The sequence below is a fragment of the Phascolarctos cinereus genome, unplaced genomic scaffold (assembly GCF_003287225.1).
Source record: "Phascolarctos cinereus isolate Bilbo 61053 unplaced genomic scaffold, phaCin_HiC Scaffold_4;HRSCAF=312, whole genome shotgun sequence".
Taxonomy (NCBI): Eukaryota; Metazoa; Chordata; class Mammalia; order Diprotodontia; family Phascolarctidae; genus Phascolarctos; species Phascolarctos cinereus.
This window is the reverse complement of record NW_027555847.1, coordinates 160,896,574-160,957,521: the sequence shown is the minus strand read 5'-3', so window position 1 is coordinate 160,957,521 and position 60,948 is coordinate 160,896,574. Positions and strand designations below refer to the sequence as shown.

Here is a 60,948-nt window from a genome sequence, read left to right as displayed (position 1 = left end):
TTCTGGAAGAATGTGGGGACACTGTTCCTTAAGTCACATTCTTGCCCCACAACTCCCCTCTACAAATTAGAATAGAAACTTCACAAGGAGATAAATGTTGGCACTAAAACTTTCAACCTGCTTTCAGCCAGAAATTTCACCATCAGAGAGTCATTGCGTTAGATGTAAAGACTTTCCAGAGTTCTGATCCCCCATTATAATGCAAATTCTCCCTACTCCCCACCACCACCTTTAATTTTAAACTGTTAATATCTACTTTTAGGTAACAAACAAAGCCTGAAAAGAATAGGAAACAGTTGGAGACTGAGGAGGGGGAAGAGATCAAAGTACTAGGGTACCAAGAGGGCTAACCTGAGGTTAGATTTAATCAATTTAACCTCATCAGAATAGCTAGAGAAAAAGAACACAAAATTTGGATGCAGAAGACCTCAGTTCAAATCCTGGCTCTGCCAATTTACCAGTAGAATAACCTTGGGCCAGTTCAGTTCATCTAAGAGCTGTGTAATTCGGGACAATTTACTTCACCTCCCCACGTTTCCTCATCTGAAAAAGAAGGGAGTCAGACAACGTTAAGTACAAGATCTCTTCTAACTCTAATGCCTATGATCCCAAGTAACTCTAAGCTTTTCAGGTTGCTCCCACCATCCACTTCCTTTATTCCTATCCTTATGTTGCTGAACAGAGCTGAAGAAAATCATGAAGCCATGCTGACTGACTAGGTACTTTATAAATGTATGTTACCTAATCTCAGCTGGGCCCTCACTACATAAAGTTAATCCTTGTACTCCCTTCTAAATCATTCATTATCACACTCACCACAGCTCTAGCAAATTTTCTTTGCTCTCTTCAAGCCTCCTATGACACTCTCTCACACGTACTTTCTAAGCTGTAGATCATAACTCATCCTTCACCCCTCAAAACTGAGGATATTCCCCATGAGTTCTCCTTCATCCCCTCTTTGTCTCTCATCAATCACTCAGACATCTTCCTCTACTCTCTCCCCTATCACATCCATCCAGGTCATGCCCAATAATGGTGGGTTACCCCCGGGGTTCTGTCCTGAGCCCTCATCCTCTTCTCTTTCTCTGGTATTTTGATTGCTGATCTCATCATTTCCAGAGGATTTAAGTAACATCTCTATGCAAATGATTCTCAGATCTATTTATACAGCCCTGACCTCCACTCTAGAATCTGACTATTAGACATCTCAAACTGAATGTCCAGTAGACCTCTTAAACTCAACATGTCTAAAACAACTTATTTTTCTCCCCAACTCTCCCCTCTTTCCAACTTCCATATTACCATCGAGGATACCACCAGGTTTCTAGTCATGAAGGCTCATAACACAAGCATATCCAACTCTTCACTCTCACCCTCCCTCCCCATAAGTGTGGGTCTCTCCCAACACTGTCTTGGGCCCTCTACTTTTTTCTCTTTATATTCTCTTACTTGTCATCTCATCAATTCACATAGATTCAATTAGTATCTCTATGTAGATGACTCTGAGGTAGATACTCTATTTCCTGAGCACCAATCCTGCATCACCAATTACCTTTTATATGTCCAATGGCATCTCAAATTAAACATGTCCAAAACACAACTCATTGTCTTTCCCTCCAAATCTTCCCCTCTTCCCAACTGCCATTTATTACTGAGGGCACCACCATCTTTCTAAGTGACAATCTTTCTAATAATTGAATGGCTACTTCCATCCCTATCATAAAAATATTTCAAATGTAAGTCAAATTTCCTCATTTTACAGATGAGGAAACTGAGGCTCCAAGAGGCTAAGGGACTTGCCCAAGGGACACAGGTAATAAGGAGAAGAATAAGAATTAAAACCCAGGCCTTTTAATTCTAAACCAAGTGCTACTTGCACTAAACCTTACTGTTTTCTCTTGGTTCTAGGGGCAGAAACTTCTGGTAAAGTATAAAGAGGGAAAATAGTCACATGAGTTTCCTTTACAAACCTCTATATTTCCCCTTTATCAGCACTAAATGGTAGTATGTGTTAGGATAGGGTAAAAATCCATTTTTACAACCCTCTCTTGATCTTTGAGATTGTCTTTTGCTGACCTTCAAGTCATGCTGACCTTCAAGTCACCCTCCCAAGTTTCTCAATGACTTTCTGAAGATAAGACTTAATTTTCCTTTCTACTGCATCCCTTGATGTCAGTTTCAGGGACCCTGATGTTCATGTTGAACGGAATGTTCCTATGACAACTTCTCAGTGTAATTAGAGTTTAGGATAAGACTATCCTGACTCTGGTAATGAGTTCAGGAGGTAGGATAGGGTTAAGTATGGATTTCTGTTAAGTTTTTTTTTTTTCAGTGCCAGATATCAGTGGTTAAAACTTGTCTAGTTGTTGAGCCTTAGCCTACCTCTTGATCTTATCCAGATGCACCTTTGTCCCTTGCCCTGGAAGAATCTGGCTTCCATTTGCCTACAAGCCCCGGAAAACCCTTAAACTTTCAAGTCCCCTTATCTCCCTTTGAAAGGACCTTACTCAAATGCCTTCTAGTTCCCTTCATTGTCTGTTCCCATTGTCTATTCAATCTCTCAGACCTTCCAAAACAATTGTAAACTACCTTTTATGGTGGCCTGGCTCCACAGTACAAAGTCTAGCTTCACTGCACATTTTTTGCTTCTTTGACATTATCTCAACAAACTAAGAAATACAGAGACAGTTGGTGGGAGGGGGGATTTGCCATTAGGGCTATTTAATCTGGTTCTCTGCTTCTGTGTCTTGGTCTCCCCTCATCAGAGCATACTGGTGGAGGGACACCCAAATCTCAAATTTTGAAATAATAATAAATTAACCTTCTCTTTCTCCTTGGACACCTCTGTGTTTTGCTTTTTTTAAATTTGAGTGGCATCCCACACAATGTTGAGAAAAATCTTGTTGCACAAGGCAGCAAACAGTTAATTATTATATTCTGGTCATTTTATGGGGAAAAAAATATGACGTGTACACATTTATAGCCTTTAAGACAATGAGATTTCTGTGGCCTTAACAAGAAATATAAGCCATACCATTGTACGCCAAAAATTTCCTGGGAATGTCATGGACAGACATCTACAAAGGATGAATTACTTATAGAAGGACAGCAGACAAGAGAGGAGGGGAGTACAGACATTCAATGTAACTCCTAGATTGCTCACTCAAACTCAAGATCTCAGTAAGGAAAGAAACAAGCATTTAATAAGTGCCTACTAGGTGACAGGCAGTAGGCTAAAACATCTTACAAATACTACTCATTTGATCCTCATAAAAATCCTGGGAAGCAAGTGCTATTATTACCCCCTTTTCACAGTTGAGGAAGCAGAGGCAGGCAGAGATGATTGGCCCAGGGTCACACAGTTACTAAGTGTCTGAGGCCAAAATTGAACTCTGCTCTTGCTGACTCCAGGCCCAACACTATCTACTGAATCACTGAGCAAGCTGGCTCAGTAGCAGATGCAAAGAAGTTAGGCTTCAAAAACAATCTCAGTGCCTGAGAAAGAAACTCAGCAAGAGGACTAGACTGTTCTTAAAATTTCAGTGGGATGTGTAACTCTAAACCCATTTGTGAGTGGTTACGCCAACTTACTCTCTCCAAGATGAGGAACCTAAGGAATTATTTGAAAAAGCTACTCATAAATAGCATCATGCATGAGTGTCTCATCCACAGTGATGCTATGTTTTTTTAAAAAAGGCCCCCCCAAAATCAGGATATGTGTGAATTATCAACCCCTGAATAAAAGAACTACCAAACAGAATAAGGCTCACACTAGGAAGGTTAGGACAAACAGTTAAAGGAGAAATGAAGCCTAAGATAGTAAAGAAAATAGAGAACACTTAGCTGTTGATAAGTTTGAATCTGTAGGCCCACATGAATTAATTTCATTCAAATCTCTCCCCATTTCAATCTGTCCTCCACACATCTGCTAAAGCGATTTTTTTCTAGAGCATAGATTTGACCATGTTATTCCTCTATTCAATAAACTCCAGTAACTCCCAATTACCTTTATGATCAAATATAAACTCTTCCATTTGGCATTTAAGACCCTTCACAACATGGCCTCAATCTATCGTTTAAGTCTTTTTTTAAAATAATTTTTTATTGATATTTTTTTAATCACCATAATTTTTCCCAATATCTTTCCCCCTCCCTGAGTGCCATCCCATAAAATAATTTTTAAAGAAAAAAAAGAGGAAGAAACAAAAAACCCTGGCAAAACTAATTAGTATATCAAAAAAAGCTGAAAATGTATGCAATGTACCATTCCCATGGAATTCTCTGTAAAGGAGTGGGATTAGAGTATATTCTCATATCACTTATTTGGAGCCACCCTTGTTCTTTGAAATTTTGCAACATTCAATTTGATTGTTTTGTGGTTGCCCTTTCTATTTATGTTGTTGTAGTCTTATACATGTTTTCTTGGCTCTGTTTACTTCACTCTGCATCAGATAATGTAAATTTTCCCATGCTTCTATGTATTTACCATATTCATCATTTCTTACAACCCAGTAACATTCCATCATATTTATGGGCCACATTTTATTTAGTCATTCTCCAGTATATGGAAAATTTACTTTGTTTCCAATTCTCGGCTACCACAAAAAGTGTTGCTATAAATATTTTGGTACATATGGAGACTTTTTTGTTATCAATGGGCTCCTTAGGGAATAAGCTTGGTAATGGAAACTCTGAGTCAATGGGTATGGACATTTTAGTTATTTTAACTGCTTAATTCCAAACTGCTTTCTAGAATGGTTGTACTGACTCATAGGGACCAACTATGTCTACCAACAATGTACTAGTGTGCCAGTCTTTCCACAATCCCTCCAACATCAAATGTTCTCATCTTTTGTCAATTTGCAAATTTGCTGGGTGTGAGGTGAAATCTAAGGATTGTTTTGATGTAAATTTCTCTTATTACCAATTTGGAACATTTTTTCACAAGGTTATTAATAGTTTACAATTATTTTGAGAACTCTTTGTTCACATACTTCGATTACTTATCTATTGGGGAATGGCTTTTGGTTGTAATTGTTTATAAATGCTAGATACCAAACCCTTAATAAATCTGATACAAAAACTTTTTTCCTCCATGACTGCTTTTTTTGGGTACTAGACATTAATTTTGTGCAAAAGCTTTTTGGTTTCAAGTCATCAGTTATCTCTTTCAACTTTTGTAATTGCCTCCATCCCTTTTTTATTTAAGAATACCTCTCCTACCCATAACTGTGAAAAGTATAAAATCTGCTTTGCCACTGATTTTTTAATGGTATGATCTTTGATAGTAAAATCATTTATCTATTTTGAATTTATTGTGCAATACAGCATAAGGTGTTAGTCTAAGCCTAATTTCTTCTAGACAATAGTTTTCGCAGCAGTTTAATCAAATAGGAACCTCCTTCTTGAGTAGCTTGTTTTGAGGTTTATCGAACACTGAGTTATTGAGTTCCATAGTATTTGGATTCTCCCTCTTCTAGTCTGTTCTGCTTATCTAGCTCTTTATTTTTTAACCAGTACCAAATGGCTTTGATAACTACTGTTTTATAATATAGTTTGAGGTCTGGAACTGTTATTCCCCTTCATTATTTCCTTTAATATCCTAAATCTTTTGTTTCTCCAAATGAACTGTTATTATTTAACTGAGTTCTGCAAAGTATTACTTTGATAGTTTTATTGATATAACATAAAAACTATAAATTTACCATTGTTACAATTTTTATCATGTCCAGCATAGACTAGCCTTATGATACATCACTCTTCTTCACTTGCACCATGAATTCTATCTCCTACCTTTGTGACTTTTGCATTGGCTGACCCCAAGACTGAAATGTATGCCCTCCTCATCTCTGCCTCTTAGAATCCTTCAATTTTAATCCTTCATTTCTTTCAAGATTCAACATCTTTTAAATATAGCCTTTTAGGATCCTCCCTAGTGGCCACTATCTTCTCCCAAAATTACCCTGTATCTATTTTGAATATATTTTGTATATCTCACCACATGTATATCTCCCCTGGCTAGAGAAATGAAAATGAATCAGACCAGCAAAGATGACAAAAGAGGAAAGTGACAAATACATCTCCTAATTAAACTGCATATTGACTCAACTAGGCTCTTACCTCAAAGAGATCAAAGAAAGAGGAAAAAGACCTAATGTGTGAAAATATTTATAGCAACTCTTTTTGTAGTAGTCAAAAATTAGAAACAAATAAATCACCCTACTGGGGAATGGCTAAACAAAATTATGGTATATGAAAGTAATGAAATATTGCTATGCCACAAGAAATAACAAAATAAGACAGTTTTAAAGGAAATTGGGAAAATTTCTATTAACGGATGTAGACTGAAGTGAACAGAACTGGGAGAAAACGTATATAACAACATTATAGAGAAAAAATTTTGAAAGACTTTAGAACTCTGATTATTAATTAATGCAATGATAAACCAAGAGCCCAGAAGACTGAAGATGAAACATTCCATTTACCTCTTGCCAAAAAAGTAATGAACTTGAAATAGAGATATATAATTTTGAGATATGGCCAATGTGGCAATTTGTATTGCTGGACTATGCATGTTTATGATAAGAGTTTTATTTTCCTAGGTTTGGATTTCTTTTGGAGTTGTTCAATTTAGGAAGGGGGCAGGGAATAGGAGGAGATAAAAGGTATTTAACTGAAGATCACCATAATACAATAAGCTAACCAAAACTTACTATCAAATTTGAAGAGTCACTGATTTCAGAGACTATATAAAAATGCCCTTTCCCTAGAATTCTTAAAAATTTATTATAATAGATAAATAAGGAAAAATTATTTTCCATGCAGAATGTTACAAAACTAAAATTTATTAGTACTTCAAGTTTAAGTGATCAGCTAGATTGTCCATTTCAGTGCAAATGTGGAACCGAGAAAAAATATCAACCAAATTATACGATAAACCCCAGTATTAATGAAACATTCAGAGTCAGCATACTCCCCAGAACCAAAAATAAACTTCTAAACAAACAAGGTGGGAGAATTTATCCGGCAGAAAGATACTTGATTTGCTTCAAAATGATGACAGTCCCCTTCCTTGTGAGTTACAATCCCAGAGGTATTGAAGGCACTCATGATGCCCATGGATCCATTTGCATTCTTCTTGGCCTGACTTCATATGTAGCTGTACACAAACACACTTCCATTTTTCTGGCCAGCTAGCAGACAAGAATCTGTACCTGACCACTTAACAAAAGACCAATTTCCATCAGAATTGGGCAGAAGAAGAGCAGTACAATGTCCTAGAAACAAGTCCCAAACAGCTATTGTTCCAGAAGTTAGTACAGCTGCTGCTAAATTATCCTTCACCTCACCATCCAGAAACCTGATACCAAGCACAGAAAACAAAATATAACTTCTGCATTTAAATTACACTAACACAATTCAAAGAATACTTCCCTTTCAAGAGGGCAAAAACACAGTATGACTCAATGCTGATCGTGTCCATAGCAAATTATATTTATCTCTAAATGAATCTCTGATGAAAGATCTGTTTTGACAATTAGCCGATACACCTGGACACATCTACAGTTTGTGAACCTATGCATTATCTTCTGCTAATTTGCAAAGTGGATTACTACCTCACTGGCCTTTAGTTTCTTCATCTATAAAATTGCCTCAGTTGGACTAGCTGACCTCTAAAGGAGAATGCCAAAGTAAGAAAAAGGCTGAATGTGTAGTTGGAGGATCTGGGTTAGAATCTCAGTTCTGCTCTTTACTATCTGCAAGACCTTGCATAAGTCGCTTCAGCTAGATTGTAAGCAGGGACTGTCTTTTGCCACTTTTTGTATTTTTTTTTTAGCTAGGCAATTGGGTTAAGTGACTTGCCCAGGGTCACACAGCTAGTAAGTGTTATGTGTCTGAGGCTGGATTTGAACTCAGGTTCTCCTGACTTCAGGGCCGGTGCTCTATCCACTACACCACCTAGCTGCCCCACCACTTTTTTTATTTCTAGTGCTTAGCATAGCGCCTGGCACATAGTATAGGCACTTAATATAACACTCATTGATTAACTGACTTCGAATAAGGGGATTGGACTTGATTTTCTCTAAGCTCCATTTCAGCTCTAAATCTATGGTCTTAACAGTTTCTTCAATTTCCTGATTAGGATAGTGCATAGGACAAAGAAGGAATCTAGAACATATATATGTATAGAGTTTTATAAAAGGAAATTTGCCATTTCAACTATAATGGTTTAATACCATATTAATTAAGATAAGATCACAGCATTGCACTGCTAAATTCTGAGCTGTGGTTAGAGAACTTTCATTCTAAAAACAACAGCCTTAAGAGAGGATTTGATCACCATAACAATAAAAAGTTATACATTACAAATAAGTACTAGCCACCCCAGGAAATCCTGTGAGATGTCTATCAAAGGTACGGTGCCAGTAGTTAAATATTTCCTAAAATAATGACAGAAAAACAGTTCAGGCTACTGCATCAGCAGACCACGAACTGACACTGACCCCAGGTCAATGATTCCAAAGCAAAGCTGTCTACATAAACTATTACAAAATAAACTAAAAAACCTTTTCTCAAAACTTCTTTAAATGGAGAATTTCATTGTTGCTAAATAAAACACAAATATTTAGCTTTTAGTAGAAATATATGCAACTTCCAAGTAGGTAGTATGATGGTAGTGTTTTTTAAGTTTTCTTTATGGAAATATACAGAGTACGGAGTAGAAGGAGATAGAAAGGTATTTGTTTCAAATGACAAATGATGAAAATGGCTTACACGCAAAAAGCAAACTGTACTGCTCAAAAATCCAATAAAACCGGGGCAGCGAGGTGGCGCAGTAAATAGAGCACCGGCCCTAAAGTCAGGAGGACCTGAGTTCAAATCCAGCCTCAGACACATAACACTTATTAGCTTTGTGACCCTGGGCAAGTCACTTAACCCCAACTGCCTAAAACAAAACAAAAAAAATAAAATCCAATAAAACCACGTGGGAATAGCATCAAAACATAGATATCTTAAGAGTTTAATTTACAAACCTGCCATATTTCTACCTGTTGTTTATATAACATTCTCACTGTGAACTATTCACAAGAATTAATGGATAATATAGACATCAGCTAGACTAGTGATTTAAAAAAAAACTACTTGCCTTGTGGCACCTAGGTGACATGGTAAACAATAAATAATAAATAAATAATTATATAGTTTAAAAATATAATAGATAATACAGATATCAGACTAGTGATTAAAAAAAACAACAACTACTACTTGCCTTTTGGCAGCTTCTCACCTGTCAAATAGAGATAATAATAGCACCTACCTTCCAGGGTTATTTTTGTGGATCAAATGAAATATTTGTAAAGCATTCTGACAACTTTAAAGCACTCTATAAAGTTAGATATTATTATTATTATTGTTGTTGTTGTTGTTTTACTATTGCTTCTTCACATGTAGGGCTTTAATGGTCACCTTACCTCTTCCCCTGCTCCCAACCTTTTGGAGTCAGAATTGTTTTAAGAAACATAAGACTTTATATAGTACCCCTTGTACACTTGCCTTCCAGTATGGCCTTGGGGAAGTGAGTAAGGCCTTACATCAACACTTAGGGCTGTCTTAGGATTAATTACAATCAGCCGAAATACAGGACTTCCCATTGATTCGATTTCTTTGCCATGAGGATGACTTAAAACAACAAACAGGAGCCCCTAATTTGGAAGGAAAGAGATTGTCAGTGAAACCATTAGGAAATTTTTTATTTTTTTTTTAATAATAATTTGGTGGCAGTGAAATAATATTGATGCTGGGTAGTTCCATAAAATTTTAATGATAAGAATATAGGTACTAGTATCTAAGATTTAACCATCAATTTAGCTTTTTTCAAGTAGGAATAGATAAATCCACTGTCAATCTAGACTAGGTGATACTTGAGGACAGGGTTTCCCTGACATTTTTCAGTCAAGGACACACCAGTTGTCTTGCTAGGACACAACATGGGAAAAGGATACTGTCCCTTCCACTTGGCCATCCACTAAAATGGCCAATTTTATTTACTCACACCAACCACCAGTTTTATACCATAGCCAGCATTTCTCCATCCCTTTGTCTAACATGTTTACTGCTATTTTCACATTCCATTTTTTTCATTAAAAATTGGCAAAGGGGAGTGATTAAATTCAGGACACTGAGACATGTTGAAGTTTTTCATTCAATCAATGCACATAGTCTCCAACTCATATTGACTGTTTCAAAAGTTTATTTTTAGGTAAGCTGTTGGAAACTTAGAATGCATTTTCTCATAAAAACAAGTTATGTATAGTGACTGGGTTCCCAGATCAACCAACAAAAGTCATATTTTACCCATGAAATAGATGAACTATAACCCGGAACTAATGGTACTATAAAATCTAACAACAATTCCAAAGAGTGTTTTTTTTTTATGGGAAATGCATTTGTATTTCAACTCTGGACATCAGAAACACATCTCCCTATGGCCTGGCAGTGGTGACATCCTGCAGCTACTAAACCTGCCAGGGCTGCCACTCCTGATGATGGTGGCTTCAAAGTGCTTTTCATGTTGATGGGCCACTTTTAAATCAAGGATGTCCTAATACACCAAGTATAAAACATTCTTCTTCTCTCTTTTCTATATTGGAACTTTTCTCTGTGAAAAAAAAAAGAACTTCAAAACAAAAAGAGTGGAGACATGGAGGAGTTTGAGACTAATTCATCACTCTTTTAAAAAAATTCTTATCACAAGAACACTCACCACAATCTGGCATAAATGGCAGCTTTATTAAAAGCAAATAAGATAATTTTATTAGCCAGGTAGAATACTAGTGATAATGTTAGAGAGAATACTTTTCAGCATTATTTCTGGCTCATGCTAAAGCTATTAGCCCTTAAATACTTATAGTCACTGAATTTATATCTATAAAAATAATCCTGTTACTTTGCTCTAAAATGTCTTTTCAGTCATGACCTTCACGACACCAGAAGAAGTTTACTTACCCTCCTTTGTAAAAATAAAGGAAATGGGAGAATGAATTTATTAACTTCCTATTGCTATACAAACAAGACACTAACACGTAACAAAGATACATACCATATCAGAATAGGCTTTGTGACAGATTGAAGCTTGGTAGGAATTACCAATCTGCATCTTTTTCAGAAGTTGACCAGTTTTTAAATTCCTAAATACCAATGAAACAAGAATTTTTATAACCCTTAAATAGGCAACTTAATGTTCAAGAAAGAATGCCATTACTTTTATTCTAGGGAACTGAATGAATTTCACATTATGCATTCTCTCACAAAATCCCCATGAAATAAATCATGGAAAAACTAACAGGCAGAGTACCTTAGTCTTAGTCAATTATAGGTCTATGCATTAGCCCTCTAACTCAGCTAAGCTGCCACATTAAACTGAGGTGGTATTTACTACAACATATGTGACTCAGTGGATAGAGTGCTGGGCCTGGCATCAGGATCTGAGTTTGAGTCTGGACTCTGACACTTCCTAGCTGTAGGATCCCTGGGCAAGTCACTTAGCCCTATTTGCCTCAATTTCCTCATCTGTAAAATGAGCTGGAAAAGGAAATGGCAAAACATTCCAGTATCTTTGCCAAAAAAAAAAATCCCATGGGGTCACAAAAAGTCAGATACAACGGAAAATGAACAGAGATTTATTGTATCATTAGGAATTGAAAAGAAAAACCCCATTAAAAAGGATCTTTGAGTGTTTCATCATCCAGGAGATTAACACACAACCAAGGTTAGAGTTTTCCAACTCTTTTGAGTATATAACACATTCTCTGATGTCTAAATTCTCTAAGACATATGATGGTCTGGGAAGTTTCCTTAGTAATAAATTTGATCGAGGAAGAATCAAAAGGATTCATCTGGTGGGGATGTGGGAGACTTGAGTAGGCCTTCAAAAGATACATGTTAAGATAATAACAACAATAACAATAAACTAACATTTAAATAGCACTTTAAGGTTTGCAAAGCACTTTACAAATATAACCTCATTTGATGTTCACAAAAACCCTGATAAGTAGGTGCTATTATTATCTCCATTTTACAGATGAGGAAACTGAAGCAGATATAGTAGTGACTTGCCCAGTGCCATACTACTGGTAAATGTCTGAAGCTGAATTTGAACTCAGGTCTTCCTGACTCAAAGTCCAGCATCCTATCTCCTGTACCACCTAGCTGCTTCTAAATAATGATAACAGAACTTTCAGAAAAATAAGAAGAATGATATAGGGATAAAGGGAGAAAAGAGGAAGGAAAAAGAAGAGATATGAGATAGCAGAGAAAAAAGAGAAAGCAAAAGTGTAACAGAACTTCTACTTAGCTTTAATTAGTTATGAAAACTAATATTGAATTTGATCACTCAGAGGAGAAACTGCTTTGCTTAGGAATCCTGGGGGAAGAATATGATTGGCTACACAGGTGTTTCTTCAGAATGGTGCCACTGGGGTTCTCTCCTAAACTTCAGAGAAAAATAAGCTCCTTGAGAACACGGATTACTTTTATTTTTATATCCACAGCACCTAGTACAATACCTTGTAGTATTAGGTGCTTAACAAAATGTTTATTGAATTAAATTCTCTCAGGGCCTTCACCTTAGAACCAGGGCATGAATAATTACAACACTGACTTCCCTACATTCTACTTTCAACTTCCTAAAACAGGCCTGCATAACCTGCAGCCAGCTGGGGCTGCTTGAGGCATGCCAAAGGATTTCAGCACCTTCACAAAATGTAGAGGAAAGCATCCTTCTCATGCAGAGGGAATCCTTTGGTGTACTGCAGTTTGTACAAGTCTATTCTAGAAGCCAGGAACCTAGACTCTTCAGAGAAGAAAAGAAGCAGGGATGTTACTCAATTGCGGTAAAGTTAATTATCAAATTAAAATACTAGCTCAGCAATTATCTGCTCTCACAGCTGCAACCACAAGTTCCATACTAGGGACTCCCAAATCTATCCTTATCACTCATCTTTCTCTTGAACAACAGCTTTTCTCCTACTGGATAGTATTTTTACTAGATGTTTTGCCATCACATCAAACTAAAGATGGGAAATCTCTCTCCACATCCAAACTAGCTCTCTCTTAAATTCCCTATTTCTTTCATTCTCTCAGTTATCTATGGCTTACACTACAGTCATCTCTGATTCTCACCTGATATCTAATCAGTGGGACAACTCAACAAGATTCTTCCTTAATATTCATCCATGTCTCCCTTCCAGTTCCCACCACAGCCATCATAATGCAGGTTCTATCACCTTATTCTCAGTCTATTGCATTAGCTTCCTAAATGTTGCTAACAAAACAGCTTTCCCTGCTGCCAGTCTCTTCTCCACCCAATACATCCTACACACTGTTGCCAGATTTAGCCTTCTTAAACTATGTTTTCCTTATGTCACTTCCCTGTCTTCAATGGTTCCTCGTTATTTAAAAGATAGTGTCTAAATTCTTTAGCCTGGCATCAAACAACCTCTATAATATAGGTCTAAATCTAACGCTTTCAATTTCATCTATATCCCCACAGCCTAACATAAAACCTTGTAAATATGAGGCATTTAATAAATGCTTTTCAGATTAATGTAGATTCTAAATTTAGTAATCCTTCTACTCCCCCAAAAGCACCCCTTTTCACTGTACTCTGCTTCTACTTTTGCTCATACTACTCTGCTAACTTGGAATGTCCTATGTTCCTCCCTTCCTCTCTACCTACCCTAGCTTGGTGAAGACGCCCCAAGCATCTAAGACTCATGGAGGAGACGTAGCTGGTAGACCCACTCCCTGCCTCACCCCAGCTCCCACAAAGCAAAGCACTGTCATTTGCACAGTAGTCAGAAAGGATATTTACGTCATTTTGAATTCCATCCCTCTTAAAAAAAAAGTCTGCAAGATTGGATTAGGGTTACCAAAGTGGGGTGCTTTGGTGTATGAGCAAGAAGTGTGAAATCATATCTAGAAACAAGAGATGGCAGGGAAGAAGGGTGAAGCAGTCAGTACTCTAGGGTGTACGAGAGACCTGATTGGAAAACGCTGATGAGTACCAGGGGAACATGAGATGTCTTCCCCCTGGTCACTGCCCTGGAATCCTGGTTTGGTTTTAGGTATGTAATGGGGAAGGAACACGTGGATGTTGTGGTATTCCTCAAAGGAGGTATCTGCCTATGTAAATTCTATCATTACTTTAAGGCCTAATTCAAGTCTTCCATGAAGGCTTCCCAGACCACCACCCATAATAGTGATGCCTCCCTCTGGGCACCAATAGCACTTTTTATTTGTATATACATACACACAAGTGATATATATATACACATGCATATTTACATACATACACATATATACATATATTTATTCTTGGTATAAATAATAGGTGCTAACTGTGTGTGTGTGAGATACAAATAACAAAATAATAAGTACTAGATGTTGAAAGGATAATACCATGATACATGAATAGACATGGAAATGGTAATTTTCCCGGTATATTCTGGAGCAAGAAGGAGAGTTCAAATAAGGAAAAACTTTTGGAGAGAAGTATTCAAAGATAAGGTTAGAGATGCTAGTCATGGACAGATTGAGGGGGACCATGAATACCCAGCTGAGAGATGTTCTTTTTATCTTCTTGGCAATCTAGAACCATTGAAAATGTTTGGAGAGAAGGGTAATGTATGGCTTGAAAATGTATAGGATAGGGGAAGCTAGGTGGCACAGTAGATACAGCACCGGCCCTGGATTCAAGAGGACCTGAGTTCAAATCCGGCCTCAGACACATAACACTTAATAGCTGTGTGACCCTGGGCAAGTCGCTTAACCCCATTGCCTAACCAAAAAAGAAAAGAAAAGAAAATGTATAGGATTGAATTTGAAAGAGAGAATGGAACTAAGTGATTAGGATATGGCCAAATGGGAAAGGGATACAATAAGGATACAAAATCAAAAGGAAAGGTGAAAACAGAACAAACTTTGGGCAAATGTGGTTAGAAAGTAAGCCGAGTAGTAGATAGTAATGTAATACATATAACTACCTGTGGTAATCTATAAGGTCTTATCAAAAGGCAAGGAGGCCTTTGTCCTTTGCTAATTCAAGAATAAATAGCTAAATGAACTAACTAGAAGGACCTAAGTCAAGAAAGAAGAAAAAGCGAGCTAGAAGGACCTAAGTCAAGAAAGAAGAAAAAGCGAGCACATCATTCTGTCTGAAGATTACATCTGTCATTCTGCCCTCATATTCTGGACCGGAAGAAGTCATATAAGTAGAGATAAAGGTCATTGTGGGCTTCCTCCTTCATGAAGTTTTCCATGATCCTCCCCAAATAAGAAATGGTTTTCCTTCCTCTGACTTCACATAGCACTTTGTAGCTTTCATTTTTAATTTGAACTCTCCAATACACTATGTTACACTGTACTGAATATTTGTGCATAGGTCACATGATGATCCTTCTGTCTACCTTCTTCTTTTGTCCTCAATCCTAACCTCTATAAAGTCAGGAATACTATCTTATTGACACTGTCTCCTCTAGTGTCAACAACCCCCTAGTGAATTAATTCAAAGGGCCTCCATTCAAAACACCCAAACTTTTATTAAGTTTACCCCAAGGTTTAAAGTAAGATAGAAGTTGAAAGGTCATAACCACCAGACCAAGTGTATGATTTACAAAAGGATTGTATATGTACTCCAGTTCTAAAGAAATTATATGCTGATTAATACAAGAGGCTTTTTTGGGCAAAAGTTATCCTATTATCTTAACAAAAATAAAACTCTCTGACCATAAAATAGCTCTGTCTTCTAACAATAACAAAAGATTCCTTTACTTCAACAATGCTTTTCTCCATGCTTTTGAAAAATATTATTTTTAAATCATAAACTATCCTATTGTTACAGAACAATTTATATTGTTAGTCCAAATTGTCTCTTATATTCCAAGATTTTAGAGAAAGTTTGTATGACAATAGTTCAGGCACTTCCCTTGTTCTGTGGCTAATCAGAAGACCCTAACATCAAAGCCTTTCATCTCATCTTCTCAAAAACTTTAAAAAACTAATTCTGGTTCCTATACATACTTGAAAAGAATGAAATTGTATTTCTTCAAAAATATTTTATTATAATGACCAAGTTTGACCCCAGAGAAAAGGTTTTTAAAAAAATCAATTCCCTTCCTTCATTCCAAAAGTAAGGGACTACAGGTATGAAATATTGTATATACTATCAGGCATCGCTGATATGTTGGTTGGATCTGAACTGCTTTTTTTCATTCCTTCTTTTTAAATCTTTATTACACGGGATGGCTCAATGTGGTGGAGAGATATTTTAAAAATAAACATAATGTAGCATAAACAAAAAGCATGAAGTAAAATAAAGGAAAAAATAATGTGGATGCTAGATTATTTTTCTTCTGAGTTGGAAATAAAAAGCAAAATATACACACACACATATTCTATAATTCAAACTGACCTTTTCCACAGTGTGTGAATTAATGAAGTGTTATTATATGTTGACTTCAAAATTCACCACAGAAGGAAAACTTACCAGATAACAATATTGCTCATCAGAGTTGTGCCAAGCAAAGCATCTTGCATTCCTTGAACCTCAGCAAAAGCCAGGATGGTTTCTTCTGGAGCATCAATGTCTGTTTTTCCTTACTTCTAGATTTTAAAGAGCATTAAGAATTGGAACCTCATACCAAAGATTTTCCTAGGCAGGTCTCTCTACTGAACTCTGCCCAATAGCTAATCCAGTATCCCAAAAAAGATCAAACCACAAAATTTTAACAATAGAAAACACTTAAACAACCTTAAGGGTATAAGCAACTTAAAGGAAAGAACTTGGTCTTTCTACATACCAAAAGTGGCATCGATACTTAGGATTCATTCATTATTTCAAAGATTATTTGATAATAAAGCAGAAATTTAATTCTATTCTTTTCTAAACAGAACATTTCTATTTCTTTTCTTACCTATTTCCTTTTAGCCAAATCAGAGATAAAACAGAAAATTGAAAATTGAACAAAGGTAATTCTCCAATACTATTCAAGATAAAAATAGGACAGACATAATTTCTAATTCCTGAACAATTTTTTCTCTTGTCTCCCTACCAGAAAAACCTGTGCTCTGCTAACAGATCTACCTTAGATCCCAGTTATCTCTCGACCTTTCTATTCTACTACTCTCTCCTGTTACAGCCCTCTATCTATGTATCTGAATTGTTTCTGGAAAAATCCCCATAAATCCTCAGCTTGCCCTCTGCTCTTTCCAGGTACACCCATACAGAGAAACCACCCTTTTGTCATTCAATTTATATTTTAAGCCCTGTGACCAAACCAGTTCCTGATCTTATAAAACGAAAAAGATAAATCTGTGTAAGCAATGCTTCTTTTACCTTCCAGATCCTGAAAAGGTCATGAGGTCTACTTGGTGATCATGAAGTGTCCCATTGCTACAGACTAGCCTCTTGTTTCTAAGTCCAAGCACAGCTTTTATATTTCCAGATTTTACAAGTGACTGCTTTAAGCATTCATCATCAGAACAAAACAATAATCTAAACCAAATAAGAATGAAAGAAATATAAGGAAAATTTTGTATATGTGGGGAATAGATTAAAATATGGAAAGGAATGTTTTGGAGGTATAGAAATGGCACATCTTTGTGACTTCACACTTTAAAAGGAAAACCATTTTTGATTCAGGTTTGTACAATATTTTAAGGCTTACAAAACATCATACAAAACAAGTATTAATAATCCCCCACTTTCTGGACAAGGAAACTTAAGGCTCAGAAAGATCAGGGTCAAACAGCTAATATGAATCAGAGATGAAATTTGAATATAGGCCTCTTTTACCTATACATTCATCATTCCTTCCACTAAAACATGCTGCAATTCAAGAATGCCATTTTAATACCTAAGAGTTTATAGGTTTTGCTCTTTTAATAAAAATTCAAAATCCTTTCAAAATTCACAATATAAATAAGTTCAGCACAGAACAGTAGGCACTCAACGAAAATTTGCTGGTTTACTGTTTCAATACTAAAGAAAAACATAGCTTTATATTTACATACCTGATTTCTCTAATTTCTAGATGTCCCAAAGCAACACACACAAGATTACAAGCATCCCAAAGTGGAATAATTTGTAGTACTGGAATCTAAATCAAAAAACAACCACAAAAAAGAACCATTTCTTGATATTGATTTAATTTTTCATTCATTTCATTAAATCTCTAAAGTTCTTAATGATCACATTCTAGTTTGTTCTTACAATGCCAGAGCATTCTCCTAAACTTTAAGAAGTAGATAGTAAAGTGATAGCCTCCCCCCACCCCAAAATGCTATGCATCTACAAATTCTTTTCTTAGTGGTATCAGAGGTTATGAATAAAATCCTGGGACAGGAATCAGCAAATCAGCATTAATAAAGGCTTGGTAAAGAGCAAAGCATTCTGTGACCCAACAAAAAAATTTAACTGAAATGGTAACGGGTATATTGGAGAATCATGGTTTAGAAAGCAGAGATAAAAGCAAATATAGGAAGTCAAATTAAAAATCTAACAAAATCTCAAATAATTTAAATGGGGCTTACATAATTTTTTTTGCTTTGTGGGTAAGTGGTACCTCTTTATATTTATGCAAATGAATTTCTTTTTGCAGTCAATTCCACCTACAAACATCTGATTCCTACCTCTGTGAAGTACCATGTGTAAACTTTTCTCCACTGCCAGTTATCCAGAGATTTCCAGAGAGAAACCGTAAATTCACAGGCAGTTATGATACATGACTCCTTACAGCCAGTTACTTCCCACCACACAGTACTCACATCCACAGAACAGGAATCTGAAGGATTCTGTCACAAAGGAGGAACAGCAGTTAATGTGAAGAAATAATAACGAGAGAGAACTCTTAAATCATTCTTTAAGGTTTATTAGGTTTTTCCCTCCTAGCAACCCTTTGTTTGGAGCAGGCAGTACAAGTATTATAGTCTCCATTTTATAGTTGAGAAAAATGAACTGAAGTAATCTCAAAAGGTCAGACAAAGTTAAGTAGCTGAGTTATGACTCAGAGCCAGGTCTCTTGACTCCTACCTATAATATTGTCTGTTTTATGTAAATTTACTAATTCCTTATCATGAGGGGCATCCAAGTGGAGGACTGATGACTGTCTGGGATGTCTGTACAAACGGGGGCCTCGTGCTTCAGGAAAGGGGTAGACAGGTAACCTATAAGGATCTGAGATGGAGATAACTCTACCAAAAAAAACAACATTTCAAAAATAATAATTTGATAGGACTCTAAATAAAGTAGAGGGTTAAATTAAATTAAAGTTCTATTCAGGCCAAAGGAAAATTAGATTCATGAGTCTTGCCAACTTTACTGTAAAAGCCTTAAGCCTTGAATAAGACTTTACCCTAATCATCTTTGTATCTCCCAAACACCCAAAAGTGCTTGATGCTCCAGGTTTACTGACTTGAACACAAACATTTAAGTCCTAATTTCCTGTACAAAACTGACACCTATTTTTATACTACAAATGGCCTTAAAAAAACCGTTTCAAAAGTTGCTTTAGATTTGTAGTATATGAAATGTAAGAGGATGCTTGCATTATATCTGCAAGGATTTACCTGCTTTAAGTGTTGTTTTTCCCTCATTTTCATGACTACAAAGATAATAACTTGAGGTTAAGTATTAGCAAGTAAAAATACATTGCTCTAATCAAAAGTACAAATCAAATCCTACGATAAATGCAGTAGAGGAACAAAGGTACAGTGTGCAAAAGGTACACTTTGGATTTGAACTCTTGGGACCTAGACTGCAACTCCACTCCTCTTCCACATACTACTATGTCTACAACCTAGGATGTCACTTAACCCTTCTGGTTCTCAGCTGATGACTTACGTCTGCAAACTGAAATTAGAATTTACACAACAGCAGATTCCTGGATTATCCCTTTCTCCCAATCACCATTCTTGGCAGATGGCATTTTTAGTGTACATATACCCTGACAGAGATAATTATTATTTTAAAAATCTACACCTATAACTCAGGGAGTCTTACTCATATTTCAAAAAAATCACTGGATTGGTGACTGCCTCACCTGGCCTTCACAACTCTTCCTATGCCCTGGATACAACAAACTCGCCAGCAGCCTTGCTGCTCCTTCAGTTCTGGAGCCAGGATCAAAATTAATTCGTTAATTTTTAACATTAATCCTTGAAAGTAGATCAATCTGCAAGGCCTCAGTACCCATTCCAGTAATTTTTGAGCCTAAAGTGCCCCCTCCTGGCCACCGGTCTCCTTACACTGTAGTCTTCCCCAGTTAGAACACAAGTTCCTTGAGGGTAAGGACTATCTTTGCTTTTGCATGTGTATTAGCAGACTGCCAGTCACAAAATAAGTGCTTAATAAATGTTTTTTCATTCATGCAATTCATCCCAAGGTATCTGGAAGGTCTAGGATCCTGTCTGAAACTTCTTAAAGGGAAGTTAGTGGCAAATCCCTTTGTAAAATGAAGATCTTTTTGTAATGTGAATGACACTCCCTAATTCATAGGTGTGGACTTTTAAAATAATAATTTACTTTAATCAGAGCACAACCACACCAAAAATACATCTACATAGCAAGGAGAAAGGGGAGGAAGGGGGGAGGGGGAAGGACTAATCCAGGAATTAGCTACTAGGTAAATTCTAATTTCAGTTTGCATGAATTGAAAGTTACATACTTTGTTCAGTTAGACCCTATAAACACAGTGTCCAGTTAAACATTAGATGCACTGCTAAATGAAATTGTAGCAAAAACATTATAGGGCCAAGCATTACAACCTAGAACGTATAAAAGGAAAGTACACTATTTAGAATGTAATGCTATCTTGTTTATTGCTTCTTCTCTTTATAAGAAAGGTAGGAAGAGTAGAATAATCTGCCTTTACTTAGGCACAAAACCTCTTGGATTTAAAATGTTCAAACAAACTAAGTACCCTCGGATATGGCTTCATATAATTTCCTTTTTTGCAATCTGCCTAAAAAGGTTTAGAATATCCATATCCCTTACAAGAAAATTTTTTTAACAGAAAAAAGAGGTGAGGTAAAGGATTGAATGGATTTTATTTCAGTTTCAATTGTATTTGAATTTAATCTTTCTTAAATGGAAGGCAGGAGCATGATCAAATTTTCCTCTGTTTTCAGAATTCATCCAATATGTCAGTAATTAAGGAGACAATGATGTAAAGAAGATAGCCTTCTGACCTTTAACTTTGAAACTAGCTGTAGGTTACCCAGTTTCAAACTATCACACCAAATTTCAGCAGGACGTTCTGCTATTTTAGTCTGTGGGGAGAAAAAAGTCAGCATATTAACTTAAAATTTATGAGCGTTATATATATAAATTTATATATATAAAATTTCAATGTTCTATATTTTTATTTTCTTTCTAAAATTAACAGTAAGCCCCAGTGATATATCTTTATTTAAAAGGCAGCTCTTTTTATACAACTTTTCTATTTTTAAGCATGAATTTTAAGTTAACCATACAATCACAATTAAGGCTTAATATTAGTCACATCAAAAGAACACATTAAAAACATTTTCTAACTGGACATTTCCAATGTTTTAATCTAAGTTCAGGGCCAATTCATCAAGAACTCATTACTTATTACTCAACAGACGTTTACTTCATTCCTTCAAAGCATGTTTAACAAGGGGGTAATTTATTGAGCTAAAAAAAATTCATCTGCTATAAACAAAAGGTTTAGAATCTCAAGGGAAGGAATGAAAAAAAGTATGAATGAAGGGAACAGCCATTTACAGACCTGAAATTACATTATAAGGCAGTAATCATCATTTGGTACTGGTTAAAAAATAGAAAAGTAGATCAGTAGAACAGGATAAGCCAGAATTAGAAACAATCAAACTCAACAATTCAGTGTTAGGTAAACTCAAGAACATAAACTTTGGGAGGAACTCCCTATTTGACAAGAACTAGGTTTAGACCCACATCTTATACCAGGGAGAGGTTCTTAACCTGGGGTTCCTTAATGTTTTAGAATTTTGATAATTATTTAAACATAACTGTTGCCTTTGTAATCCTATATATTTTATTTTATGCACTAAAAAAATAAAGGAAGTCCGTAGAATGTTATGTCATGGACCCCTTTCCCAAGTCTGGGTGAGGTTCATGACATAAAAAAGGTTAAGAAACCATATATATAGATTATATGTATGTAAGTATATCTCAATAATCAGGTACCTTTCACAACTACAGCAGAGAATTCCTAACCTAAAGAGACATAGAGATCACAAAAGATAAAACAGGTAATTTCCTTAACATGAAATTGAAAATCTTTTCCTCAAACAAAAATAATGCACTAGAATAAGGGAAGCAGGTTAGGAAAGAATGTTTATATCTCTTATCTCTGACATCCAAGATATTACAAGGATTAAGAGCCATTACCTAATGAATAAAGTGGTCAAAGGATATAAACAAATAGTTTTCAAAAGACAAATTGAAAACAACAAACAACATGAATGAGGCTCCAAATCACTGATAGTAGCAGAAATCTCAAATCAAAACAATTTTTGAGGTTTCAACCCACACTCAGCAAAATGACAGTGTTAAAGATGGAAATCGCAAATATGGACTGCTTGAAAACAGGCATGCTAATACATTGTTGGTAGAGCTGTGAGTCAGTATAACCATTTTGGAAAGTGACTGGCAATTATGTTAAGACTGTGACTAAAATACCCATACCCTTTGCTCTAGAGATCCCTCTTCTATGGACATATGCCAAAGAGATGAAAAAGTCCAAAAGAAAGGTCTCATATATAGTAAAATATTCACAGAAGTACTTTTTCTCTTAGAAAGATTTGGAAATAAAATGCTCATTAACTGGGGAATGCATATGTAAATTATGCTACATGTATGCTGCAAAATATGACTGAGCCATAAAAAATGACAAATGAGAATTAAAGCAATCAATCAATAAACATTTATTAACCACCTACTATATGCCAGAGAAGCGTGAGAAGACATATAGGAACCAATGCAGAGTAAAGCTAACATAAGCAGGAAACCAACATACATAATGAAAATGGAAATTGCGATAACAATAAAATTGAGCACTGTGTAATTAGTATGACCAAGCTTGACCTTGAAGAAAGTTAGGAAGATGTATTTCCTTCTCTTCATTGTAGAAGTGAGTGTGGAATACTACAGATATATCATCACATAGAGCCATTGGTCGGTTTTGTTAAACCACCTTTTTTCCTTTCTTTTTTGATGTTAGTTACAAAGTATGGGCTCACTTGAGGTGAGGGAAGCAAACATTCGAAAATATAACAATGAAACGCATCAATCCTTTTAATTTTTTTTTTAAATTTAAGAAGTGAAAAATCATACCTGGAAAGTGCTTCCCAACAGTGGTCTTTCTTTGAAAGTGATTGAGTCAACAGGTGGAAGAGTTTCTTGAGAACTACCGTCACTGTCAAATTTCCTTTCAGAAGAAGGTACTATTTGGTCAGGCTCTTTTTTGACCTCCCATCCTAATGAATGCATGTTAGTATCCAATTTCAATGCACTGGGTAAATTGTTACACTGATTATCTCCAGTAAGATTGTCTGGTTTTTTAAAGTAAGGATGTCTAGGTGTACAAAAAGTAGGTCCAGTAATTTCTATAGCCACATTTCTGCTGTGAATTTGGGAACCAAAAACTGGAGTGGCACCTACAATAGGGAAAACGGGAGAACACACATCTGCTTCAAGCTGGTTATTTGTGGCAGGTAGGTTAGTACTAGAAGGTGTGAAAAGTAGCATATTTTGAGGGATACTCTTTGCCTTTTTTGGCTGCGAGTTTCTTGTTACAGTAATAACATCCTCTGCTAAATTCTTCTTTTCTGTAACTATCTTTTTAGGCACCAGTGCCTCCAAAATAAGACCATCTCCATCATTACATTGTTTTCCACCATCTCCTGAATCGAAGGGTTTGATTTGTTTTGCTGAGTAAGACTTTAATTTCTCAAGCTTAAGAAAACCAAAGACCTCATCAGGCAAGTCAAAGTCAGTGATGTTGATGCATGATGACAACTTCTCAAAACCAAGCATTCCATTCTTAAGATGAAATGAAAGATCAAAACTGGTATTATCCACAATCAAGGAGTCATTACCAATGGAACAATGAAGGTTCTTATTTTGAATACAATCTTGTCTCCCTTACAAAAAAAGAAAAAAAGAAATTAAAATCTGAAAGGAAAAACACTTCTGATTGGCTTTCATAGCCATTTATCCAATACCTTGGGATAGGACTCAAGTGCCTAGATCACTTTTTGTAACACTATAATGCTGTTACAATACTGAAAGTAAGGTTTCTGCTTTGTTTTACTATTGAAAGGCAGACACCTAGCTACAAAAGTCAGCTTTCACTTAAGCTTCAACAGGATACTCTCTGCTGTTAAGATCCTGAGTCTATATTACTTTTAACATAAACCATACTACTCTTAAAACTGCATTGAGGATTTCAACATACCTATGGGAGTGGTTGAGATCCTTTGATCTAGGATTTGGCTGGAAATATTAATAGGGACCATGGAGAGGAAGAGTAGGTGGAAATATGAGGATTACTCAGCCCATGCACTTGGCTCCCAGAATACAGTAAGTTGCTCAAATCGAGTTTTTTGGGGACCGGTCCTAGTAAATTTGATTTCCTATGCTAACAGAAATGAAAGCTTATTGTTCTGTGATAGGACAGGTAGAGTAGCAGAAGAAACAGCATTAAACTTAGGAGTCAGAAGACTCATGTCCTAGTTCTGACATTTACCTGTGTGACCTCAGACAAGTCACAGCCTCTCTGAGCCTCAGTCTCCTCATCCATAAAACTGGAATACTTGGACTACCTATCTCATGAGAGTATTATGAAGAAAATACTTTGCAAACCTAAAAACACTTTAGACATACATTTATTAAACATCACCACTTTTCCTAATTTTTATGTCCTTTAAAGGCTACACAAATTACCTTTGGTAAAAGCAGTTGCATAGGTTCAGAGCTTTTTAGTGCATAACTACTCTTAATAACCATAGCTAGCACTGATGTATCATTTTAAGTGTCTATGTGTTAGCTCAATTGAGGGTTACAACAATTCTGGGAAGTAGGTACTATTATTATCCCCATTTTACAAACTAGGAAACTCAAATTGAGAAAGGTTAAGTGCCCCAGTTTGACATAACTAGTGTATATCTGAGGCAGGATTTGAATTCAGGTCTTTCTGACTCCAAGCCCAACATTCCATCCATTGAATGGAATGGACAGTTAAAATTCTGTCAGTTGGTTCTCAAACTGACAGACAATTGGTTTGGCCTCCAAATCATCTCTAGCATTAGTTACAGCTTCCTCCCAGTGAATTAGGTAATGTTTGGATGGACTTTTAACATGCTCTGGTCTTTGTGGAACAGAACACATGCCTGATATAGGCCTAAAGAACTGAACATGCAATACCTTGTGTTACTGATGTGGATGCTTTTTTGTCAACATTAGCAAGGATACACCTTGATTTGTCTGTGACTGTTTTTTCACCCCGAGCATGTTCTTTTTTCCTTGGAGATGCTCTGCACAAGGCAACATCTTTCTTGGGTTTTTTAATATCGAACTTATCAGAAACTCGCAGCTCTGAGTCCCGATCATTTATTCCTTTTTTGCAAAAGAATTTTCTCCCTCTGTGTCTTCTACTTGATCGTCTTTTACAAGCATTCAGAGCAAAATCATAGTCTTTAGTGGGCAAAGCAGGAGGGCTGCCTTCAGTGGTTGATGAGAAAGACATTTGGAAAGGACTACTTGAATTTCCTTGGTCAGATAACGGAACTTCACTTTGCTCTTGGGAGGACAGATCTAAATTTTTAGCTCCCTGCTTACATTTATGCTTAAATCCTTTTCTTTTTACACCTAATTGGCTCTGAATTACAGCTTCCAGGTCAACTGTCCTCTGACAATTTGACATTCGTCGTGTAGTCCTAACGTAATACTCCACAGGAAACAGAAGACCGTCAAGCATTGTACAAGAATTTAATGGATTTTCTGTAGGACCAGGAGAGATCATTTCTGTGGTAGGACTCACAGTCTCACTTAGGACCTCTTTCTTTTCAAGATTTTCACCTCTGCTATCAAGTAGGTTACCAGATGGTTCTAAAGGCTTCAAGCTCTGATTCTGTGCATCAAAATGTGTGTTTCTGCTTAATGAATGATTGAGCTCATTTGCAGAAAATGCTTTGTCATCTGATGGCAAGGTGGAAGGGCTAGACATCTTTTTATCCACATTTATGTCATCATTTCTCATTTGGTCACCTGGAGAGATAACATATTCTTTCCCTCCTTCCTCTAATTTTTTAGGTGAAACATGAATAAGGTCCATCGAATGCTCGGTAGCCAGCTTATAGTTATCACAGATTTCTTCAAGAGGAACACACTCAAGTTGCTGAATATTACTGTCATCCAAAGGATTGTGTAAAGAAAATGTAGTCATCTTCGGAAGATTATTTTCTTTCAAAATTGCACTGGCATCATTTTCGAGTTCAGCAGCTGGAGCAACAAGACATTCACCGATTTCTGTGATTGGTCTGGGAGAATTCTGGATCTCACTTTTACCACACGAAAACTGATTTCTTATCTGAAACACTGGTAACTCAGGATTTTTTATAGCAAACACTTGTTTTTGCTGTCTTTGTCTATTATTCATAAGTGAATCAGAGCCAAAGAAAGATTCATTTCCTTTTGATACTGGTGTCTTTTTTCGATTCTTCATTCTATTCAATGGCTGTTTATTTTGCTTTTTCTCATCATCTTGTCCAGCAATGCTACAAAGGAAATTTTCCTGGCAGTTATTACCTATGTGTTCAGGACATATTCCTGATGAGCTCAATAACTCAGGCTCAAAGTCAAGTGTGACAGCTGTTTTCTCCTTGGTTTCTTCGTTAAGACAGACATCAATCTGTAGTGTACATGCTTCTAATTTATCACCGAGAGATACTTTGTCTTCTGGCTCTAGAGAGACAAAAATAGTTTATGAATAACATGTTAAGCACTAGACTACAATTCAGGTGAAAAATGAAACAAACTTTATAAAGGATTCCATTAATGTGGAAAAAATCAGTGGACCAAGAAAAAAGAGTTTTGAATTTAAGTCCTGCCTCCTCAATTTATCACCTGAGTAACCATGGACAAACAGGAATTCTAAGAGGTATAATATTCTCATCTACAAAAGGGGGACAATAATACTTGCCCTATTCACCTCAAAAGGATGTTGTAGGGATAAAAAAAAAAGATAGCGTATATGAATGCAAAAATGCTATTATGAGTATAAGTTGTTACTGTTCATTAAAAGCTGTTACTTTTCCAGTACTAAGCTCTGAACATGTTTAGTGCATTGTGGTAGATTGTGGGAAGATACAAAGATAAATATGTTCTCCAATCCTCAAAGAGGTTACAATACAGTACTACACTCAAACATGAACAGCTTGCTAGTTACCATAATTTTAAAACTAATTTACATAGAGAATTAATTTCATTGACAAAGTGCTTTTCTCCCCATATTTCATCAAGAATTACCTATTTCTCCAAATTCTTTTCCTTTGTTTCCTAAATTCTTTTCCTTCCTTTATCCCATCTTAACAAAAATTTATATTTGAAAGCTGAGATAAAAAGATTAAATATAAAAAAGTAATATAAAAAATTCTGTCTTGTTTGTAAGGTAATATCCAAAAAAAATTTAAATGAGTTCAGCAAATATAAATGACTAAAATGAATTGGCTTATTTTTACCTGAGTTTGTTTGTATTGAGGTTTCCTGCTTAAGCATGCAATTCTGTTCAGTTTTCGAAGAATTTTTTGCCTTCTCAGCTCTTTGAGCACGCTAGACAAAACAAAAGCAGTCCCAGAAGCAAGTTCAATAAAAGTAAGTTTTCTCAAAGCTTATTCCACTAAAGAGATAATAAGGAGCATGATAACAATACTGTCATCTGTGAAGGCAGTATTTGTTTCTCAGGAAAAGAATGCCCTACCTGCATCGAGCCAGTGTCTTGCTGTACTCTCTTTTTAAGAATGCCAGCTTTTCCTTCAACTGGAGAGAGAAAGGCACCAATCTAGAATTACACATTTCCAAAACAAACCCCAAAGAAATACTGGCCCGGCCACCTAGACTAAAGATAAAGGGCTGGACCAAGTAGGAAGTGTCAGAGCTTTTGCAGTGAGAGCAGGGGAAAATGCAGTTTGATTTTTATGCCTCTGAAGTTATTTGAATAGAAAATATTCCCTGCATTTTTCTCCTCCTAACTTCAGGCTTGTTTTTTCGAAACCCTCTGCCTGGAGTTGGGGGCGTGGCGGGGTGGAGAGAAGGAGCGGTCCAGAACCAGCACTTCAATCCAACAAGGACAATAGCAGTTCGGGGCTTGGCATCACCAGCGTTTAGCATCACGTGTACCGTAGGTGCTTAATAAGTGCTTGCTGAATTGAATATTGAGTACAAGGCACTGTGCTAGTCACAAGGAACACAAATTCAAAAAACAGCTCAGTCGCTTGACCTCGAGACGCTTACGTTCTACCGGGGAGGGGCAGAATTCGTGGATAGTGCGCTAGACTGGAATCAGGAAACCCTGAGTTCGAATGCTGCGTCAGACAGACACTAGCTATGCTGTGTAATCCCCTCGGGGTCGGTTCTATCACCTGTAAAATGAGGGTAGGCCCTTCCAGGGCTGAGAGGATCAAATGCAGGTGCAAAGCCCTTCGCAAGCTTTAAAGCGCTATAGCAACGTTGTTGGCAGGAGTAAACACGAGGTCCCAGGCGGTGGGGGGCGGGGAGCCAGGAGAGATCCCCGCGAAGGGTTCACTTTCAGCAGCCGGGAGACAGGGTGGAAAGCCCTCCCTGACCCGACCCCAGCCACCCCCAGACATCACAAGGCCCCTTCCCAGCCACCCCGCGCCGCGCACCTTCTCCTTCTCCTCACAGCTGAGCACTCTCCCCGCCGAGTCCTCCATGGCTGCAGCCACCAGGAAGGATGGGGTGAGGCTCCTTCCTGCCGCCTCCAGGTCGTGGGGACGCTGGGGCCGGGGCCCTACCGAGGCCGTTGGGAGCCCACAGCCCAGCTGCGAGCGCCCACCCTTGCAAATCCCGCCAGCTCAACCCAGGCATCGGGGCACACTCGCCGAACAGCCGATCGAATCCAGCTAGAGGAGCGCAGACCAATCGACCGAGGGGGCGGGGCGAGAGGGCGTTTCCCCTTCCAAACCGGAAGTGACGGTGAGACCGGAAACGGGAGGAAGGGAGACTTGAGCTTGGGAGACGGAGGTTGCAGAGATGGAGCTGAGCGAGCTACTCTACAATAAGTCCGAGTACATCGAGACGGTGCGCTGGGCGACGCCGGGCCGTGGGGAGCGGGGCGGGGGCTAGAAGGGCAGGTCGTCCTGGTAAATTCCCCGCTGATGGCTGGGCCGCCCCGCCCATCCCCGAGCAGCCCCAGCCCCTCCCCGGCGTCCTGCCTCTCCCAAACTTAGCCTCGTCTAGGCCACCTGTCACCCCTGGGGCGCAGGCCTCGGGTCTCCCCGCCAACCTTCCCCTTTGCTCTGTTCTCACTGCCCGCCCTCTTCCTTCTTCTCTTTGGAGGAGAAATCATCTCGGGCCCTCAGAACTGGAGGGAGTCTTAGCGATCTTTGTTGTACAGATAAGGAAACTGAGGCCCAAAGAGGGGACCTGATTTACCCCAGACCACACAGAAGAAGCACAGAGTTTGGATAAGAAGCCAGACCTCATGACTACGAATCCAGTGCTGTTCCATTACCATGAGATGCTTTCTGCATATCTTTATTTGTTCAGTTTAGGTGCCTCCTGGTTCCACATTTTGTATCGTCTTCTTAACGTTTTACGTGTGTTGCACACATCCAACTTGCACAGGCTTTGCATGGTAAGGTCTGCTACAGGAATTCCTTTTCCATGCCCACTACATGGCATTGGCCACACACCTCATTCAGATTTGCCTTTTCATCTTGCTTGTCCAGGGTCTGCATTAATGGTAGCGCTTAGGTGGAGAATAAGCTTCTTCCTCGAAGCTACCAAGCAGCTGAGTTCTGTATCCCCAATATTCTAGTCCCCACCCTATCTTTCCTCCCCAAACTTATTATGCTATCTAAACCGCTAAATGCAAGTGCCTAAAAGGGCCCGAATCTAGTTTTCTTCAGAAGTGTAGCTGAATTTTTCTTTAAGGAACTCCCCTGCAGAAACCCATTATTAGTATCTGTGTCCTACAAGTTCTAAACGGGAGTAGGAAGAGGTGTAGAGAGAGAAAGGAGCTGGGAAGGAAACTCTTTGCCCCCAATCTTGTTTTTGTTACTTGATATGAAAAGTTTTAGAAAATCTCAGAAGCACAATAATTCAGCTTTTCTCCATCTCATCATTGGGCTAGAAAAAGAGATGATACTTGAAAGCAACAGACCTGGTAGTGTGTCCCAAAAATAAAACATACAAGGACTTTAAAATATCAGTGCTGAGTAGACTACTTAATTTTTCCTCTTCCTTTTGGAAATGCCAGACTTGTCAAAAAGCTGCTTTTTAAATGAAATATTAATAATGCTTTGGAGTGGAGTCATGGTGGAATGCAGGGGTTCTAAACCTATTTTGTTTAATGGATACCTTCGGAAGGTGAGGCCTATAGAACCCTTTTCAGAATGTTTGTTACCCACCTTAATAACTGAAGGGAATGCTTAGTTTCAGTTAGCGGCTAATTTTCCCATTCAAGTTTATTGCCCCCATCCCCAAATCTATCCATGATCAGTTTGTGGACCCTACATTAAGAACCCTTTGTGTAGCAGAAGAAACACCAAACCTCAAATCAGAACATCAGTGTTAGTTCAAATGACAGCCTGCCTCTTGTGTGAACTTTGGCAAATCACTTCAGCTCCATGAGCTTGTTTTGAATTTGGACTAAATTTTCTTTAAGTTCTAAATTGTGTGATTCTTTGAAGCCAGAAGGTGTATGTGTGGGTCTCACAGATGGAAAACAAAGGAGACCTGAAAATTTCCTTCAAATTTTACTTAGTTGGTGGTCTCCAGTACTTCACTTAACCCTGTTTTTCTTTCCCTGGCTTCTACCCTACTGAAGCTTGTGTCCCAGGCTATGGAAGCTATCACCTTCAGCTTTAAGCTGAGAGAATCCCCTATCCTACTTAGAAAGGTGAAGTGAGTGAGGATGTTCCCAGGTGGGAGACCTTTAAGCAGTGTGTACCTTGATACCTGGGGCCATTCTTTATTTTTCTTTGTATCCCCAGTGCTTAGCATAGTGCCTAGCACATAGCAGGTGCTTAATAAAGGTTAGCTGACTCACTAAGAGTGTTGTGATCCGGGAGTCCTAAGTTGAAATTCTGAATGCTTTCTTCACAGAAACATGGTTTCCTGTGTTGATTAGGTTTTGTAGTACTATTAGCATAAAACCGGTACTGACATTTTAGGTTAAATGGACTTTTCCAGATTGCCTGAGAACCTAATCACCATTGGTTTCTGTGAGAAAATACATTTCAGTTTCTCCCTTTGATCGCCATTGCCTGTATTTATGCTTTGTGTCTTCGGCTGAAGTACCTGAGGACTAGTACTATGTCTTAAAACATTTCTTGGTCCTTTTCTTTAGGTAACACAGTGCCTTGCATACAAAATCAGCATTTGTTGATTGATTGATTTTGATTCCCACACAAACCCTTGCAAGTGTTTGGTTCCCACACCCACCCTCATCTACCCTTGTCCTGATCCTCAACCCTTTGTTTGCTGGTCCTTGATCAAGTTCTTCCTCTAATACAGCCCCTCTTTCGACCAGAGTTCTGTGCGCAGAACCCATTGATCTCACCTAGGCTCTGTTACTTTTCCTCAGGCATCTGGAAACAAAGTCAGCCGCCAGTCAGTTCTGTGTGGGAGTCAAAATATTGTCTTAAATGGAAAGGTAAGGAACAAGATACAACTGCATTCATTTACAGGGCAACTAAAGGTTATATTTTCAACAGATGCTCCCCTTTGGTTAAGATCGATGTATACTGGGTCTCCACATTTTTAATTCTTGTAGTTCCTTTGTTTCAGAATGCTGGTTTGATAGTTCTGGTTTCCTGTACTTTTATATTCTGGCATAGTTTTTGCCCAAATCCATTTCCAATCTTAATATTCCACTTATTACCTTCGTTCTAAAACTCACTGTGTCTTAATACCGTCCTGTGCGATTAACTGTCAGTGTTCCAGTTACTGTGTATGACTTTAGTCTGTTTGATCTATCTCTTACCAGGTTTTTATGTTTGCCCTCCTTTGAGGGTGTGGCCTGGTGCCAAATGAAGAACTTGCAATTTTTATTTAGTGCATTGGAACTTTTGGTACTTTAATTCAAAAAGAAAGAAAAATCTTTTTGTTCTTATTACAGGAAGGGATTGTAAAGTCACTGGCTGTACTTGTACTCTAAGATTTTTTTAAGCCATTGAAAGTGGGTACCCCATAAAGCTTCAAGGACATAGTTTTAGAAAACTATAAGAAATTATACTTTTTTTTGCAATCAAAAATAAAGATATGGAATTTCTTGCCCCTAGAGATCATACAAACCAAAAGTAATTTTTAAAAAAAGGTATATTTAGCCAAACAAGAGATAGAGAGGTTTATAGGAAGTAAAATGGATAAGTTTTTATTGAAATTAAGTTTTTATACAGACCAAACCAGTGCAGCTAAAATGAGAAGAAAAGCAAGAAATTGAAGGGGAAGGGAATCTTTGCAGCAAGTTTCTTCGATAAAGGCCTCATTTCTCAACTTTGTAGGGAATTGAACCAAATTTGTAAGAATGAGAGTGATTCAGTCTAGGGATATGAACAGTCAATTTTCAGAAGAAATCAAAGCTATCAGTAGTGATATGAAAAAATGCTCTAAATCACTAATAATTGGAGAAATTAAAAATTAAAACAACTCTGAAGTGCCACCTCACACCCATCAGATTGGCTAAGATGACAAAAAGGAAAATGATATTTGCAGAAGGGGATGTGGGAAAGTAGGTACGGTAGTGCGCAGTTTGTGGAGCTGTGAACTAATCCAACCATTCTGGAAAGCAATTTGGAACTATGCCCGCAAAGCTATTCAACTGTGCATACCCTCTAACCTACCCATACCATACCCAAAGAAATCAAAGGAAAAGGACTCATTATGTACAAAAATATTTATAGTAGCTCATTTTGTATTGGCAAAGAATTGGAAACTGAGGGGATAACACATCAATTGGAAAATGAGTGAACAAGTTATGGTATATGAATGTAATGGAATATTGTGCTCTAGGATAGGGCTTAAACTTTTCCCACTGGAGACCCCTTTTCTCGTTTCAGCAGTATTCATTGGCATTGCGTGTGTGATGGCATGTGCAGTGCAAAGTGCACTTGCTTTGTGTTCAGAACCAAGGCTGCAGTGAAGTTGCTCAATGCAACATGGGCAAGTGCTGCCAGAAACACCTTGGATTCATTACGAGTTTGATTTCTAATAAATTTTTGGTCATTGCATGTTCAGAAACCTTTTACACATTTTTTGAAACCCCATATAGGAAATAGTGAAAAGGATGATTTGAGAAAAACCAGGGAATATTTATATGAACTAATGCAAAGTGAAGTAAGCAGAACCAGGAGAACAGTTTATACATTAACAGCAGTATTGTAAAGATAATCAACTGTGAAAGATTTAGTAACACTGATCAATATAATGATCCACTATAACGCCTAAGTACTTATGATGAAAAGTGCTGTCTACCTCCAGATACAGAGCTGATGGGCTCAGAGTGCATACTGAGCATTTTTTTCCTCTTTTTTTTCTAGTTCCCCTCATCCCCCTGAACATGGCTGATGCAGAAAATTGTTTTGTCTGATTTCACATTTGTAATAGATTTTTTATTTCTTGCCTTCTCAGTGGGTAGGGGAAAGAGAAATTTGGAACTGAAAATAAAAACTGAATGAAAAAGAGATATATTTGTTCAGGGCAAGGGCTATGTTATATCTTCTTACAGGCCTCAGCATTTAAATTGTTCAATAAAGACTTGATGATTTTTTTTTGTAAATTCATGCAAAATTGCTTTATAATGGGCTATTAAAAGGAAAGTTAGGGTCGGTCTAGATACGTCCTTAACCTCTTGATGTAACACAGGCTGCTTTGTTGTTTAGAAGCATTTATTCATGAGAGGGAATTATTGTTCCCTCCCACAAGTAATCTCTTGATGTTACTGAGGGATAGATGGTCACTAGATAGACCATTGCTCTTACATTCTTTCTTAGCAATTTTCTCTTTGTATATTCTTTTCACCAGCATATACTCCATGGAGATAGCTCTAGAGGAAGCAGATATTCTGTGACCTGTTACCTAATGAAATACTTTTTCTTCTTTCATAGACAATCATAATGAATGACTGTATTATTCGAGGGGATCTGGCAAATGTAAGAATTGGGCGCCACTGTGTTGTGAAAAGCCGTAGTGTCATAAGGCCACCATTTAAGAAATTCAGCAAAGGGTAGGTATTTCATTACCTCCTCTCCTTTTTCATGATATTGGGATGAATCCAAGAGACTTAATTCTTGCCACCATTAATGTTTTCCTTCAACTGTCAGTTTTGGAATAGATGATGCCACTAATAGCTAAGCATTTAGATTTGATTTAAGAGAACAAGATGTAATAAGTAGGTCTTGCCGTGTTGTTTTAGGCTTCAGACAAACCTTCAATCACATCTATAGTACCTGGTATGCTTTCTGATTTTCTAAGTTCCAAAGTCAACATGCCATCCTGTCTTCAGATGAGCCATACACCATCTGTCCACTGCTCTTTTCCTAGCGTTGCCTAAAGGGACCTTAAAGCATTTTTCCAAAGAGAGGATGTTGACTTCTTTATTGTTTGGAAGCATTTATCTTCTGTATGAAATCAGCTGATCAATCAACAAGCTCTTTAAAGTGCCTGGCACTGTGCTAGGGATTGGGGGTACAATCCCCACCTTTTTTCTCACTTCAGTATAATACTTCTCCATCTCATTTCTTTGGAGTCAAGTGTGATTTCCAGTTAGGCAAGTATGTATTTTTACTTATTATTTATTAAGTATTCTGCTTGACAGGTAATTTAGCATAATGGATACATAGCTGGTCCTAAAACAAAGATGCTTGGCTTCAGATCCTACCTGACACATAGTGTCTGTGTGACACTGGGCAGGGTACTTTCTCCCCCAAGTCCCTACTTGACCATCTGTCAATTCTACTTGCCTTCCAAAGGAATGAGTTGGAGAGGTATTGTACTGAAGTGAGAAAGAAGTTGAGTGACTTAACCTGTTGGTGCTCTAAGCAACTCTTTATTATCATAAGTTTCAGAGAAAATACTGACCTGCATTGATAAAGGGTTTCCTTACCTAAGAGTTCCCTATAGCAGTAAAAGTACAGGTCTGCCTTAAAGTGAACTCTAAGGAAAAACCTTGGTCTTGATTGAGTAATTAGATATTAATACAAGAGAGAAACAAGTTTGGATTGTCCTTCATGCAATAGAGAATGATTAAAGGCTTCTGAGAAAAGGGTGGTAATATGAGAAAAGTAGTATAATAATAATGTTGTACATTTATATGGGAATCTAAATTGTTTAAAAGCATTTTATCTCTATGCCTTTATAAATAATACTATATGAAAATTAGGGATGATCCATTCATTTCATCTTATAAACATGTAAGAAATAAATAAGGAAATAAATATATGTCCTGGATATGAAAAATAAATAAATAAAGTGGGCCCTGAAAATAGACATAACTGGCCTAGTCCAAAACAGGATAATATCTGCCACCTCTCCCTACCAGTGACAAGGAAGAAAGAGAAACATATAGCACATATCTGTGGCCAGAACCTTATCCCCAGTGGTGCCCTAGTGGTAGCTAAGTAATGGCATTGATAGGGGCAGAAAGAAAGGGTGGGCAGCCTACATCTGTATCAGGAAGGCCCCAGATGGAATCATATTGCTGAGCCACCTGAATTTCACTTTCTGAGAACTAGAATTACAGTGTTCTGATGTTTATTTTTCCATTTACCTAGGGGTATTTTTTGAGTTGTTCTCTTATCACCCCTGTGTTTGTATGGCTTTTTCTATCAAAATTGTTTTGGGGCAGCCTTGCAAATAGTCACTGAAAGTTGTTTTGCCTATTACTTCCAGTTGCTCAGCAATTCAATAGAAGGAAGTAGTAAAAGAGACTTGTGTACTCCTTCGTACCTCTAGAGAAAGGGAAAATAAGCCTAAGGAGCCAGATACATCTGATCTAAACTCCTCCATTCCCCTCCTCCCAAGAAAATGGAGTATTAGGCTCCAAGTTCTAAGGCATTTCTGCCTAGTATTGGAAAATACAAGAGAGGTGCTCCATGAAATGGGTAGGATCTACAGCTGGGCTTGCTACAGACTCTTATCTATGGGACTAGTGCCCCTTCTTAGCCTAGGTATGGGTGCCCATTTTCATTACTGTTCTAAGATTTCAAATAGGATGTTGTCAGTAGCTCTTTTCATGACTTCAGTTTTGACCTTATACTTTGGAGATCTGTGTTAAATCTCCCAAGGATAAGGATATGTCACCTGTATCTCAAGACTTAGAATTTTGTTCAGTTGTTTTCAGTCATGTCTGACTCTTTGTGACCCCATTTGGGGTTTTCTTGGCAAAGATATTGGAGTGGTTTCCTTCGCCAGCTCAATGGACAGATGAGGAGACTGAGGCAAACAGTGTTAAGTGACTTGGTCAAAGTTACTCAATAAATGTCTGAGGCCAGATTTGAACTCAGAAAGAAGAGTCTTCCTGACTCCTGACCTGGCTATCTACTGAGCCACTTAGCTAGACTTAGAATAGTGTCTTGGAAAACAGTAGACTTCTTCCAGAAAGATTTCTTGGGGGTTCAGTTTCTTACTGCTTTTCCTGTAGGGCAAGTGATATTAAGAATTCCTACTCTTCCTTTAAAACTAGAATCTAGGTAAAATAACCCAACAGGTGACTAGAATAATTTGAAGAAGTCTGTCACTGTAGTATCAGTGAAAACAAAACTTTTTTTTTAAATTTATTTATTTATTTATTTGTTTGTTTTTGGTTAGGCAGTGGGATTAAGTGACTTACCCAGGGTCACACAGCTAGGAAGTGTCATGTGTCTGAGGCCAGATTTGAACTCAGATCCTCCTGAATCTCGGGCCGCTGCTCTATCCACTGCGCCACCTAGCTGCCCCTGAAAACAAAACTTTTAAAAAATGTTATGTTAAGTGTTATGTTATGTTAAATGTTATGTTAAGTGATTGCCAGCATAATAATAAAACTTAAAACCTTTACTGATCTGTGAAGAACAACTTTCTTTGCTATTCAAAATTGTATTTTAATGACTTCAAAATGTGTTTTCCTGTTCCCTAACCATTTAGGCTTTCATGGAACACTTCATCTTTCTAATAGCCAGATATTAATGTCAAAGATTGTTCAGCAGAACCAACAGAATCTATTGGGAAATGGTGTGCCACCCACCCACCTCCATACCTGTTGAATTTGTTCACCAAAGTTTAAGAAAGAAACTGTATATTCTCCGTCATTCCTAAACCCAGGAAGAATATTTTTGATAGTAGTAGCTGCCAGTTCTTCCTGGCAATGTTTTCTGAAAAACAATTTTTGACCTTTATTTCCCACAGCCCTGCCTAGTGCGAAAGCATGAAAATAAATTTCATAGAGTATGTCAAATCCAAAAAGTAGGATTAATACTATTATTTACCACCAGATGTCAGTGTAAGCATGAAAAAGACCTCTTTCTGAAGACTAATTGCAATATCTTTTCTAGTAGCTATAATTAATTTTTCCTACCTTTCTTCTTTTTCCAAATAAAAGTCATTTTTCAAGATGCTTTTACAAATACGTCACAATTATTGCAGTTTTGCTGCTTAATGACTATTGAGCGTCCACGGTAGTCTAAGTATTGCTTTCTGGATTACATCAGAGGCAGTTTAATCTATGGACAAGCATATTCAGCAGCCCTTCCTGAAAGATTCAGCTTTCTTAATAGGCTAGTTTGGAAAAATATCATTGGGCCTAAAGTTGCCTTGGACTAGGGGTGGGGAACCTGTGTCTTGGTGCCACGTATGGCCCTCTGGGTCCTCCAGTGAGGCCCTTTGCGGGAATCCAAACTTTAGAGGATTTGGTCAAAGGGCCACACTTGAGGGCATAGAGGGCCACATGTGGCCTGGAGGCCCCAGGTTCCCCACCCCTGCCTTGGACTCGGAAAATGCTCAATTCAGAAATTAGATATGCCAATTACTTCTTCTTCTCTCTCTTTTTTTTTTAGTGAGACAATTGGGGTTAAGTGACTTGCCCAGGGTCACACAGCTAGTGAGTGTTATGTGGCTGAGGTCGGATTTGAACTTGGATCCTCCTGACTCCAGGGCCAGTGATTTATATCCACTGCACAACCTAGCAGCCCCTATGCCAATTATTTCTTTTGGGAATAGCTATTAACTAAGTTAATGTTCTTGTCTTTTCTGGTTAATTCTTTCCATAGTCACTGCCTGTAATTACATAAAGGAAGCCTCAGGTAAGCTTCAGGCATCAAGGTGGCACAATGAACTTAGAGTCAGAAAGACCTGAATTCAAATGTAGCCTCAGACACTTAGCCATGTGACTCTTGGCAAGTCATTTAACCTATATCTTCCTCAGTTTCCTCATCTATAAAGCATGGTTAATAATAGGACCTACTTCCCAGGATTGTTGTGAGGATAAAATGACATAATATTTGTCAAATGTTTTGCAAATTAAAAAGCAGTTTGTAAATGTTGTTAGACAAAAACCTGAATGTTGGAACATAAGTTTAAGAACAACAGTACAAGTTACTAGAAGCCAGGAACAGATAGAAAAGCATCTTAGAACATTGATATTTTTATTGCTAGAGTTAGTGGCTGTTGATTTTTAATAAGTTAAGCATTAGGTCATTTTATTGAGATTTTTATTGACTTCAGAGCAAATAGTAGGAGTAAGTGGTTTTTGTTGCTCTTAGATGTAGACACTAGAAGCTATTGAATTGTTAGTGGAATGGAAATCGTTCTATCTTTAAAGCTTCTTTAACAATTAAAAAAACATGAAAAATAAGAGAAATTAGCAATATGTTCTTTTTCAAGGGTCCTGAGCTATTTTAGGTACCATGATTAATTTCTTCTCCATTCAGTTCAGTTAGTACTAGAATTAGTACTGGTCTTTGAGTGTTTGTATTGGGTGTCTAATCAGCATTCTCATCAAACAGTGTTTATTAAATATCTACTTGTTTGTTAAAGCCGTTGTGCCAAGCTCTTCTCATTTCCTCCATCTTTTCTTTATGAATCCCTTTCTCTTCCTTTTGGTGCCACCCATCCTTTGAGATGCCCAGTTCTTTCATGCTGTTCTGATGACCCATCAAAAAGGAAGAAGAACAACAAAATGATAAAGTAATTCACATGAGTGTTACTGACTGAACTGTGTTACCTCTGGAGAATATTGGAGCTGCCTAGAAAAGGACTTAGAATCAAAAGAATAAAATTAATGGTGGAATTTCAGTTACTGTGAGATTTGAATTGTGAGAAGAAAGAGATTTTTCTTTAACAAAAGGTCTTCCTAATGTTCACGAGTTAAACCAACTAGGCCAATACTTATGTGATCCCCAGATCTGCCCTTCCTTTCAACTTCCCTGTTTATGTTGTCTTACCATCTTCCTAGTCACCCGAGGTCAATACCTAGAAGTTATTGTCTTTGACATTTTGTTCAGTCTGCACTTCACTCTGTCAAGTTCTGATAATTCTGCTTCCAAATGTGTTCCTTCCTGTCAGTCTCTACTTTTTTCACTCCATTCTAAGCCCTCATTAACTCCCTTCTCCAATTTCTTCTTCCTCTAGGCCATCTTACATATTACTACTAGAGAAATCTTAAATCATTCTAAGTATATCTCTGATCTTATCGACCCTTATGCACAAATCCCTGATGACTCCCTCTTATCAAATACAGCTTAAATTCTTTAACCTGGCATTTAAGACTCTCAACCTTCCCAGCCTCATTTACTGCTGCTTTTTTTCATACATCTTGTGCTCCAGCCAGGCTAGACTATCTGCTGTTCTTCAGACATCCTCCCTTTCCTACCTCCTAGCCTTAATTCAGACAATTCCATTCACCTAGAAAGTACTCCCTTTCTCTCCCCCCCACCCCCCACTTCCCATCCTACTTGTACTTCAAATGCCACTTCCCCATGAAGCCTTTCCTCATTCCTCCATTGGAAGAAAACCCTCCTCTAACTCCTATAGCATTTGGGTTTTATACTTCTCTATAGCACTTATCACATTCTACCTTGTATCAGTTATTTATGTACATTTTATCTCTACTGCCAATCTTTTAGATCTTTGAAGGCAGAGATTTTTTAACTCTTTCTGTCCTAGCATAGTGTCTTACATGTAGTCAGTATTCGATAACAACTTAATGAACAAATGAAGCAAATAGTGCTGACCTCTAGTATACAGAATATCACATCTTCTTGGAGCTCAGCCACCACAAACTCCAAAATTATTCATCCTCTGCTTCCATGTTTATTCACTATGGGTTATCTGGAAACTACTTAGTTTCCTTCTTTCACCAACTTCAAAGCCTCCATCTTTACTACTGCCATTCTAGTTCTGGCCATCATAGCATGATCTAACAGAGCCCTCTGTTATCAACACTTGGGAAGCTTCCTTTCCCTCCATACCATTTCCATTCACTGAATCTCACTCAACTTTGGTCCCTTGGAAGGGACCTTAGAGGTCATCTAATCCTACCATTACCTAAAGTGGAATCCCCTTTACTGACAAGTGAGTGCTTATCAGGATTTTTCCCTTCATATCAAGCTGTCATCAACTTGTAATTTCAATCCATTCTTCTCCTATATACCAGGAAGAACTGAAGGAGAAAAAGAATAAAGTATAATTTTCAGAGTATATATTCCTGACTGTCTGCTTTCTCCTCCATTCCAGTCTCTCTACTACAACCACCATAACCACCCCCTGCACTTTACATATCAACTTTTCTCTTCTGCATCACTTATCTTCATTAGACAGTAGTGAGGAAAACAATACCTTTGTACTTCAGTTTCTTGCCTAAGAAACTTGGCAATGCTTTCTAGATTCCTTCAGTCATTATCATTTATATCCACATTAATCACTAGAAGGGTAAATAGTCATATGTTTTAACAAGTTTTAGGAGGTTCTTTGTTATGTCTGGTTACATTCTTCAAGAAGACACAGACTTCTTATGATTATCTCATAAACAAATAGCTGCCACGATACAGCTGAATTGGGAGTCACTACTGCTCTTCTCTTCTTCTGATGCTTATGGGCTCCTCCCTCACCAGACAGCACCTTTGAGTCTACTTTATCATTCCCTGGAGCACATTCTTTCTCTGAACATCCCGTTCTTTCTTCTTCTGGACAAGTTCCAAATTGGTTTTTAATTCCAAGTGTACAGTGGTCCCTTTTTTCTTCTTCCTTTTCAGTGTTATCCTCTCTTTTAACCTCCTGAAATGAGCCAGTTTTCTCCTTTAGACCCCTTTCCCCCCATGAAGCCTTGCTTCTGTTTTGTTTTGTTTTGGCTACATTATCATCCTTTTTAGCCTAGAACATAAGAACGTTCCTCAGGACCCTTTACCATCCCTTGCAGGAGGGAAATTAACCTACACTTGGAACATAGGTAACAGTCACTTGGCTATGGTGAAAATACAAACCTTGCATATTTAATGTAAGTCACAGCCAAATTATTGGTGCCCTTCATCTTGGTAGAGATACTCAGTCTTGTTTTTCAGATTCCTTGTGAATGCTTACTCCTAGCCTCCTAAGCACTTCTTTAAGACTTTTACAGCTTTTCATCACCTTTGAACAGCATTGTTATTCACATTTACATTTCCTTTCCTTTCTCTCAACCAGTTACCTGGCAGTCATACCCAACTTCCTTTCTCTTTTCTCCCTAATCTTTTATTTGTCGAACCAGTTTGTCTTACTTATCACTTTATTTTACTTACCTTATTGTACCAACTACCTTGTCCTACCCCTTCTCTTTGAGTCCTTTTCTAGTTCTTTCTCAATTCTTGATCTTGATCAGTGTTTTCAAATTAATCACCTGTTTTCCTGATCCATTCTAGAATTTTTGCCAAAAATGGACATCAGACTCAATGGTTGAAGGCTCACAGAATCTACTTTCTTTTTCTTTTCAAAAAGTGTGAAAATACTTGCTTATCACCAGTCCTATAATACTTCTCCTAAATCCTCAAAGGCCATAAATAGTTTAGCTGTTGTATCTTGTACGTTTTCATTGCCTTGGGATGTTTGAGGTGGCAGAGTGATATGTAAGTGAAAATGTCCTTCAGGCAATTAGAAATTTGGAACTAAATCCTGGAAATAAAATCATATGCCACAGTTTCTTCAGCTGTTCCCCAGTTGATAGACATCTGCTTTGTTTCTGTTGGTCTGCTACAACAGAAAGTGCTGTTACAAATGTTTTTGTACACTTGGATCCTTTCTCCTATGTGTTTGACCTCTTTGATGGGTATGCTAACTACTTGGTATCATTGAATCAAAGAGTACATATAGGTAAGTGACATTTTGTGTATAGTTCCGATTTGTTTCCCAGAATGACTGTATCACTTTATAGCTCTACCAACAGAGCATTTGTGTGTCTGACTTTTGTGTGTCAGTCCTTCCAACAACTGCCATTTTTTCGGCATCTTTGCCAATCGTATGGGTGTGAAGTGAAACCTCAAAATTGTTTTCATTTGCATTTCTCTATCATTAGTGATTTGGAATATTTTGGGGGTATGATTGGTGTTAGCTTAAATTTCTTCATTTGAATGCAGCCAATTCATATCATTTGACCATTTAACTTTTGGGGGAATGGCTCTTGTTCTTATGTATTTGTATCAGTTCTCTACATGTCTTGGATATCAGACATATGTCAGAGAAATTACAATTGTTTTTTCCCAGTTAACTATTTCTAGGAGGGAGTTTCTATGCCAGGGATTCCTCACACCAATGAAATGACATGGCTAGACCCCTAAAAATATTAACTGACTGCCAAATAGAAGGTAAGAGTACAGGACAGATCTTCTTATGATTCTCTGAGGTAATTATTTTAAAAAGAAGATCTCTGAAGAAAAACTGTTGAGTGGGAGAAAAATCTTTGCATCAAAATATATATGTGGGGGAGCTAGGTGGCACAGTGGATAGAGCAGTGGCCTTGGAGTCAGGAGGTCTGAGTTCAAATCCGGTCTCAGACCAGACACTTGACATTTACTAGCTGTGTGACCCTGGGCAAGTCACTTAACCCCAACTGCCTTGCAAAAAAAAAAGAAAATGAAAAGAAAACATTGCAACTTTTGGGGGCAGCTAGGTGGCACTAGCTGTGTGACCCTGGGCAAGTCATTTAACCCCAATTGCCTCACCAAAAATGTGTGTGTTTGTGGCAGCTGGGTTTAAATGACTTGCCAGAGTCACACAGCTAGTGTTATGTGTCAGAGGCCAGATTTGAACTCAGGTCCTTCTGAGTCCAAGATGGTGCTCTATCCACTGTGCCACCTAGCTGCCCTTTTTCTTCTTTTTTTTTTCTTTTCTTTTCTTTTTTTTTTTGTGAGGCAATTGGGGTTAAGTGACTTGCCCAGAATCACACAGCTAGTAAGTGTTAGCATCAAAATATTTCTGATAAAAGTGCAGTGTCCACAATGTAATAACACAAATGTATAAGACCAAGAGCCATTCTTCAATAACTAAGTGGTCAGAGAATATGAACAGCTTTCAAAAAATGAATTGCAAGCTATCAGAAATCATGAAAAATTGCTCTAACATTTTAACAAGCGAAATACAAATTAAAACAACTCTGAGGTTTTGCCCTCATACCAGTCCAGTTGGCAGATAGGATTAAAAGCAGAAATAATAAGTGTTGCAGGGGCCATGGGAAGACATGTACAATAATACATTGCTGGTCTCTTTAGGAAAACAATTTGTAATTATGTGAGAAAAGTCACTACTCTGTTTATACTTTTTTTTTAAAGGCAGTTGGGGTTAAGTGACTTACCCAGGGTCGCACAGCTAGTAAGTGTCAAGTGTTTGGTCCGAAACTGGATTTGAACTCAGGTGCTCCTGACTTCAGGGCTGGTGCTCTATTCACTGCGCCACCTAGCTGCCCCCACTGTTTATACGTCTCAACCCAGCATTTAATAGATGCTTGTTGAAATGTTTATTGATCTCATTACTGGGCATACATCACAAAAAGGTCAAAGGCACAAAGGCCCCATATGGTACCCACAGTCATAGCAGTACTTTTTAGTGTAACTCAAAACTAGAAATAACATGAGTACTCTTTGATTTTAGGTGATTGAATAAATGGATGTATATTACATACCACACATACACATATACTATAAGAAACAAGCAACATGAAGTATTTAGAAAGCATGGGAAGACCTTTATAGACTGATGCAGAATGAAGTTAGCAGAACCAGGAGAATAGCACATAAAGGCTACAATGATATACACAAAAAGGCACCTGAACTCTACATAAATGTGTTGCCCATTATTACCCTCAGAGGACAAATGAGGAACTCTTTCCCTCGACATACAAGCAAAGTACAGGACAAGGGAAGTGGAATGTTGGATATTCTGTCAGACACAGCTGATATGCTATTTGGTTTTACTTTTTTTTTTCATAACAAGGAAGGATTCAGTAGACATGGGAGCTGTGTATCATGAAATGATTGATATAAAAAAAGAGACATGAATAAAACTTTTTTTAAATGGAAAGATTTGCTATCTCCCAGGACCCTATTACTTTTATGTTATTTCTCCAGTGCTTATTTTGTAGCTTGCCATCAACTTTTCTTCCTTCTACTCTACCCAAAGAGTTTGCCTGTCAGTTCCAAACACTTCTCTTTTGTCTAAAACTGACAACGTTTGTTGCTTTTGAGAAAACTAATGTTTTGTTAAATCTGTTTTATCACTACAAAGATCTCAAAATAAAAGGAGTCATTCTCTGGGCTTAGCTGTGTTAACTTTAAGATTCTGTTCACAGAATTCTTTCCTTGTCAAAAATAGATCGTTCATTATTTATCGTTCATTCTCCAAGAGGATCATGACATCAGGAAGGTGATGTCTTGACTTGCAAGTGAATTGGATTTAAGTGAGGGAGGGCGGTGCAGAATCACCAGCCTCACTCTCTCCTCCAGAGCCATCTGGGTCTGGTGGCAAGATATAGATTAGGATAACTGGAGATGGCCTGGGTGCTGTGGGAGACCTTGGTCTTTTTAAGCTAAGGTCTTTCCCAGGTCTCAGTTTGACTGAGGCAATGCCCATTGAGTGATTAACACTAGGTAAGAAATGAGGCAAAGAATGGCCTCTTTTACCTAATCAGAAAAATAAAATTTAAAAAATCATCCTGGGAGGGGAAGACCCTCAGGGTTTCTGGCCAAAACAGAAACAATTGCTATTTACACTCACTCTGAGCCAGTAAAAATAACCTTTAGTTAAAGTGGTGAAGTGGAATAAATGATCTGTGGTTATGTAAACTTAGATTCAAAGTACAATAAATTAAACTTTTTATTCTCATCTTCCTTTTCCTTCTCCAGAGTGGCATTCTTTCCTCTTCACATTGGTGACCACGTCTTTATTGAAGAGGACTGTGTGGTCAATGCAGCCCAAATCGGTTCCTATGTCCACATAGGCAAGAACTGTGTAATTGTAAGTGTTGTAGCATCAGCTTGTCTAAGCAGTCTTCCTTCTCTAACCTCAGCCTCCAACTTCCCAATCTCCCTTTTTCTTTTGTCCATCCTTTCTTTCTTTCTTTCTTTTAAAGCTCTGTGGCTCCACTTACTTCACATTCAGGCTAGTTTTGGTACAGGGGATATAGCTGTAGGATCTATAGGAGCATAAGTTCTCACTTGAATTAAATCATCCCAAGGCTTTACAGATCAGGAGCTCCATTCAGATTGGGATTTGCAATCTTCCTAGAAGCAGATTAGAACTCTCTTAACATGTAGTGAGAAGGTTCTCCAAATTCTGCACTTGTCCTTTACTCTAAACCTAGGGTCTGTGAGTGCTGAAGGGGTCCATGAATACATTTCAATGAGCCATTAACTTGGATGAGGAAAAAAATGACATCTTTATTTTTGCTGACCTCTAACTGAAATTTAGCATTTCCTTCCATTATTTAAAAATATCATTTTGAGAAGGGATGTCTGGGTTTCACCAGACTGCCAAAGAAGTTTGTGACAGAAAGAAGTTAAAGAACCCTTGCTCTGGAGTGATGAAAACTAAACACCTTGTAAGTGCTCCCTCCAGGGCCACTCATGTAAATTCAAAAGCACAGTTCAGTCTGTTGGATTTATTTGTATGGGCTTTTTGTGCCACCATTTGAATTAATAAATCCATGAGGCATTAATTGCTAATCATTGCTAGTCATCACTTGCTAAGTATTTCAAAATTCTCAGATGACCTCAGCAATAAGATTTTTCTGATTTCCTGTATTTACTTTAAATATTTTATCTGTTCCAGTTAGTTCTTTATTCTTTTTTCTATAGGATTCCTTGCATTAAGACAGTGTTAGTTATGTGGAATTCCTTTGGATACTTATTATCTCTAAGCTATGTTCAGCTTGGTTATGTTGAGAGAGAAATAGGCTGTCACCATATTGGAAATCCAGAGGAGAGACCTCTCAAGTGGAGAAAAACAGTCATTTGAACAGTTCAGTTCTTTCAAATCAATAATTATCAAGTACCTACTGTCTACCATGCTGTGTGCTGAGAATACAGAGGTAAAGTAAATCATAGTTTCTGCCCTTAAGAACCTAGAGGTAATTCAGTTTGGTCAAGGTCAGTGCTCATTAAATTGGAGGTCAGTGGATATGTCTGACTAATTATAGAATTAAAGCCTTGGTGGTATAAGTGTTTTAGAAAATTCATCTGGCAACTTGCCTTTTTCATGATACATATAGGATTCTTCCATGTAAAGGAAATAAAAACAGCAGATCCAACTTGGAACTGAGTATTTAGAATGTTCTTTGGGTAGAATATTAGGTCCAAGTACCTCAGCATTGTGCTGAGTGAGTTAATGTTCACACATTTTCAGCTGGGGACATTGTGTTTTACCAAGAAGTGTAACCACAGCAGAGGTGAAATGATAGCAGTGTGGGAAAGTAACTAATGAAATGTAGGACTTGTATTTCTTCTGTAAATATAATATGTTACAGCTTCAAATAGGAAATAGGAACCTCTTTCTTCCATAATCGTGAAACAAATAAGTCTCGTAAACCTCCTCTGCCCCACCAAATTATACAAGTGAGGACATGACTAACAAAGTAATCACAGATAAAACAGCATAAGTGAAAGATGCTGTGGTTTGTCAAGAAAGTAGTTAATCTTTTTAAAAACTACTTTCAGACTTATTGCTACCCACGTCCAGAGAAAGAACTGATGGCTTCTGAATAGACGCTGAAGCATATTATTTTTCACTTTATTTCCTTCTTTCCTTTTCTTTTTTGAATTTTCTTCCATAAAATGATTAATATGGAAATGTATTTTACATGATTGCACATGTATAACCTGTATCATATTACTTACCATCTCAGAAAGGGGAGCAGGGAGGGAGAGAAGTATAGAATTTGCAACTCAAAACTTTTAAAAACATGAATGTTAAAAATTGTTCTTATGTGTAATTTGGGGGAAAATAAAATGTTGTTTTAAAAATATAAATAAAAATAAAAACTACCCTCAAGTCTGAGAACCTTCTGCTATTTGCATACCTATAGTAGACTCTTATATAAATAAATCATAAAATCATCATTTACTGGCATGTAGTAAGCATGGAATTAAAAGTTACTGAGTTGGGGACTTGAGCTTAGGCAGCTTGTGACTTTTCTTGGGAATTACTCCTTATAATTAATGGGAAAGAAATAGAGAATAATAACCACCCAAGAAGCAGATGAGAAAACATTCCCCACCTCCTTCATTTCCTGATCTATATTCTGTTAACAAGATTTTTGCTTTTAGGGCCGACGCTGTGTGTTGAAAGACTGTTGCAAAATTCTAGACAATACAGTATTACCTCCTGAAACTGTAGTCCCACCATTCACCGTCTTCTCAGGCTGTCCAGGTAACTTTGGGTTTTAATTGTATTTGGCTTAATCTTTTTCATATTACTTTGAACCCCTTGACTCCAGTTCTTGAATATTAGCAGGCCAGGAAAACAAACACTCCTAGGTCTTTCACTCAAGATAAGCACCCATGTAGAGAGAAGCATTATGCAATCATTGATATTTTTTTTTAAAGGTCTGGAAAGGAGCTTCCAGATCATCTTAGAATCACAGAATTTGTAGATGTGAAAGAGTTCTTAGAGGTCAACTAGTCCATGCCCTGAATTTATGAATTAGGAAACTGTGACTTGCCTAAGTTCACACAACACTTTGGTGGCAAAGTGGAACTAGAACTCAGCTAGCCTGACTCCCATCCCTTTATTCAGTCCTGCCCTACTTTGAGCTTACTGCAGCCGACATCTGGAGTGGTAGTACATTGACATGGTGTATTTGGTAGGGCAGGCACATTCTGTACCTGCTGACACCAGGAATGAGAATTTCTGACACAGAGCATGAACTAAAATGAGATAGAGATGACCCAGAAAGAATGTAGCCCTTTATACAGATTTTCATCGGGACTATTTTGTTAAGAAATCACATCTTCTCTTCCCTTACTTAGCTGCAGTGAGCTGACTCTTCAACCAGATGTTTTAGGGAAACATATTCTTGTTTTACCAGAGTGAATGTGCATAACTCAGATGACCTCCAAGTGATTTCCAGAAGAGGAGGTGTAGGGGAGCGGCTAGACGTTTAAAATGATGAGTTGCTATTTGAATCTATTTCTGTACACCTCTACTTGTTGTTTGGATGTGTGCAGCATATTCAAGCATAAAATACATTTGTCTTAAAAAAATTCATCAATAAAAACATTTTTTAATGTCACCATATTTTCCCTAGTATCCCTTTCCCTCCACTTCTAGAAATCCTTTGCGTATAGCAAATAGTATTTTTTCAAGACAAGAAAAAATAGAAAAAATCAGCATAACTGATCAAAAAACATTGAATATATATATACAATACGTAAAACTTGAGTCTTCCACATCTACAAAGGATGAGGTGGGAGTGTCTTTTCATATCTCTTGTTTCAAGACATGCTTTTTCTCTATATTTTTCCAGTGTTCACTTTCGAATTTTTTTTTGTGGTTCTTTTAATTTACATTGTGTGTCTTGTTTTCTTAAATCTCCTTCCTTCACTCTGCATGAATTCATTTAAATTTTTCCATGCTTTTCTGTATTCATTACATTTATCGTTTTGTATAGCACAGTAATATTCCATTAAATTAATGTATCACAATTTGTTTAGCCATTCCCAATTGATGGTCATTTACTTTGTTTCTAATTCTTTGCTATCACAAAAAGTACTGCTATAAATATATTGGTATATATGGGGACTCTCTTTTTATCAGTGGACTCTTTGGGGATTAAGCCTAGTAATAGAATCCTTGGATCAAAATATATGGACTTTTTATTCTATTTTGTCTTGTTTTTGGCAAAGCAGTCAGGATTAAATGACTTGCCCAGGGTCACACAGCTAGTAAGTATCAAGTGTCTGAGGCTGGATTTGAACTCAGGTACTCCTGACTCCAGGGCCAGTGCTGTATCCACTGCATCATCTAGCTGCCTCCTCCCTTTTTTTTTTTGTAAATTTTTTTTATTTTAAACTTAAATACAAAATAAGAAGGGGGGGAGAAACAAACTGAAATACTAAAACTAAAATATTACAAAATAAGGAAAGAAAAAAACATTGCCATGTGCACAGCAGAACATGAGAGTTCAAAATATACAGCAATAAATTTCCATTTCAAGAAAGCCTGTATAATAAATACTATGCATTGTGTTGACAGCTGTCCATCTTTTCTTTTGCTTCCTTGTAAGTTTTCTTTTGTTCTCTGATAGACACTGTTTATTATGTTCTTCCCCCCCACCTTATCTCCCCCCGCCCAAGGCTACAATTAATCGTGATATATTTATATAGAGATATATATATACATACACATATACACCTGCATATACACATACATATATAGACATATACACACAACGATACATATACACATACTCGTACATACATACGCATGCTTGGATAATCGATAATCCTAGTCATATGTAGACATATACATTCATATGCATCTGTGTAAAACCATACTATACTTACTTATCCTCTGTGTCTCTCAGGGTGAATAACCTCTTCCTTCATAAGTCCAAGTCTTTCCATATTTTTCCAAGTCCACCAACTCGTCATTTCCTACACCATAGCAATATTCCCACCTTTTGCTATCTAGTTATTTTAAATAGTCCAAAACAATGTTGATAAATATGGCTGAAACATAGTATAGTTTTCCTATTTTTCTCTTTTGATTAAACCTATTTTAGCCTTAACTTTGTCCAAGATCATGATTATCACACCTGCTCCTCTTTCCCTAACAAATTCCACTCCTGATCTTTATTTTATATTTGTGCTATAACAAATTCCACTCCTGATCTTTATTTTATATTTGTGCTATCTCTTATTTCCTGTTCCTTCTGACTGCTCTACTTTACTTCTACCCTGTACCTTGCCCTCCTATTACTTAACCTACCCCCCCAAGATCCCTCCCTTATCCTCCCATTCCCATTAATCTAAACACCCTTCTTGTACCCCTTTAACCTATTCCCTCCTCCTCCCCCTCTAGAGTTTCCTCCCTTACCCTCTCCCCCCTTCCTATCCCCTTAGCATTTTATTTCTTTCTGAATTTAGAAGACTTTTATACTGGGCTAGATATATATGTATTGTTCCCTCTTGAACCCATTCCTGATGAAAGTAGGTTTCCAGAACTATCAGCCCTCATCCCTTATCTAATTCCTCTCTGTTGGTTTTTCCTCTTGCACCTCATTTGTATAAGATAATTACTCTTTAGTTCCTAAGTGAGTTTTACTTTTTAAAATCATGTCATACTCAGATCTATCATTTTAGTTACTTTATTTACATAATTCCAAATTGCTTTCCAAAATGGTTGTACTGAGTGATAGCTCCAACAACAATGGATTAGTGTACCTGTTTTCCAACATTGACTATTCCCATCTTTTGTCATCTTGCCAATTTTGCAGGGTGTGAGGTGAAACCTCAGAGTTTTGATTTGTATTTATCATCATTAGTGATTTGGAGCATTCTTTCACATGGTTGTTAATAGTTTGCAGTTCTTTTGAAAACTGTTCACATCCTTTGATCACTTATTTCATGTACATTCCTAATAATTTTGTCTCTATAGTTGATTAGCAAGTTTTTGTTAAAAAATTGTGGTCTGGCATGCCTATTTCTATCTTACTTGGGATAGCGTTATACCAAAACCCTAGGACTGAGCATGCTATGCTCACTCTTGGAAAAATTCCGTGAGTCATAAATTCGCTTTAAAATCTCTTAGGTGATTTAATACAATTGCCACACTTCATATTAAAATGCTTAAATGTATTCCTACACTTTGGGAAGTGTCTTAATTTATCAAAGCCTAAGTGGCATATAAAAAATATGAACAATGAATTAAAACTACAGGTCTTCTTTTCCTTTGTAGATGGAAAGTCAAACATTTAGATCCTGATAATGAAATAAAATTGCCTAAAATAATCATTAAAAATCATAAGCTCTGAGCCCTTCCTTTACCTTCTCTGTTCTCTTTCCTTAGGACTCTTCTCTGGGGAACTCCCAGAGTGCACCCAGGAGCTGATGATCGATGTTACCAAGAGCTACTACCAGAAGTTCTTGCCACTGACTCAGGTCTAGTACCCATGTCCCATGTCTCCAATGACTAGAGCTCTAGGAAGGACTTTGGAACCAGGGAGCTTTAGGGGTCCCCAAGACCAGGATCTTGTGCAGTCTGTTCCTCTCACTTTTGGCTTTTTTTAAAATTATTTTCTCCAGATGGTAAAAGCAAAACCACTGGAGGAATTGTCCAAAGTGTTATATTTAATTGAGATCTATTTATAGTCATGTTATTCCAAGTTGTTTTTGAACTACAGAATTATTTGTGTTTGATTCCCTAACTCCTCCATCCCATGGATGAATGGGTCCTGCTGTATGACACCAGTAAAAAATTCCCTTTGAAAGACTTTCCAAGGAAAAAGTTACTTTGCTGTTAAAGGGGAAAAGCTGTTACATTGTATACAACCACAAAGGCAGCCTATCACCTACATGGACACATGTACAATGGATGGCTTTCTTATTACTAAATAAATGCAGTTAGCTGCTGCATTTGCTCATAAATCCTGAAAAATCTGTAAGTGTTTATGAATTTTCAAAATTCAGACATTTAATTGTTTGTGATCATTGTGAAGCTAAAATTGGGAAACAATGACTCCTTTTCTCCCAAACTATACAGAGTTATATTCAGAATTTGTGGCAAATTCATGGATAGTTAAATGGTGATTAGAGACTCCCTGACTGCCCTATTTAAGGCCCTTTCACTTGATGTGAGGTAGGATAAAAGCTTAGGCCTTAAAGCTGTTTTCTAGTCATGGTGTGGGTGGCTTCAACATCCTGGATTCTGAATCCTTAACACACCTAACCCTGAATCCTGTGCCCTACCCAAAGCTCTATTGAGTGGAGATGAACTAGGCCAATGGTAATTCTTTGTTCCACAAAATAGCCCTATTGTATTTGGGCAGGAGCCCAAGTCCTGTTTCATTAATGTTTAACATTTGTAAATTATGTTATTCGACTTGGGAGGGGTAACATGCAATTGATACTCCGTACCCTGGATGGTCTAGAGAGCTGGGCTAACACCCTTATTTGATCCAAACTGTAAAATGCAGACAAGTGTTTGCATTTGGGCTTTCTCCCTGACAGTTGCACCAGCCAAGTTAGATATAACCACTTGCAAAAGACTAGATGTCATTATTGATGGAATTTGTTCATAGTGCCTCCTATCATTCACACCCCCTCAGTTCTGCCCTGATCTCTGGGTCTAGCGGAATGTCACTGGAACCGACACTAGGGAAGATGGTTTTAAAAAAAAAAACCCAATGCTAAGTTGGCACGTCCCCTGGGAGTTTTGAAATTAGTAGCAGAAAGGGCCTATGTAACATATCACCTAGGGCTCAGATACTTATTAAGTAGTTGTGAATTATACACTGTATTATGTACTAATAACCATTCAATGTAAAACTTCTAGCTGGTTTGTTTGTACTTTTATACTTAAATTAAAAACCTTTTAAATGGGTCAGGCATTTTGAAGGTGTTGACTCTCCAGATATAGCTTTGTAGATGCTTGAAAAAACATCTTTCTCCTAATTAAGCACTCCTACTTAGGTAATCTTACTCCTAATTAGTAATTAGGCCAGTAATTCATGATTCTTCATGTTTTTGGTCTTTTCTGAGGAACAGTAAGGGATTTCCATTTAGGAAGATTGAAACCTGTAACTGCTACCACTTCCTCAAACTGCCACTCAGTGAAATAAAATCATAGAAACATAAAATCTTAAGAGTTTGGAGGGGACTTTAATGTTCATTTAGTCAAGCCTCCTAACATGGTATCCAGTATTGCTTCCTGCAGCAAATTAGTGACTCAGCCTTTGCTTGAATACTTCCAATGACAGGAAGCTCACTGTTTTATTAGGTAGCCTGTTTCATTTTTTAGCTCTGATTTGTGGACAGCTCAAAATAGGTCTGTTTCCTTTTCAGATGACAATCCTTCAAATATTCCCCTATATATTATAGCACTCTAAGTAATGTTCTATCTTGGCCACTCTTTAGTTCCTGCTCTGTTTGAAGGTAGTTATCTTCCTCTCTAAGATTTCTCAAGACTGAACGGCCCTAGTTTCCTCAAATGAAATGGTTTCCCATTCTCTCACTAACCTGGTTATCCCCTGGAAGAGTTCCAGTTCATCAAGAGAACTGTATAATACAGCCAAGACATTACTTAAAACACCCCCCCCAGCTATTTGACACTGTTGACTTTCATAGAGCTTGTAGTCAACTGAAAGAAACAAACTGGCATGTGAGGTGTTTACCAACTAGATTTCCCCCAGCTTATCCTTCCTTGCATATTTGTTTTTTTAAAAACCCAAATTAAGAACTTTACATTTATTTCTATTAAATTTCACCTCATTTTCAGCCTGAAGTTTATTCCTAAACTAATTCTGAGCTTGAACTATTTTGATAGAATTCAGAAATGCTGGCCTAGGGTGGGGGTGGGGATGGGGTATAAAATACCACAGGGATGAGAGGATCATGGATTACAAATTGAGAACAGACCTTAGAGGCACTTTAAGACAACTCCTTCATTGTAAAGGGTGAGAAAACATGTCAGATCTTAAGTGACTTGTCCAGGGTCACACTAGTAGTAATAGAAATGGGATTTGAACCCAGGTTATCTAGCTCTATAAGCCATTGTTTTTTCCACCATACCAGGCTGTTCATATCTTTACCTTTGGGCCTCATCCTTAACCTGTGAAATCTCAGTACCCTTGCTCTAAAAGGATTGGGTAATTTGGGAAGAATCTGAAACAACAGAGAGGAAATTAAGCCTTTTTCATATAGAAAAATCCTTATCAAAGGATTTTTGATGCATACATCATTTCATTTTTACATCTTTAAAGGGAAACATGTCACTAGCATTTGCATTTTCATATGGAAAAAAAGTCATCCATGAAACAGGAGGGTTCTGTAGAACATCGTTTGGGAAACACCAGGGCAGACCTTCTTCAATTTTGATTTCATTTTTGTATCAATTATTCCTCAGGTACCTTGGAACCTGTTGTTTTGTTCTTCTGAAGGGAATGAGTTAAAATGTATCTAGCTAACTTCAGGCCAAAAATGGTAACATAGCAAGCTAATTAAATTCAAAGCCCTGTTCCCTAATATTAATAATGGATGCTTCAGAGCCCAAAGAGTGGGAGAGAAAGTTGACCTGATCCCCTCATGGTTCTCACTCTTTGATAGGTTGATTCAGAGTGCTTTTGGTATAGAAACAAGTTAACAAAACAGAAATGAAAGATTCCCATAGTATTAAATACCAAGATGATGGATTTCTCTGAATGTGAAAATCTTTATTCTTCTTAACTTAAGGGAAAGGGCTTAGGACCTTTGAATTTTCAATACTTCTGACAGCTTAGATTTCACTGAGCTATTACAGTGGGTAGAAGCTAGAAAAGAGCAATAAAGCCCGCTTGAAATTGTTTCTGTCCTCTTGGAGAAGATAGAAATAAAGAGGAAAAAGCAAGCTCTGTGCAGTAATGGAGGTTAGACAGTTATCTGTGTCCCAAGATATTTAAATTCCATCAGGTGAAGTATGTGGTGACCTGAAGATGCATTTGTAATGTTCATTCACCAAGCATTTCTTGAGCTGAAACTATGCCTGCACTCTGCCAGATTGCTCTGGTGGACACAAAAGAAATAAACGATACACTTTCTTCCCAGAGAGAGGTTATAATATAGTTGAGGAAGGAACATCCACTGTCATAAGTATAAATAGTAATACAAGATGGTGAATGATAAATGCTAAAATGAGTATGTATAGGCAGTAAGTCTCAGATGAGGGAGAGATCAGTGGTTGGGGTAGTACTTGAGGGTGGGCATTGAGAGACAGGATTTAAATAGGAAAAGATGAGCAAAGCAACAGGTGAGAATAAGTAAGACCTATCTGTCATCTCAGGGAGGAGACTAGCCCAAGTGGAGTAGATAGCTCAACATGGAAAGTAGTAGAAGTTAAGACTGGGACCAGATCATAGAGTGTTTTGACTGCTGGGCTAGAGTTAAGACTTTGTCCTTTGGGCATTAGGGTCATCAAAGGCTTTTTGGACATGACACATTTTTTAAGCAGGACATCCAGTTGGAAATGTCCAATAAGAAGTGTTCCCTCCTTTTTCAGCCTGTTTTTCTAATGAGGAAGAGCAAAATGAAATTTTAGGGTAGTTCTGTAACTATCTCAGGGTCACCTGGTAAAAAATAAGATCAAAGCTAAAAGTCCTAGAGTTCAGGTAGTAGATAAGTTTCCAGCAGTCTAGCCTTTTGTGGGTTTTCCCACATCAATCAATACCACTAAAATTTCTTCCTGCCTTCAAGTTGAATAGTAGTTTAACTCAACAAATGACTCCAGGGCAGAATCTTACTATTCAGAGAGGGTAGTGGTGAGGAAGGGTTAGGTGCCCTACATGTGAAACATGCCGTCATCCCTGGCCCTTCACTGTGCCTCCATCAGGTCCAGCCACTTCATTTTATAGATGAGGCCCAGAGAAATTGCAGGACTGACTTAAAGTCACACAAGTAGTCCATGGCAGAGCTGGCATTCAAACCCAAGCCCTTTGACTCCATATCTGATGCTCTTCCCATCATACCAATGTTCCCTCCAGTTTTCTTAGGAACTTGTTTATTTCTATAATAGTTTCTACTCTACCTAGTGACTGATCAGTGGATTAGAAATTCTTTCCCAGGAAATCCAGTTATCCTATATTTGAAATGCACTTGTTTCTCACTATTTGAATTCCTGTATTTCCTGTGTCCAATCAGTTCTGCTGGTGATGAAGCATTCAATCTGTTAAATCACACCTCAGGTGCTATATTACCTAAGCAAGATATTTCTTAATTGTAACACTAACACACACACACATCAGTTAGCACGTCTTCCTTTTGAAATTACTTTGTATTTACTTACTTGTTGTATCAAGTTCCTTGAGGACAGGAACCTTGCACAAAGTAAGCAATTCATAAACATTTGTTGGATTGAATTGAGTTGAAAGTACACACAACAACTGAAGAGAAACCCAGGCTTCTCTCCATTGTTCTGAAACCCAAATAATAATAGTCTCTGTCCCTTCTGACATCCAGTCTGACTTTGATCATAGTAGAAAACAAACCCATTCCCCCAGAGTATTGCTAAGCATTAATTTCTATAACTTCCGTCCTCAGGTATGAGTTCTCAAGCTTTTCCTAGTGTTAAGGATTAGACAGATCTAGATGTTGATTTAGAAACACTAAATTCGCAGTTATTGCCTTTCATTTAGATAGGTTTCCTGTTGAAAAGGTTCGCCACACTGACTTTGTAAATCTTAAGTCCCAGGGCTTATATTTTCCTTTTCTTTTTCATATTCCTATTTGCTCATGATTGGATTTCTCTTAGGCCTCAGGCTTCTGGGCCCATACTGATTGACAACACTGCACTAATTTCTTCAGTCTGCATTTTACCAGGTGGATTTCTCTGATAAAACCTAGAGTAATTCCTTGTAGAAATATTTTATCTGATTGCTGCTGCCCCGGGGAAATTTAGTTATGCCCATAAGGCCTTTTTGGACCTCATCAGTGACTGGAAAATCCGAGAGGGACTCTAATGAGGAAAGAATGAAATTAGATTGATCTGTGTAGGAAGCCCAGCTCTCACTTTAGAAATAATGGATCACTCCTGCATTGTGTCCCCTGTGTGTATTGCTCTGCAGAGAGTGAAATGGTGGAAAAGCTTCAGTAGATGACCAGGTTAAGAATTCACTTTCAAGCTGTCGGTTACTTCAGCACATATGTAAGTGCCCTGTTCAGATGCTCCATTTCAAGCAGCCAATCACAATCAATAATAATCTCTGATTATGAAACAGGAATGCTGGGGGATTTTGATTACATCAAGTACCAGGGGAGATGGCTTGGATGAGAGAGAATGGTTGAAATTTGGGGTTTGGGGGTAGGAGATGGTAACTAATTCAAGAATCAAAAAAAGGCCAGATTGTACATACCTACATGTTCTAGGAGATTGGGAACATTCCCAAAGCTTGATGAAGAACCTGATGTTCTCTCCTCCCCTTTAAGATTCTGAAGTCTTTCTTTGGATAATTCAACTCTTCAAGACCTAAATTAAACATTTTTTTTCTTGTCTTTTATCAAGGTAACCCTAGCCAGGGTATAAAAACAAATCACCAGTGAAGACATCAAAAAAGCAACCTGCTTAAAACTCTTTAAATTAGCCACTCTAACCTCTAAGTACCAGCTTACCTACCTGGTTCTCTTGGAGGTTTCTGACTCTACAGTTCAAGTCATTTGTCTTGGTTGAGAGAATAGGGAATAAGGGAGCCAGGGAGAGGCATTTTGTCTCCTTGCTGCTGCCTCAGGAATATTGGGCTTCACAGACCTTAATCCCTAAAGCCGTCTTGGAGCTGATGAGGTCCTTGGGGAACTAGTGGGGAGAAAAGGCAATTAGGTTGTTCTGTGTAAGAAACTAAATTTCCACTTTGAGAATAATAAATCATCCCTCTATTATGCCCTCTGGATGTTATTGATTCCTGAAATGCCTACCAGAGGTAATATGGAAATTAGTCCCTTAGAAGGAATTGTAGATACAACTCTATAATTAGTCCTTCTTCCCCACTATTCCCTCCCCAAAGGGAAAAGATAAAGAAAAAAACTTGTAACAAATATGACTAGCAAGCAAAATAGAGTCCCACATTGGCCATGTCTCAAAGTATTGAACTGAATATCACTGTCTTTAGGATGTTTTTCTTTAGAGTATTATTAATGTATAAATTGTTCTGTTCATCTCCTTCTGCATAGCTTCATATATCTTCCTAGAGTTCTCTGAAAATTGTCCCTCTTGTCACTTCTTACAGCCAATAATATTCCATTACCATCATACTCAGGGACTAAAGTAGAGAGATCAGACTACAGAAAGAGGTTGGGGGCAGAGAAGAGTGCCAATTAATGGTAAATTTTGAACAAGCAATCAGGGATTTAGCTAGAATATAGAGGGAAATGGAAATTACTGACACCCTAGCCAATAAGTTTTGGTAGCAGGAGAATAGAACCCCTGAATTCAAAATGGTCCAGGTTATATCCTATCTATACCCCCTCATTCTGGTTCTTGCCTACATCCTCTCACCAGACCTTCACAAATAAATCCACCCAATGTGTCAAAAGTCCTTCCTTCAGACATTGATAGCATCACATTGGATAAACACCAGGAGAATACATAGATTATCCAGTAGCTAAGATCTCTATCTCTTGCTTTTTCTCACACGCGTGTGCCACCTGGCCAGCCTACAGCCACACATTTCTCTGATATACCACTTTTCCTGTGCAGTTCCTTAATACTGTGCTGAAAGTTCCTCATGCCCCCATGCTTCTCTCTCCATTGTCCGTGGGGTTACTTGCAACTTTTATTCATCAGGGACAACAGTATTCCATATTTTGCAGCTGCATAACCAGAAAGAAAGAGTATTAAAAAGTTAGGCCTTTGTTTCAGAGAGAAGTTTATGATCTTTAAAAGTATTGTGCTGTATCCCAAATTCAATCCATCCTAGCCAATTCTGGACCCAGGTCATTGTCCATCTGCTTGCAGTATCTTTCTAAGATATATGCACTTATAGACCAGGTTTATGGACAGTGCATTCAACTGCATATCTTTGTCCCAAATCATTGTGATTAGTGATGAGGCAGATAGGAGTATTTGAGACAGATGGAGCAAACAGAATGCAGGATGTGATCGGCCAGAAAGTACTGGAGAAGACTGCATTGAAACCCCCCACCGTGGGCTTATCTGTATGCATTCACAAAGTACCTTAGATTACCTGACATTCCAGAATAGCTCTTTCCTTCCCCCTTTCCTGTCCCCTCTGCTTACCTGTATGGACTACATGACATTCTGGAGCAGCGCTCCCCTCTACCTTGTTCCCCCTTCCCATTTTCTTAAACTGTAGTAGCTCCCCCTGCCCCATCTTGTCAAACTGTATATAGACCAGACACATAACCTGGGTCAATGTTGGGTCTCCAGTAGGGAACAGGGCTCACTGGGCCCTCTGGCCTTCCATAAGGAAGAGTCTACTGGGTGTGTCACCCCAATAAATGCCTTTACTTAGCTTGGAGATGGTCTGAGCAAATTCCTTCAAGACAACCCCACGACACACGTCTCCACTTTGAAGGTAGGCCCATATTGCCCATACTTTAGAATCATTTGTGAGTTAGTAGAAGGGAAAAGATGGAAGTGAAAAAAAATTCAAGTGAGATAATGGATGAGTTAAGGTCAGCAAAAATTGCACTGTTTCTCACTCCCGTCCATGCTGTGCTGGGGAGAGCAAGTTGAAATAAAGGCCTACTTCCATTTAGATGCTGAGGGGAGGGCAAATGGAAAGAGAGAAAAATGCAAATCCAAGTATCAGAAGCTGCCTTCAAACTCTAATTCCAGGACCTGGAACACACTGTAATACCTCAGGACTCTCAGATTCCAAAGATTCAGAATCCATTATTACTGTTCTCTCACTTGCCCTCAACCGCCACCCAGGTTTCATCTACCCCTGTAGTATGGTAATTATGCTGTCTTCCTTCTAGGCAAATCATTCACAACCTAAGTTTTCTGCTGCCTTAGGTAGTAGGGAGACAAAGGAGAAAGGCCTTGGAGGGGATTAGATCTATGAAGGAAAAGAAAGCTAACTCTAGAAATTGAGTTCTAAGTGGATCTATCACCTTGAGTATGTATATTATGTGAATTAAATTATACATGGTATCTGGGTGAAACTATCAATGCTGATTATAGATACTGAAGAACTAACAAAGTGAGAAAAGAAAAGCTAAAATATGGTTTAGATTTATAAAATACTAATTATCATTTATGTGAACAGTTTGCTAGTTATCCTAATTACTGTATAACACAATAGTTGTACATATATACATAATATTATTTTTATATATAAGTTTATGTTATTAAAACTAAATTATTGTGGGGCAGCTAGGTGGCGAAGTGGATAGAGCACTGGCCCTGGATTCAGGAGGACCTGAGTTCAAATGTGGCCTCAGACACACAACACTTACTAGCTGTGTGACCCTGGGCAAGTCACTTAACCCCACTACCTAGCCAAAAAAAAA

The 60,948-nt window shown here is 37.7% G+C and overlaps 2 protein-coding genes across 3 annotated transcripts; one reads left to right on the top strand and one right to left on the bottom strand.

The window, feature by feature from the left end:
* Positions 1 to 6,827: 6,827 nt before the first annotated feature.
* PALB2 (partner and localizer of BRCA2) lies at positions 6,828 to 29,198 on the bottom strand. The gene is given in 14 exon segments (XM_020978624.2): positions 6,828 to 7,360; positions 9,556 to 9,704; positions 11,102 to 11,189; positions 16,547 to 16,637; positions 16,640 to 16,662; positions 17,396 to 17,554; positions 18,073 to 18,158; positions 18,691 to 18,852; positions 21,247 to 21,327; positions 23,396 to 24,204; positions 25,487 to 27,025; positions 27,802 to 27,894; positions 28,042 to 28,099; positions 28,966 to 29,198. Coding segments are annotated over 14 exon segments (3,597 nt in total). The 5' UTR covers positions 29,014 to 29,198; the 3' UTR covers positions 6,828 to 7,149.
* A 65-nt stretch (positions 29,199 to 29,263) lies between these two features.
* Positions 29,264 to 53,335, top strand: DCTN5 (dynactin subunit 5). 2 transcript variants are annotated; one of them, XM_020978620.2, is made up of 6 exons: positions 29,264 to 29,380; positions 31,890 to 31,958; positions 34,411 to 34,529; positions 45,643 to 45,754; positions 48,061 to 48,163; positions 51,803 to 53,335. In XM_020978620.2, the coding sequence occupies exons 1-6, from the start codon at positions 29,333 to 29,335 to the stop codon at positions 51,898 to 51,900; spliced, it is 549 nt and encodes a 182-aa protein (XP_020834279.2). In that variant the 5' UTR covers positions 29,264 to 29,332; the 3' UTR covers positions 51,901 to 53,335. The 2 variants fall into 2 exon arrangements, with proteins under 2 accessions (XP_020834279.2, XP_020834274.2); XM_020978615.2 differs by lacking the exon at positions 29,264 to 29,380 and adding an exon at positions 29,424 to 29,936.
* The last annotated feature ends 7,613 nt before the right edge of the window (positions 53,336 to 60,948 follow it).

Coding starts and splice junctions, on each gene's coding strand:
- DCTN5 (XM_020978615.2), top strand. CDS start 29,784: ATGACTACGAATCCAGTGCTGTTCCATTACCATGAGATGCTTTCTGCA. Junction 29,937..31,889: donor ACTTGCACAGGCTTTGCATG/GTAAGGTCTGCT, acceptor ACTTTTCCTCAG/GCATCTGGAAACAAAGTCAG. Junction 45,755..48,060: donor TAGGCAAGAACTGTGTAATT/GTAAGTGTTGTA, acceptor TTTTGCTTTTAG/GGCCGACGCTGTGTGTTGAA.